This window comes from Spinacia oleracea, chromosome 3, assembly GCF_020520425.1.
Source record: "Spinacia oleracea cultivar Varoflay chromosome 3, BTI_SOV_V1, whole genome shotgun sequence".
Lineage (NCBI taxonomy): Eukaryota > Viridiplantae > Streptophyta > Magnoliopsida > Caryophyllales > Amaranthaceae > Spinacia > Spinacia oleracea.
This window is the reverse complement of record NC_079489.1, coordinates 33,060,386-33,132,474: the sequence shown is the minus strand read 5'-3', so window position 1 is coordinate 33,132,474 and position 72,089 is coordinate 33,060,386. Positions and strand designations below refer to the sequence as shown.

Sequence of the window (72,089 nt, the reverse complement as noted above, 5' to 3'; positions counted from 1 at the left end):
ACTTCATGTGATGACCCTTAAGTCAAATGTTATCACTCGAGGGCTCGTGAGACCCTCGCAAAACAGGTCACCATGGCTTGTGTGACGCACTCCGTCTAATACTTTGACCATCGTCTTACTCCAAGACTCAGTCAAAGTGGGGGCTAACTGTAGACACCTACTTTTGTCCCCATTCCCGAAAGGGAAGGTTCGATGATGAGAACATAAATCTCCACTTGGCAACGCATCTCCTATAAAATAACGAATCTCAATCACCCTTTTTATTTCACCCGAAACCTTCTATTTATGTAAACCTGCTAAAAATAGTAACTGTCGTAATGGGTAGTTGTTAAAAGTGGTAAGTCATAAAAGATAGAAATCTGTCAGAATTAGGTGTTGCATTCCAACATAAATCCTAAATGAGATAGAAATTACAAGAGGAATCCTATTCCTAATATGATTCGAAAATAAGAGTTACGTATTAATTAAAATCCTAACGAGCCTAGAGTTCGTAACGGGCCCAGACACATTCCGTCATAAAGTTAATACGCGCTAAAAGACTCGAATAAGTCTTAAACACTCCGGATTCTAAGAGTCCAAATCTGACAAAGAAAACGGCCCAGACCCTATTTCAATGCCTGGCTCTGGGCGTCGAATTCTTCGGCGCCCAGCCCTCGGCGCTGAAATTACCTAGGACGTGTTCTTTCCTAATTCTTCGTGGATTAGAGCTCTAAAATTCTATCTTTCCACGAACTCTTTTCTATAAATATAGCCCCAAATTCGACGTGAAACAACACACAATTCATATTCTGAGTATTGACTCCAACCCCTAAGCCTAAGCCTCACGCTGCGAAATTGATCACGCGTTCTGTCGCAATCGATCCAAAAATCGAACAGAACGTATCCTGTCCCGTAACTTGAGATTCGTTAATTAAAAGGAGAAATAGCAAAGTCAAAGTGGTTAGTTTTCTAAGAACCGTGACGCACCTCTCAAGGGTGCGTCGTAATGTGTCCCTTCGCATGATTTAATTGCTTTCCTCGCCCTTTTATAAACTGTTAAACTAATTAAATCTGATTGTTCTATCACGCCTAATAAATATAATATTTTGGGAAATTGGATTATCATGCTAGGTCCCTTAAAACAATCTAAATCAGATAATCGCGATCGATCTAGTATTATGTGTTGCATATTGTTAAAATCAACTCAGATTAGTTTAATAGTTAACGCATGTCCCTTCAATTATTTATGTTGAGCTAGTAAGGATATCCTGCCTCTGGAGTTATCGACGAGCGAGTACTCCTCTCGGTAGTTACAGTCCCCCGAACCTCAATCTCTACCTTGCGGGTGTATGTTGAGAGATCCCCACACCAGGGATCACAAGGGAACCTATGGCCGTCGTGGTCAAACATAATTGCACTCCCTTTATGTCACAATAATCGGGTTTTGTCAGTTTTTTTCATTGTCATTAAAAACTGAATGGCGACTCCTATATTACTAGTCAATTAGGTGTAAACTCACAGGAAATCCAATTACACTTGATTTGACAAAAAGAAACGTCACACCCACGAGGGACGAGGTCACGCATTAGCCTCGTGCTTTTTCGACCCCTTCACAAGGACGTAATTACGATAATAATCATAATTACAGAATAATAAATGAGGTTTAAAAATACGGCGTGTTACATGTTTATTGCTCTGTGGATAGCTAGAATTTCCGCATGATTGATCTCCATGAGAGGAATTGGGCTTAAGAAGAAACACAAGAATTTTTCGGTATGGTCCCTCAAGACACCTCCAATTGATGATTATGAAAGGGAAGGATTAACTGATGCATCTACATTCCATTTTAGAATATCTTGAGGTGGAGGCAACCAGATTACTGGTATTATTGGTTTCTTAACACACGAGCCAGTTGCTTGTAGGGGAGAGTACCTGAGGCATAGAGGGTTTCTGAGAACTTCGTCAGAGTTGTATGGGAAGGGGGTCCTCCACCCCTTGATCCACCAACAAATTTGAAGCAGATCAGGAGTTGCTCAATTGAGCATGATTTATTTTCAAATCACCTTGAACTACGTTGTTTCCATAGCGTCCACAATATCACGAAGAAGCTTGCTGCCCATATTTTTCTCTCCTCTTATTTCCACTTCTATATTCGTTTTTTTTTATATTTTCTTGTGAGGAAAAACATAATAAAAGTATTTTCTGTTAGGTTATGATACATATGATATTACATAAATCATGCGGAAACAACCATTAACCCAGGAATACATATTATTTACACATAATCATATAGCATAATTTAGATGCATACTCTTTGTTGCGTGCCCTCCCTAGCTGCGCCCGAACCGAACAAGAACAAGTCTTTAGGACTCCAAGTGTCGTCCCTCCGTAGATAGTCCACAGCACGTCCGGATCCGCCTTAAGATTGACCAACTAGAATCGCCCTTAAGGTACTAGAATTTTCGGCACTTTTGAGCAAGATGTGTGACTGAATTTTTCTCTCAAAAACTCACTTTGAATACTTTAAAACTCGTCATAAATTGTGAACCCAGGCCACATATTTATAGGGGTATGGAAAGAGAATTGGAATCCTATTAGGATACGAATTAATTAAACTTAGAATCCTACAAGAACTCTAATTAATTAATTTATCAAATAGAATTAGGAATTTAATCATTAACCGAACTCTGCACGTTTTAGGAATCGTGTATGAACACAACCTCACACACACAAACACGGCAGCCACGATGGGCCGCCCATGCGCGTGCGTGCGAGCAGCAGCCCACGCAGCGAGGCCCACGCAGCCGCGGCCTTGGCGCGCGCTGGCCTGCCTTGCGGTAGGCCTGGGCGCTGCCTTGGCTGGGCTTGTGGCGCGCGTTTGGCTTGCTGGGCGATGGCCTGGCTTCGAGCTGGGCCCTCGTCCGGCAGGCCTCGTCCGATGCTTATTCGTACGATACGCTTCCGATTAAATTTCCGATTCCGGAATTCATTTCCGATACGAACAATATTTAACATTTCCGATTCCGGAATTAATTTCCGTTTCGAACAAATATTTAATATTTCCGTTTCCGGAATTATTTTCCGATTCCGATAATATTTCCGATTCTGACAATATTTCCGTTTCCGGCAATATTTCCGATTCTGGCAATATTTCCATTTCCGATAATATTTTCCGATACGTACCATGTTTCCGTTTCCGGCAACATCTACGACTTGGATAATATTTATATTTCCGATACGATCCATATTTCCGTTTCCGGCAATATCATCGTTTCCGGAGTATTCATTTCTTGCCTGTGACGATCTCAGCTCCCACTGAAACCAAGATCCGTCGATTCCGAATATCCATAGATGGAGTATCTAATGCCATTAAATACTTGATCCGTTTACGTACTATTTGTGTGACCCTACGGGTTCAGTCAAGAGTAAGCTGTGGATTAATATCATTAATTCCACTTGAACTGAAGCGGCCTCTAGCTAGGCATTCAGCTCACTTGATCTCACTGAATTATTAACTTGTTAATTAATACTGAACCGCATTTATTAGACTTAACATAGAATGCATACTTGGACCAAGGGCATTATTTCCTTCAGTCTCCCACTTGTCCTTAGGGACAAGTGTGCATTTCCTAATTCCTTTGCCGCTCGATGCTTGCTCTTGAACATAAGGTAAGAGTTGTCATCCTTATTATGTCCAGAGGTGTTCCTCGGTTTCAGAGTTCAACTGATCAAATAAACAGATAATCATAGCCTATGATTCATCCGAGCACGGCCATGCATTTCACAGTTTCTAGCTCTCCGAGTGGCCTTGTACAACTTTTAAGCATCTCATCCCGATTTATGGGAGGACAATCCCAATCTTGTGATCTTGAGATTAGACTTCGTTTGATAGGTGATTACCTGAGCGTTGCCTTTATAGCCTCCTTTTACGGTGCGACGGTTGGTCAACGTCAAAGCAACCAGTTCTCAAACAAGTAATCTCAAATCACTCAGGTATTGAGGATTTAGTGTCTAATAATTTAATGAAATTTACTTATGACAGACTTTCATCTCTTACAGTAAAGTTTCATAGGTCTTGTCCGATACTAGTCTTCCCAAAGTAAGTATCTATGCAAATGATTATGACATTGCCATGTCCACATAGTTCAAGAAACAGAACTACTAGTCATCTTGCATTCTAATCGTCTAACGTTTTCTATGCGTCCAATTTTATAGAAAACTCCGACTAGGGATCATTTTCAACCTTTGACATTCAAGTTCACTTGATAGACATTTCTTAGTCACAGGACTGGTCCTGACAGTCTATCTTGAATAAATCGTCAAATTTGAAGGGACTCATCATTTAATACTAAACCAAGATTAAATGGAATATGAAAATACATTTCATATATGATAAATGTTCAACCCCAATGTTTTATAACCATGGGCCTCAAACCCATCTTCTAAAACAATTCATGGAATTCAAAGCTATGCTTGATTTCCAGTGCTACAACGTGAGTGTTGCTTCTCACTTGTTGCATAGGTTTAGTTATCATGCTTTGCCAATCTTAATATCCTTTTCATCGAATGTTCTTCGAGATATGATGATAAGATCTTTTCGAGTTTGTTTATTATGTGATCTAGTCTTTCTTACTTATGGTGGTTTTACTCATTTTGCAATGAAGAACCATCAAGTTAGCAGACGTTTTTCTTGCTTCAAGAGTGGTTCTACGCATTTTTCAATGAAGAACCATCAAGCCAGCAGATAGGTGATCTACCTAAGTTCAGTGAAGAACTTTAAACAACCCTGTTTTATTGCTTCTTAGGCAATAATTACTTTTACTTCAAATGTATAGGTTGCTAGTGATGCTTTGTTTGGATTTACCTATCCAGACAGTTCATAGATATGTGGAAGATTCTCCAACTATATCTTAGAACATAGAAATTATTATTTTAATTTCCCACGCAACAACTCATGGTCTCCAACCCATGTTGCCATTTTCAAAACACGATGCTCTATAGCTCGTCCTTATCAATGGTTAACTCCAAAGGGTCTTGCTTGATCCTTTTCCAGTGTTTATGCATGTAGCATCAATATTTAGCATATCTTTATTTCCTTGAATCAAGAACTATTCCTATGTACCTTTTCAAGTACCATAAGTATTCTTGATCTCAATCTAGTTGATCATATGTTCGTCATGCCTAAAGTCATACGATACGTTTTTGGCGATCCTCATATTATATCATACATGATAAATTCTTTTGCAGAATAATTCCCAATTGAATTCTATTCATGTAACTTTAGCTCATTCAATTTCAGTAGATACTGAATCCAGCTAAATTCTTTGACATAAAATATAGGTGAAGAATCTCACTTAGATCCTTTGATGTTTTAACTTAGTAAATGCTTATACATAGTTCAAACATCCTTTACTTGGATTTATTCACATGGGTCGAATATCTCCAATGGAGACTTTCGTGTTTGATTTAGTAAATGCCATTACTTAATCCAAAACAATATCATAAGATCTTTGTAAATAGATCTTAATACCCAGTATGTACTAAGTTTCGCCTTGGTCCATCATTGATGAATAATTTCAAACCTAAGTCATTAGCATTTGAATGTTATTTCACAATAGAGAGATATGTCTGATACACATAGGACCAAATAAGTTTTACGTACTCCCACTAAACTTCTTATATATCTATAAGAATCATGTATATTTTATGAAACTAAAATGCTTATTAGCTTCACTAAAATACAGTTCCAATTCCCAATTGCTTGCTTAAATCTGTACTTAGATTTTATAAGCTAGCTTTCTCTTTCAAGCATTTATTTGGATCCACAAATCCTATGACATACCATGTACATAGTTTATTCCAACATTTGATTGAGGAATACGTTTTGTCATCCAATTGCTATATGTACCAATATGCAATCATTGCTTGAATTATAGACTTGAGCATTACGATTATGCATGAGGTTTCAACACAATTCACACCATGAATTTGCTTGTAACCTTTAGCAACTAATCTAGCTTTGTGTGTGAACACAATTCCATGTTTGATGGTTTTTATCCTTGCAACCAATAGGTGTGAAACTATTCTTGCAAATCAACAAAATTTCAATTTTGTCATCAAAACATTGAGTATGTTTTATGGCCTTTAACCAATTAAACACATAGTCTATATATGGCCTCTAACCATTTTAGGGAATCTATATTTCGTCATAGCTTTCTTACAAGTCACAAACTCATTAATCTATATGATAATAGTTTGACTGCAAGTTGTAGGTTTCTTCACTATTTAATAGAAGAATCTCATAGTTGCATTGACCTGATCTCTATGTTTCTTCACTATCTAATAGAAGAATCTCATAGTTTCAGTGACTTGAATTCTATGCCTACTTGGGTATAGAACATCAAACAATAGAATATCAATAGCCACTTGAAAGTCCTTTAAATATTCTGTTCTCCTTGTAGCACTTGTAAAGTCTTCTAAGAGATGTCTATTCTTTAAAGCCACTTGTAAAGTCCTTACAGAATAAGTTCGGATTTTCTGAAGCACTTCGAAAAGCCTCCGGAATGTCCGTTTATGTTTGTTGTTCGCCTCGAAGACTTTCGAGGTCTATTTTCTCCCACTTGTCATTTTGGAAACGAATCTCCAAAAGGACATTATTTCGAGCAAACAAACATTATGTTCTCAAAAATTCGTGGTAGAAACAATACCCTTGTGTCTCATTTGAATAAATCACAATGAAACATATATCTATACTTGGGCCTTAGTTTGTCGAATGACAAACACTAAGCTCCCACTGAGTTTTGCAACTCTCTAGATATATTTTATGAAAAGTTATTCTGAAATTACTTTTCAATAGCTTTGACGAATTTGGTTTAGTTTGGTGGTAGTTGAGCATTTTGTTTTAGAAATTATAGGAAAAGTCTTTATGATTCATCATTAATCGAATCAAGTACTAATTGACTTCGATTATTCCAACTAAGATATGCCATATCTTATGGACCTAGATTGTGAAATTACACCACACAATCATTGATGATCATATTTGGTCTCAAGTAATCATCAACATGATCTAACCTAGATCTTTATGATTTCTTGCCAAGTGGATTTATACTTCTGAATCTTTGAACTAGCCAAACAGATTCAAACTTATATCACATTGAGTAAATAAACCTATATTCACTCAAATCTGTGTGAAATAATAAAGTCATAAAATCTCTCTTTAGCTTTGAACTCTATCGTCTAGGCGTTCTAACAATAGTTCATATCTTTTGTTACTTTCAACAAGTAAGACTAGCTTGTCTTAAGTTGATCTAGAAATCAACCAACTTTCAAAAGTCCATTAAAATAGAGCTTTTGAATGTTAACTTGTTGATATGGTCTAAGCAACAATGCCAAAGATTAGTGGAACTCAAATCAAGGGGTTGATTTGAACCTAGTAAAGTTCTTTAAAGAGTTGTTTGTTTTAATCAAGCATATTGACTCATTCCGTAAATGACCATTTCATTCAAATAAACAAACAAACAAGCATTGTTTTTGTTCTTCTGAATGTGAGTCTTTCTGTGTTTGAAGCAGAAATTTAGGTATGCTGATTATGGAACAAAATAGCCATTTAGTTCCAGCCTTTAAAAGGACTTAAAACAAACTAGATGACCCTACAACTAATGTAGCATTTCCATGCTTCATTTCCCACTTGTAGGTCATTAGTGTATCCTAGCTTCCATTGTTTGAGTTATTACCGAAGTAAGAACCTCAAGCGGTATATGATACCAAGGAAGTTTGATTGCTAGGTCACTTCTCTTTAAACATAAACTTATAGGTAGAAACGGAATCGTAAATTCCTTTCATTTGTTCCTCGTTTTCCTATTTCTTGTACCCTTTCTTATAGTCTTAAGAATTGAATTCTTTAGCGTTGACTTTTATACTTTGTTAGACATGTCCAATGTCACCAACAAGGTTCTTTACCATTTTAATTTATGTTGAATGTTTTTGTTTCAACTAGATGATCTTACCAAAAGCTTCTAAAGTTCTCTAAGCATCGATCTATTCGAATGTCTAGGGACTAGACTCATTCGAGAATTAAATGGACAAAGATATTAGGTTGTTAACCATTGGTAAAGCTGAGCGTATTAAACTCAATGCTTTATGATCTCAAAACTACATTGTATTTTGAATTCACAAGCACCAATTGGTTTGCCATTCGATTTTGATATTCGAAAACAACCATAAAAGTCGCTAAAAGAAACGTACATTTTAAATTGCTCACTTTCTCTCGTTTCCGTGAATCGTTCTTGGATTCACTACCAATCGAGGAAATTTACTGTTACCTTTCTAAAAGGATTTATTGCAGTGCAAGATATTTAATTATAAACAATAATTAAAACATACATTGAAGCATGCAAAGTCTAAACATTTATCATGAATAATAACTTGAAAATGAAAGCAATCATGCAATTTAAACAAGTCATTAGCATTTTATTCCAATTATGTGTTCCGGCAGGTGTGAATAAAATGATTCCAAGATCCTAAAATCATTGAAGAACTAAGCACAGTTTGTCGACTTAATCCTAAAACATCTTAGGTAAGCAAAAGCCTTTTGCTAATAGTCTAGAAACTATTCTTGGTTGATAGGTACGTCTAAGAACTTATTAGGTAAACCTATCGATTTTGCCACGACATAAAAGGACTCCTTACTTATATCGTTGAGTTTCACCAAAACTAACATGTACTCACAATTATTTGTGTACCTTGCCCCTTTAGGACCAATAATTAACACCTCGCTGAGCGAAAACTATTACTAGATTGATGTAAAGGATATCCAAGCAAGTGTATATTTTGGCATGGCACCTTTTAACTCAATTTTTAAGTTTGGAACTTAAGGCTCTTACTATGTTGGTTAGATTTTAAGTGAACTAAAATCCTTAATCATGCAACATAATCAAGCCACAATCTTATGCATAATTAAGACATATTTAAAGCAATAAATAACTTAAAACATGCATAAGATAAATGTGATCTAGTATGGCCCGACTTCATCTTGAAGCTTTAACTTCAAAGTCCGTCTTGAAAATCTCCGTGGGAGGCACCATTTTCTTCAAATAGGATAAGCTATAATTAAAACTAATTACAACTATTTGATGGTACGCAGACCATATTTGAATTGAAAAACAACTTTGGTACTTTAGACCAATTACATTCAAATTAATGGTACGCAGACCATATTTTCTATCCTATTTGGGCCATACTAGTCACTTCATAACCTGCAAAACAGTACATATACAATATATACCATTCACCCATTCATTATCATGAATGGCCCACATAGCTGGTTAGTAAAACACATTATGCATCACGTAAACATTTGCAGCAATTAATCAAGGGCACCAATAATCTACCAATTATTCAGTCCTTATTAATTCTAATCAAGTTGTTTTAACCTTAAGGATTTGTAGACCTAATCAAGAGTTTTATGACTAAAAGGGCTCCCACTTAAACCAATAAATTCATATGCTTTACTAATTTTAAACATAAAAATGTATTTCAAGTCTAACCGGAAACATACAAATTTAATTAAAATTTAAAGCTCATATAAATTTATAATTGAATCCAAAAAGTTTAATTTAATTTCAGTCGTATTTAAATTAATTCATGATTTTAATTTTAGTAAAATAATTAGAATAAATAAAATTTATTATAATTACAATATTCAAAATTAAAATCCAAGAAAATAATTTAAATTATTAATTTTAAAATTAATTAAAATTACGTGAACTGAAATTTTCAAATTAAACATTCAAAACGATCTAATCGTAACGCAAACACCCTACGCATTGCACGCCCATGGGCCGCACGCACACAGACTTTGCTGGCCATGTGCGCGCAGCCCATGCGCTCGTCGCATAGCTGCTGCATCTCCCATCGCAAGCCATCGCACGTTGTAGCGCTCGTCGCACGCGAGCCATCGCTCGCAGTGCGCGCTCGCCAGTGCGCGCTCCATCGCTCGCTGTGCGCGCGAGCCATCGCTCGTTGTGCGCGCGACATCTCTCGCTGGGCGCGCAACATCGCTCGCTGTGCGCGCGAGCAACGCTGGGCGCAGCGCTCGTGGCACGCGAGCTTGCGCTCGCTGCGCGCAAGGCTGCGCGCTCTTGCGCGAGGCAGTGCGCGTTGTGGCGCAGCTCGCTTGCTGCCCACACGCGGCTGCCTTGGCTTGCCTTTCGCCCATGCCCATTTGTTCATAGCTCGTGGCCCACGACACAAGGCAGGGCTGCTGCCTTGTGCTCGTGCACCATGCCTTGCTCATTGCATTGGTGCCGCACGGGCGACGAGCTCCCTTGCTCGTCGTCGCATGCCCGCACTATACAACACCCCTTTAGGGTAACACGAAGCGTCCATTGCTTTGTGCGTGCAAGTTATATGAACGAATCGCATAAAAATTTAAAATTTATATTTAAAATTAATGACAAATTAATAAATAATATTAATTTCATAATTTTAGGGCGAAAAATCGAAAATTTATTATTCAATTGATTTCCGATTGTTATGGATTCAAGTCTAGGTCATAAAAATTTAAAATTTATCATAAATTTACAATTTTTATGGTGGTTTTTAATCATAGGTTTCTAATTAAATTATAATTAATTATGAAAATCAAATTAATTCTAAATTATTCTAATTTTCAACAAATTAATCATAATTACAAATTAGATTGCATACTTAACAAGGCTAGGCATTAAAACTTGTTAAACATATACAGTAGGTCAATCAAAAATTCAAGATTTATCAACAAGAATCGCAAATATTTAATTTAACATCTTAAATTTACGAAATTTTGCATCCGAAAAACTAAAACCTTCGAAAAGTCATAGTTAGGCTTCGAATTTGAGAATTCTGGGTTCGGCAGAAAAATACTGTTTTTGTCAAAATTTTAGAATGCCTTTTACATGCGGAATTGACACAAAAATCACTCGATTTGGATGAGTAACGAAGAAACTGCCGAAAAACTGCGTACGTATAATTAAATAAACGCAATTTGCAATTAATTAACAATTACGAAAATTAATCACCCCTTTTAATTCTTGCAAATTTGTAATATTTAATCATGTTCATGCAAATTAGATTATGAAAATAATAAGGGGCTCGTGATACCACTGTTAGGTTATGATACATATGATATTACATAAATCATGCGGAAACAACCATTAACCCAGGAATACATATTATTTACACATAATCATATAGCATAATTTAGATGCATACTCTTTGTTGCGTGCCCTCCCTAGCTGCGCCCGAACCGAACAAGAACAAGTCTTTAGGACTCCAAGTGTCGTCCCTCCGTAGATAGTCCACAGCACGTCCGGATCCGCCTTAAGATTGACCAACTAGAATCGCCCTTAAGGTACTAGAATTTTCGGCACTTTTGAGCAAGATGTGTGACTGAATTTTTCTCTCAAAAACTCACTTTGAATACTTTAAAACTCGTCATAAATTGTGAACCCAGGCCACATATTTATAGGGGTATGGAAAGAGAATTGGAATCCTATTAGGATACGAATTAATTAAACTTAGAATCCTACAAGAACTCTAATTAATTAATTTATCAAATAGAATTAGGAATTTAATCATTAACCGAACTCTGCACGTTTTAGGAATCGTGTATGAACACAAACTCACACACACACACACGGCAGCCACGATGGGCCGCCCATGCGCGTGCGTGCGAGCAGCAGCCCACGCAGCGAGGCCCACGCAGCCGCGGCCTTGGCGCGCGCTGGGCCTGCCTTGCGGTAGGCCTGGGCGCTGCCTTGGCTGGGCTTGTGGCGCGCGTTTGGCTTGCTGGGCGATGGCCTGGCTTCGAGCTGGGCCCTCGTCCGGCAGGCCTCGTCCGATGCTTATTCGTACGATACGCTTCCGATTAAATTTCCGATTCCGGAATTCATTTCCGATACGAACAATATTTAACATTTCCGATTCCGGAATTAATTTCCGTTTCGAACAAATATTTAATATTTCCGTTTCCGGAATTATTTTCCGATTCCGATAATATTTCCGATTCTGACAATATTTTCGTTTCCGGCAATATTTCCGATTCTGGCAATATTTCCATTTCCGATAATATTTTCCGATACGTACCATGTTTCCGTTTCCGGCAACATCTACGACTTGGATAATATTTATATTTCCGATACGATCCATATTTCCGTTTCCGGCAATATCATCGTTTCCGGAGTATTCATTTCTTGCCTGTGACGATCTCAGCTCCCACTGAAACCAAGATCCGTCGATTCCGAATATCCATAGATGGAGTATCTAATGCCATTAAATACTTGATCCGTTTACGTACTATTTGTGTGACCCTACGGGTTCAGTCAAGAGTAAGCTGTGGATTAATATCATTAATTCCACTTGAACTGAAGCGGCCTCTAGCTAGGCATTCAGCTCACTTGATCTCACTGAATTATTAACTTGTTAATTAATACTGAACCGCATTTATTAGACTTAACATAGAATGCATACTTGGACCAAGGGCATTATTTCCTTCATTTTCACATGATGTTTTCCTTGAAATTTGTTTTTCATCAAAAATCATTTTCCTTTGAAAATGGTTTCCGTTGAAACAAATGCAACATTAATCTAAGTTAGCCTATTTAAATGCGTAACAAATCAACAATTGTTACAAGAAATAACAGGCATAATACGACCTGCAACATTAAAGTCATAAAGACACACATGCATCATGCATGAAGAGTTTCCTCACATGGAACACGATACACGTACACAACATCAGGACAAATGCCAACATGTGACTTTTAGATTTGTTTGAGCTAGTGTTTGGTTTAATTTATTTTGTCTATAGTTTGTGTTTTTTATTTAAGCTTAACTTAACTTATATTGCCTGAAATTTATTTTATCCGAGAAAACTTATAGGCCAGCAATGTCTCATATGAGAATAAAAAACCATTACTATTAGACCAAGACCTCATTAGTATAATAGTACGTAGAATTTTATTGATTGTTGTCCCAACTCGTTTATCGAAAGTATGATTCATGTTCGTCGAATTTCTTTTTAATAAAAAGAATTATATGTTACAACTTTAGTAGGCCAAAGCAAACCCATCATAACAAAGAGCCATATACAGGTTGTTTATATACGTACTCCTACAGTCTTATAACGTTACAAAAGAACATACCATATATATCTCATTCCTATCAATTTACTGGCCAAATCTGAGCAAAAAATATCCATCAAACTTGTTTCAGAAAGCTTTAATTGAAGCTGCTAAACAACCTTACCACTTAGGTCCTATGGATCTAGTTATGTTAACTATCGATCCTATACAAAAAGGTCTTCTCTTTACAATAAAGCATTCTCCCCTTTTTTCATCATCCGAATCACATGATAATAATATTGAAATTATTCGAACCAAAGTCGTGTCACATTTATTAGAGAAGCTTAAACACTCACTTTCTACCTCTAGTCTATTTCTATCCATTAGCAGGTCGTTTCACTACACAAAACAACCCGATCATTATACAAGCTCGGTCTTTATTGATTGCAACAAAGGTCCAGGAGCACGGTTCATCCACGCAACTTCCGTTAACATCACTATCTCCGATGTACTTTCACCGGTTGATGTTTACATCGTTCATTCTTTCTTTGATCTTGGTGAAAACTATGTAAACTACGACTGTTGGTCATAATAAGGCGTTACTATCGATCCAGGTAACAAAACTTTTAGATGGGGTGTTTATTGGGTTTAGCATGAGTCATAGTGTGGTTGATGGTACATCTTTATTCATTTTGTCAATATGTTGTCTGAAATTTTTAAATCTGATGATTTTACCATTATTTCACGTGCCCCAATACTTAATCATATGCCTTGGTATATTCCGGAACTTAAATTTCTGTTTCTTGACGTGGAAGGGTTTATTTGTCATGCGTATAAACCCGACCCATTAAAGGAAAAAATCTTTCACTTTTCACCAAATTCAATGGAGAGACTCAATGACGTGGCTAACCAAGAATGTGGTAACCAAAATGTTTTATCATCTCCCCAAGATTTAACCGCGCTTGTATGGAGGTCCATCACCAGAGTTCGGAACTTACCAAGTATGAGCAAACCACTTGTTTTATGGCTATGGGTTCTAGAACTCTGGTCAACCCACCTCTATTGGATGACTATTTTGGGAATTTTATGATTAGTAACAAATGGGCTTGCAAGGAAGAGGAATTATTAGGCAATGGTTTAGGTTGGGTAGAAATGAATTTACGTAAAATCATTATGTCCACTGATGGGAAATCGATACTTGGTACGTACAGAACATTGGCTAATTCCCCAATAGTGATTCCGCGTGAAACGAACCCCGGGCCTCATGTGATGACCTGGTGATAATAGGAGGATCTTCGAGGTTCGATATGTATGGGCTTGTATTCGGGATGGGTCGGGCCTTGACTGCTCGTATGGGTTACGAGAATAAGGATGATTGGAAAATAACTGCAAATCTTGGGTGTGAAGGGGGTGGAAGTGTTAATTTGGAAAATTTCCTTAGGACTCATATTATGGCCTTACTTGAAGTTGATCAAGAGTTTATGGGTTTTGCGTCATAGATAGTGTAGATCGATATGAATATGTAACTATTTAGGCGGTGGATTTGTATGTAACAAAAGTTACGCAAAAACTCATACAAGATTGTCGTATGTGTAGGATTAAGTTTTTACCATACAATTTTACTTTTTAATCAAATAGCTAGATACTTAATGTGATTTAATAGTTACATTCTATTATTAGTTACACTCTCCAATAAAGCATTTAAAATTATAGTTAAATACTAGTAATCTTTTTAAATGTTGACAACTTGATGCCAACCGTCTTACGCATATAAAAGTTTCATATGAGATACACTCTAAAATCTATCATCACATATAATAAATGATTGCAGGATAAAACATGGGAAATATAACTAACAATGCATTAGATGCATCCTGGCGTATCTATTATGAAATGATAATTAATCCAAAAATAAGAAACATACCACCTCACAAATATGCGTAAATAAGAAATTCGTTCCATAAATCGTGGTTTTTTTACAACTACTTTTACAAAAGTTTGATGTTTTATATATTTATTTATTAATTTATTTAATTATTCTAGATGATTGGAAACGATTAATCACTTAATTTCTCAATCGTTGTAGATCTAGAATAACAAACTTAAGCGTCATTACAAAGCACATTACACCAATAAGATCAAATTATCATCTTAATTAAGTTAAGCTTTAAACAAAATGACACCCATCAAACTCGTTTCAGAATCCTTTGTTAAACCAAAACACGAAATCGAAGCCGCTAAACAACCTTATCATTTGGGACCCATTGATCTTGTCTTTTTATCAATGGATCCTATTCAAAAAGGCCTTCTTTTTTTATTATCATCTTCCCAAACCAGCCATAATCATAATATCAATGACATTACTCGTACCCTAATCGTGTCTAATCTATTAGAAAAGCTCAAACATTCACTCTCAATCGCCCTCTTACACTTTTATCCATTAGCTGGTCGTTTTACCACACAAAAACAACCTGAACAAAACACGAGCTTTGTCTTCATAGATTGCAACAAAGGTCCTGGAGCGAGATTCATTCATGCTACTGCCCTTGACCTCACTGTATCCGATGTTCTTTCTCAGGTTGATGTTTCCGTCACTCATTCTTTCTTTGATCTTGGTGAGAAAAACCCAAATTATGATGGTCATACTAAGGCTTTACTATCGATCCAGGTAACGGAACTTTTAGATGGGGTGTTCATTGGGTTTAGCATGAATCATAGTGTGGCAGATGGTACCTCTTTTATTCATTTTGTCAATATGTTGTCTGAAATATATAAATCGAATGATTATGAGATCACGAAGATTTCACGTGTGCCGATATTTAATTATAGACCTTGGAATGTCCAAGTCATTAAATTTCCGTTTGTTGATCCGGAAGAGTTTTTATGTCGTGGGTATGAACCCGGCCCGTTGAGGGAAAGAATCTTCCACTTTTCATCGAGCTCGATAGCGATACTTAAGGCTAAGGCTAACCAAGAACGTGGAACCAGTAATGTTGTTATATCATCCTTTCAAGCTTTAACCGCGTTTGTATGGAAGTCAATCACTCGGGTTCGAGACTTACCACTAGATCAAAAAACTACTTACTTATTGGCTATTGGTGCCAGGGGTCGACTCGATCCACCCGTTTCAGATGACTATTTTGGCAATATTCTTAGTTATGACAAATGGTCTTGTAATGTGGGTGACTTATTTGGTAATGGACTGGGTTGGGCGGCAATGAAAGTACAAGAACTTATTGTGGCCCACACTGGGAAAGAAATACTTGACGGATTTAATGTGTTTGCGAATACCCCAATGGTGATCCCACCAAGTGCTTCAGACCCGAATTCTGTTGGAGTACACGGTGTGATAATTGGAGGCTCAGCAAGGTTCAATATGTATGGGGCTGAGTTCGGGTTGGGTCGAGCATTGGCAGCTCGTATGGGTTATGCGAATAAGGAGGATGGAAAGATAACTGCAAATTATGGGTGTGAAGGGGGAGGAAGTGTGGAATTGGAAATATGTTTAAGACCTCATATCATGGCTGCCCTTGAATCCGATGAAGAATTTATGAGTTTTGTGTCAATCAATCCCTCTGTTCCCTTATGTTCTTCCTAGTTGGAGTCGGAGAGGAGATTAAGAAAAATAGAATCTTGATATAATTGGGTGTAAGAGTAATTATTAAATTTAGAAGATTCTACTTTTAAAATAAATAAAAGAGAGAGAAATGAAGAAAGAAAGAAAGAAATGAGAGATATTTGTTAATAAAATAAGGTGGGTGTACTGAATGAATTAGGGGGTGTGAATAAACTAAAAAAGATGGGTGGGGAAATCAATGAGAATAATATGGCAGGTGAATGGAATAAAGATAAATATTGTAGAATGAAGGCATTTGGAGAAAAAAAAAATCTAAAAAAAGAAAAGATTCACATTGAAAAAATAAAAAGAAATATAAATTCAGGAAAAGGGAAGAACTTTTAGAAACGGAAGGAGTAATTGATTATCTTGTCCTCGGGGATATGTGTTAATTATTTCTCATATTACTTTGTATTTTGTGGGAGTAACATATATCTTTTCATGTCGTGTTTTATTATGAGTATATTTTCGTTTTCAGAAACTTTTATGTTAAAATATTATTCCCAAAGTTTCCACTTCGCCATTATTGTTAATTATTTATCTATCTCCTATCGTCTCTACACATATCTACATCATTTTTTCTCACATTAAATTATTCACTCACTTTTAAATATTAACAAAACAATTTTATACATCGCAACTCACATCTTTATTGTAAAAAATCGACTCAAACTAAAATAAAAATGTGTACATATTCCTACATTTACTAATGTATAGCTTAAACCATTAATATCCTTTATTATAAATGAGTAAAATACATTGATACCAATTAACAAGAATTTACGTGACTGTTTAATTCGGGCTTTATTTCACAAAAAGTTAAGTAATTAAAAGTTGTAGGAGTATATTTTTGTACAAACATTTTTTGTAAATGGTAATGTGGACAACTATGAGTAATTTCTAAAATAGAGCCATCATTATAAAAAAAATGAGTCACATCAATTTTTGCAGTATAATTTCACCATTTCATTTAGCTAGGTTCGCTCATTTGACATGATCCACATTCTTACACATTAGTGTAGCAGGAGTACAACTTATATGAATTATAATGGCAGAACTGTCCATCAATAATGTGATGAAAAATTACATTTTCTTACTCTAAATGTTTACTTGTATTTCAGAACTTTTGAAAATTTAGAATAAAGAAAAAAAAAGTAAAAAAATCATAACCATTCATTTTAAGGAAAAGGTAAAAAGATCATAACCATACATTTGTCTCGGTACTTTTGTGTAGAATGAGAGTGATAAAGAATGCCTCATTATTGAGGAAATTAAATAATCATGGTATATTGGGTTCTACCATTATAAAACCAAATCATATAACTTTACATGTAATTATTTGGTTAGTGAATCATATGTAAGTAGTCTATCCATTGTTTCTTCCTTCAATAATATCAAGAAGTAGGACCCGTGCAACACATGGATGTTAGTAAATTTGTTTATGGAACATTATCATTACTCGTAAACAATAATTTATAATTGAGAAATACTTTTATTGACATAAAATTTATTTGTATTTTGTTATGTGTGGTTGAAAAAATATGAGATACAACTTAAACACAATAACACAGTAAAATTTTAAGTTTGTGTAAAACATAATTAGTTTAAATTGATCAATATTAATTAAACATGATGTACATTGTACTATGTACATAAAAAATATATATATAACTTGTTATTTTCAACTTTTTCGGGAAAAAATTAAAGAAAAATTATGTTTAAGAAACATAAGAGCTACGGAGTACAATTTTAAAAAAAAAACTTTGATTCATTTTTTAAGACACTTAAAATTTGACCCCCAATTAGATACGTGTTAATACTCGAATTGTAGATTAAAATCTATATAGTTTCTTAATTATTATGTTTAGCATATATTTTTAAGTTTAGGTTAGAATTCATATAAAATAGATGTGCTAGATTATATGATCTAAATTACCACAAGATTATAGAATTTATAGTCTTAATTTTTTTTGTTATAAATGTCTTGTGTCATTTCTAATGATTACTCACTCGTTCCATAATGATGTTCCAATTTAGAATTTCGAGACTATTTAAATTAAAGAGAATCTTATAAATTATTTTCAATACAAAAGAAAAATAATAATTCATGTGGGTCTTATTTGATCCGTTTCAATGAGTACTTTAATAATATCAAAATTTATAGTTTTTGTTAATGTATAATTAGAGATATAAATGATACAAAACGTGCATTGAAAAACTGAAAAGTAAAAATTAGAACATCATTATGGAACAGGGGGAATATACGATGCATATACGATTAACTAAAAGAGAGGAAATAACTTTGGTAATGACAAATGTCACTCATTGATTCACCTCTCTTTTAAAATAATTCAAATATTTTTTTCTCTAACTATCTCTAAATAAAAATCTATTATGGAATACATAATACGAAGTATTAGATTTTCTAAATGTAAGGAATGTATGCGTATACGATTAACTAAATATACTATTGATTTTATTTATCACATGGATATCTTTATATTTACAAAGTATATGACTATTTTTTCATTGTATATTATTTAATATATATATATATATATATATATATATATATATATATATATATATATATATATATATATATATATATATATATATATATATATATATATATATATATATATATATATTATTGGATCTAGCTTCAATAAATATCTTATATCTATAAACTATAATAAAAGAGAGGAAATCAATGTGGTGATCACAAATGTCACTCTATGATTCGCCTCTCTTGTAATATAAACAACTAAAATATTATATTTTGATATACTATGCCTGTTAAATACATTATTTGTTCACCATATAAATAAAATCGCTGTAATCTCAAAAATAATCGTAATCATATTAACTATAATCTAACACCTAATTGAAATTTATGGAATTGATAAGATCTTATTTCAAGAGAATAAACTTGAGATGGGGCGGATAACAAAATGGGTACGGGTAACACAATAAAAAATGATATAGTATTTGTAGACACCTACTTTTGTCCCAATTCCCGAAAGGGAAGGTTCGATGATGAGAACGTAAATCTCCACTTGACAACGCATCTCCTATAAAATAACGAATCTCAATTCCCCTTTTCATTTCACCCGAAACCTGCTATTTATAGAAACCTGCTATTTATGGAAACCTGCTAAAAATAGTAACTGTCGTAATGGGTAGTTGTTAAAAGTGGCAAGTCATAAAAGATAGAAACCTGTCAGAAGTAGGTGTTGCACTCCAACATAAATCCTAAATGAGATAAAATTGCGAGAGAATCCTATTCCTAATACGATTCGAAAATAAGAGTTACGTATTAATTAAGATCCTAACGAGCCTAGAGTTCGTAACGGGCCCAGATGCATTCCATCATAAAATTAATACGCATTAAAAGACTCGATTAAAGTCTCATACACTCCGGATTCTAAGAATCCTAATCTGACAAAGAAACGGCCAAGACCCTATTTTCAACGCCTGGCTCTGGGCGCCGAAATCTTGCTGGGCGCTGAAATTACCTGGGACGTGTTCTTTCCTAATTCCTCGTGCATTAGAGTTCTACAATTCTATCTTTCCACGAACTATTTTCTATAAATAGGGCCCTAAGTTCGACGTGAAAAGAACACACAACACACAATTATTATTATGAGTATTGACTCTAAACCCCTAAGCCTAAGCCTCACGCTGCAAAACTGATCACGCGTTCTGTCGCAATCGATCCATAAATCGAACAGAACGTATCCTGTCCCATAATTTGAGATTCGTTAAATAAAAGGAGAAATAGCAAAGTCAAAGTGGTTAGTTTTCCGAGAACCGTGACGCACCTCTCAAGGGTGCGTCGTAATGTGTCCCTTTTCCATGGTTTAATTGCTTTCCTTGCCCTTTTACGAACTGTTAAACTAATTAAATCTGATTGTTCTATCACGCCTAATAAAGATAATATGTTGGGAAATTGGATTATCATGCTAGGTCCCTTAAAACAATCTAAATCAGATAATCGCGTTCGATCTAGTATTATATGTTGCATATTGTTAAAATCAACTCAGATTAGTTTAATAGTTAACGCATGTCCCTTCAATTATTTATGCTGAGCTAGTAAGGATATCCTGCCTCTGGAGTTATCGAAGAGCGAGTACTCCTCTCGGTAGTTATAGTCCCCCGAACCCTCAATCTCTACCTTGCGGGTGTATGTTGAGAGATCCCCACACCAGGGATCACAAGGGAACCTACGGCCGTCGTGGTCAAACATAATTGCACTTCCTTTATGTCACGATAACCGGGTTTTGTCAGTTTTTCTCATTGTCTTTAAAAACTGAATGGCGACTCCTATATTACTAGTCAATTGGGTGTAAACTCACAGGAAATCCAATTACACTTGATTTGACAAAAAGAAACGTCACACCCACGAGGGACAAGGTCACGCATTAGCCTCGTGCTTTTTCGACCCCCTCACAGTGGCGACTCCACTGGGGATAGTGAAGGAAATACTCGTGCTCGTAGGTAATCAAAATAGCCGAAGGGTGAAACGATCCTACCCCGCGTTTATTTCCCCATCAAGTTGGGACGACCTGAAAATCAGCATATTAATGTGATCGGACAGAACCGCATAACGAATCTTGGCTCCCTTGATGTTTCATCTCGGGAGTTGGGACTAAGGATACCCATCGCCAACCGGGGGGTGCATACGCTTCGAATGTTGTCCACTCGGCACTTTCGCTAGTAGTACACCCGTCCCAAACCCAATCGCTCGCCCATTAGGTCCCTCTCCTTGGTGCATGCCCCCTTGGCTTACATCGTGATTGGCCTCTTGGGCGAAATTCGTCTGTTGAAGGCACTACCTCGACCGGGGAATGTGTTGGATCTGCGATAGAAGCGGTACCAAGCCAGGCGCAAATACTACCCATAGAAGCCTATCATAAACTACATGACATATTACTATTGCTTCTTGATGTAATGTTAGTTATGTGTAGCGAAATATGTGATTGTGTGTGACAAACAATATTAGAAAACCAACGACCTTAAAAAATTGCCCAAACATTCATAAACCAATTGGCCAAAGAGTTATACTAAGATACGTGTTCCGCAAACCCGAACGATCGCCACAAGAATAAGCGACGCTCGGGATGGCCTGTAACGAATCCCGCAAACGCTGCACAACGCGTAAGGACGTTATTAGGCAAGCACGCTAAATCAAAGTCGCATAAAAAAAAATTGACGTGAACAGAAAACGAGAACCAACCAGGGATGCATTTTCAACGCCCCTGGCTGGGTGCCAAAATTTCTCACGCCCTACGTTGGGCGCTGAAGTTGCTGCCTGGACTTTTGGTCAGGCGCAGTAGCCTCGGTGCCCGCGCAAAAAAATATGTAGCAAAAAAATAAACCGTTCGTAAAAATTGCTGCAAGGGCGTATGAAAAGCACTCGATTCTTAAAGCGACTAAAAATATATAAATAACTCTTCGAGTCGTTGTTAGGCCTCCTACGACGACAATGCTCGGCACCTAAACCAAACATGCCAATAACTATGAATGTCACAATGGGCAAGTGTTTCGAAAATCCAAAGAATGACCAAAAGAAAGAACCAAAAGTGTACCAACAAAAGAAAGAGCGAAGAAACCAATAGAGAGAGTCAAAGTCTAGACTAAGTAATGCTTGAAACTTTGGGGCCTAAACTTTAGCTTATCTTATGCATAGGACTGGTCCTGCCACTTGGTGCCGATCGGGAAATCAAAGGTTAGTGCGTCTCGAAGATACATCGCCAACACCAGGTTTAGTAACTCCAGGTTCCGTCCGTCATCCCTCATTTCAAGGATCTCCGCTTCCCTAACCTCGATTCGCACCCTCAAACATGTCTATAGAAGAGCTACAGAACCAAATGGCCCAAATGACCCTACTCATGAACCAACTGAAAATGGAAAACGAATCCTTAGCGGCTGCGCAAGCCAAATATTTTGCATTACTGGTCATTTGGCCTCCTGAAACCGAATTAGTCCAAAAATTCATTGACAACCTGGACCCAATTTACAAACCACATCTTAGATACTTGGGCCTTGATACCTTCAAGAGGGTTTATGATGTAGGGATAAATATCGAGGATGACCCCACACAAACAATACAAAGTAAACCCGCATACAAAAGCAACGCCTACAACAGGGGCAACACATCCCAAGCCCAAGAGGTCCATGCTGTGGAAGAAACCCCAACCCGAAGGAGCCCGGGAATGTGGACCCGAGGTCGAAAGTTTGCCCCACTCGGGTCGACTCTAGTACAAGCTTTCCAAAGACTGACCAATCAGGGAAAACTAAGGCCCATAGGCCCCACACCCGACCCTCCAGTCAAAAATAAGTGCTGGGTCGAGGGCGCTCGCTGCGAGTTCCATCAAGGGAATGGGCACGATACTGAAAACTGCTGGAATCTAAAAAACACAATCCAGGATATGATAGAGGATGAAATAACACCTCTCCCCAACGTTGGCAAACCCAACAAAAACAAGAGCCCACTCGGTTCTTGTCACATCTCTCTTGACCAACCAGAAAATATGAACTTTGACCCTACGGCGTATATTACGCCCCAAGGTGCACCACTCGCCATGGTCCCTATGGATCAAATCGAGAGAGAAGTGTGCAGTGTGTGGGATGATGATGCTGAAGATGTTTACCTATCTCAAGTATCGGGCCAGGACCTCTTTACTGAAACTTGGCCCAGATCTGGAATTTTCCATGACTGTCATACTTTGGATGAGGCACCCCACCTCACCAAGACCAAAACAGCAGAAATATTGGGCAACCAGGCTCTATGGACATTGTTTAACGAATCAAGGCCTATGGAGGACGAGACTGTAATGACTACCCTAGCTTACAAGATGAAGGTTTCGATCCAACCCGGTTAATCTCTCCTGCATCAACACTAGAAGAGATCGAGAACGGATGGGTGAAGACATATCAGTGGGTCAACGCAAAAGGAATAGAATTCAAGATGAGTACCGGTGAAGAACCAAGGTTTTACGAGACTAAACCCAAGGCTTGAGCCATATAGAGCACCATAGTAAAAAGCGCCTAGTAGTTCTTTAGATTGGTAGAAAAAAATAAAGACTTTAGAAGGTCCTAAGACCCCTTAGAATATGGGTTAATTTTATTTCAGTGTGTTTTCCTTACTTTCCGAATTAATAAAGGCGTAATATTCCTCCTAAAAACTTTATTTGTAACACTAAACGAGCACCAAACGTACTTGCAAAGAGGCGGCCCACTCTAGGCCCAATAAACAAGGCCCACTCGGTCTTGAATCGTGACATCGAAATTCATCAAACCCCAAAAGAGAACCACATTATCATATTACCAAAAAATGAGGGTCTAACCCATGCAACCCAAAGAAATCAAAAGGAAATCAAATTCAAACCATGCAAATGTTGCTCAAGAAAAAACTCATAAAAATAAACACCGCCCCCGGCATCAACACGCACCTCAGCCCACTCAAAAGCCTACACAAAGATCTTCATATCTTCCACACACTAACCCGATTCTCAAAACCGTTTTGAGTCACGAATAGGAAAAATTAATCCGGACAAAAATGCGTCTCACGCTAACAGTCAAAAAAGCCTCCGAAATATCCTCAAAATTGATTTTAATACGAGTAAAAAGCAAAGCACAAAACAAAGAGAAAAGAAATAAATGCAAGAACATGTGAAGCAAAGCGTCAAAAACGACCGCCCAGAAATCAATTTCAGCGCCCAGCGCTGGGCGCCGAAATCTCTGACGCCCCAGCCTGGGCGTTGAAACTCTCTGCCTGCCTAAATTGTTTTTCCAGAAGTGCTCGTCATTTTATCCGCACATAACGGAAAAATAACGAACACTTGGGGGGTACAGCACGTATCCAGATATGCGTACCACTCCAAAAAAAATAGCCGTACAAAAAACACATGGAATTTCATTTTTATACGCGGCTTACGGCGAAAACAGCAGACGAAAATAATGATGATACTTCACTCATTTGACCGATTAAATAATATGTTTCCACCTCAGGGCATATCTATTAAGATCCGGCATCCTAGAATTTATTCTAGCTAGAACTACGCGTGACCTGATTCTAACAAAGACACGTAGGCAATCCTATTTATGGATTCGGTCCAATTAAAACAGCAAAATATATATACATTGTGCAAAAGTGTTAAGACATACATAAAATGAAAAAAGAGGAGAAGCAAAAAATGAAAGTAGAACTAAAATACGCCTTTATTAAAAAAAATGATAAGAAGGAAAACAAAAGTGCTAGGAATGAAAAACAAACACAACTGAAATAAATAAAGGGCACCTACACCCTAGCAAGAACTACACTACTCTAGTTCTTCCGGATCATCAAATAAAGTCTTGTAGAGGGCAATGTTCGCAGGGTCCACCCCCACTGTCTTCTGCACTGCCCCTATATCAATCTCCATAAGAACCGGCTTCTGGACACTAACTTCCAAAGATGCCAATACTTCAGAAACATTCTCAGTTACAGCCTGCTCAGCCTCAAGGGCATAGACAATGGTGGGAGAAGGATTATCAACATCAACTGAATTAGTCACTGGTTCTACTAGCGGCTGAGCCTTCCTAACCCATACATTGTTCCGGCGACGATCTCCGCGAGAGCTTGCATTTCTTTTAGCAACGGCAGACCCTTTCATGTTAGGCATCTTCTTAGGCCTAGAACTGGAACGGGGAGAAACTTCCTTTCGCTTTCGATCAGGACGAGCTTTCACAGTCTTAATACCATGGGTGCGAGGATTGGCAGAATCACGGCCCTCATATCTAACCCGAATACGAGGTATTAAAAGCTCAGCCGGCTCCCCATTTCGAGCCTCGGTCCTCACGGCTTTATCATCGGAACTCATCCACAACTTGTAGTTTTCAGAAAGACCCACAAAGCCATTTGTAGTTACGGCCCAACGCAGGAGACCATCATAATACTTAGCCCATGCTTGAACCCGTGCTTGTGAAAAGGCCGCTACTTTAGGTGGTACTGTATCAGAAAAAGGGATAGTCTGCCTTAAACCGTATTGACGCATGACTCGGTAAGGGAAGATATAAATGGGCCGGGATAGCCCCAACAAAGAAACATAAACCGATACATCAGAACCCCCCGTCATAGTAGTCAAACCCCACCACGGTACCACCCACTTAATAGAACAGATACCATGAGTAAAAAAAGGAGGCCCACTCGGCCTCGTCCTGGCCTCGGTGCAAACACTTCCGGTTACCCAAGGCTATAGGGCGATAGTGTTTAGGATCGGCGGGAATTTCTAAGAGCCTAAGTCGTTCCATGAGCAAAATCTGCAAAAAAAACGGGTACGATCAGATCAAAAAATAATAAATAAATAAACGAAGCCTGGGGTGCAGTTTCAACGCCCAGGACCAGGCGCCGATAATTCTAACGCCCAGCCCTGGGCGCTGAAACTCAGCTTCAGGCAGGACGAGTAAAAAAGGAATGCAAAAAAAAAGATGCGCAAGGAAAAGATCGATTACCTGCAGTAATAGGGGGCTCCCCTTAAAACATTCAGATTTGGCATCCTTCTTCAGTTCATCCGCACTCAGCAAAGTCTCGGCAACAACCAATGGTATGATAGAATAGCAACTTTCCATCTGGCTAATCAAGGGGATCAACCTTATGTCACCGAACTCACCATTGTTATTCGACAGCAAATAATGATTCAACAAGCAAAATACAAGGGCTCGAATGTTCAATTTTTGTTCAGTCATATTTTTACTAGGTCTAAAGTGGTGTTTTACAAGCTTTGCCAAGTTAACCTCATCACCTACAACAATCTCAGCAAGCATGTTAGCATCTAGTCCTAGGAAAGCCCCTATGGTTGTTTTACCCTCTTCAATGGTGCCAGGGGTGGCAGGAGTAGCATTAGTAGGATAACCAAGGATCGCGGCAAATTCATCTGGCAAAGGACATATTTCGTTGCCCCGAAAGACAAAAACATGATGATCGGAATCCCAAAAGCCTAGGGATGCATGCAGGAAGTTATAATCAATATTAATTTGTTGTAAGCCTAAAAGTGCCTCTAAGTGGTATTCTTTCAACAAAGCCTTTTCTGTAGGAGTAAGGGCTCGTAGCCAACGCCTAACAACCCGTTGGAGTGAGAAAGGAGGAATCGACATAACGAAAGCAAGGAGTGATTAAAAACGCAGCAATTACAAGAGAGAAGGAAATTGAGAGTGATAGAAAATAGGGAAGTATCTAGCCCCTATATATAGCTGAAGACATCAAGTGACATCCTGATCCCATTCAGAACCAAAAATCGCCAGGAGAGGACTTTCAGCGCCCACGGCTGGGCGCCGAAATAATTAACGCCCTTCTTTGGGCGCTGAAAATGCAGCCCAAGGCTCAGATTTCACAAAACGCGGAACAGGAAAGGACTTAAAACCGTGTCGCTAGACACGAGGCCCTATTGCAATTAAGATCAAGCCCAAAAGCACCTTTAGCACCCAAATATAAAAAATGAATGTTAAAACTTGGTCAAAACTTAGACTCGTCTCAAGGAATATATGTGTACACTTTTCAAAACAAATATGAGGAAAATAAATATCAAGGTCATTCTTCGAAACACCAAAAAAAATATTGTTAAAGTCGTTGGTTTCTCAAAAATGAAAAATGTTTGTCAAAAGATTAATCCGGGCCAAGCTAAACCAAATATTATTGGAAAATAAACTTTGTCGCCCGGAAACTGAAGTCGCACTCCACGACTTCGTCAAAATAGCATACCACTATAAAGGTCACTCGCACATACGAGCATGACCCCAGACATGATTAAAAGACGTTATAAGCTACGTACCTCTCTTGGCAAAAATGACCGACGAGCCCAATTTCTTGGGAGCTCTCGAAAAAATATATACTCCAACAAAGGGTGTGCAAGGTTAAAATCATGTTCCCGGACTACGCTATACACAGTCCCGTGTTTGGATAATCTAAAAAAAAAACGGTATTTTAAACAAAAAATAATATCGTTAACAGAAATATACATAGTGTGGGCCCACTTATAGGACACACTTAATCAGGAAATATTGCGACCCACCAACAGGTTGCAAACACAAAAGCCCTTCTACATAGGCAAAATGAAAAGAAAGTAAGAAATTCAAAATGGGCTCGCCCACCTTCAACAGGCGGGGTCTGCGTCACTAGCCGCGCAGGTCCTCAGTTTTCGAAAAATAAATTCTTCAAATTTAAAATAGGCTCGCCATCTTCAGCCGGCGGGGTCTACGTCACAAACCACGTAGGTCCTTATTTTCAAAAAAGCACAAACAAATTTCAAAATAGATTCGTCCACTTCAATCGGACGGGGCGTCCACCCTCAACGGACAGGTTCGCCATCTTTAGCCGGCGGGGTCTACGTCACAAACCGCGTAGGTCCTTATTTTCAAAACATCAAAACAAATTCGTCCACTTCTATCGGACGGGGCGTCTACCCTCAACGGACAGGCTCGCCCACTTTCAGCGGGCGGGGTCTGCGTCACTAACCGCGCAGGTCCTTAGTCGCTGCAACGATAAATTTTTCTGGTTTTCCCTTTTCCACAAATCAAAGGATTGGTTTTTTCGTTTTTTAATAAAAAACGATGTGCTGGATTTTCCTTCGTTTTACATCCCATAAAAACAAGGGGGTTTTCTCGTTTAGCTAGCCCTGAAAATGAGAATCTTTAAAAACATTTTTACCTCGTGATTGGGCTTGGCCAGGCCCAATTACACTTTATAGCTTTGATTTCGAAAACTTCTGTAGCTACTCCCAATGACAAAGTGAGGGAGTTTCTACGCTTCTTTAGATACTTCCAATGACAAAGTGAGGGAGTTTCTATACTATCCGTTGACAAATCCCAATGACACGTGAGGGATATGTCGACACTTCAAGTGATGACCCTTAAGTCAAATGTTATCACTCAGAGGCTCGTGAGACCCTCGCAAAAGCAGGTCACCATGGCTTGTGTGACGCACTCCGTCTAATACTTTGACCATCGTCTTACTCCAAGACTCAGTCAAAGTGGGGGCTAACTGTAGACACCTACTTTTGTCCCCATTCCCGAAAGGGAAGGTTCGATGATGAGAACGTAAATCTCCACTTGACAACGCATCTCCTATAAAATAACGAATCTCAATTCCCCTTTTCATTTCACCCGAAACCTGCTATTTATAGAAACCTGCTTTTTATGGAAACCTGCTAAAAATAGTAACTGCCGTAATGGGTAGTTGTTAAAAGTGGCAAGTCATAAAAGATAGAAACCTGTCAGAATTAGGTGTTGCACTCCAACATAAATCCTAAATGAGATAGAAATTGCGAGAGAATTATATTCCTAATACGATTCGAAAATAAGAGTTACGTATTAATTAAGATCCTAACGAGCCTAGAGTTCGTAACGGGCCCAGATGCATTCCATCATAAAATTAATACGTATTAAAAGACTCGATAAAAGTCTCATACACTCCGGATTCTAAGAATCCTAATCTGACAAAGAAACGGCCAAGACCCTATTTTCAACGCCTGGCTCTAGGCGCTGAAATTACCTGGGAAGTGTTCTTTCCTAATTCCTCGTGGATTAGAGTTCTACAATTCTATCTTTCCACGAACTCTTTTCTATAAATAGGGCCCTAAGTTCGACGTGAAAAGAACACACAACACACAATTATTATTCTGAGTATTGACTCTAAACCCCTAAGCCTAAGCCTCACGCTGCAAAACTGATCACGCGTTCTGTCGCAATCGATCCATAAATCGAACAGAACGTATCCTGTCCCATAATTTGAGATTCGTTAAATAAAAGGAGAAATAGCAAAGTCAAAGTGGTTAGTTTTCTGAGAACCGTGACGCACCTCTCAAGTGTGCGTCGTAGTGTGTCCTTTTCCATGGTTTAATTGCTTTCCTCGCCCTTTTATGAACTGTTAAACTAATTAAATCTGATTGTTCTATCACGCCTAATAAAGATAATATGTTGGGAAATTGGATTATCATGCTAGGTCCCTTAAAACAATCTAAATCAGATAATCGCGTTCGATCTAGTATTATATGTTGCATATTGTTAAAATCAACTCAGATTAGTTTAATAGTTAACGCATGTCCCTTCAATTATTTATGCTGAGCTAGTAAGGATATCCTGCCTCTGGAGTTATCGAAGATCGAGTACTCCTCTCGGTAGTTACAGTCCCCCGAACCCTCAATCTCTACCTTGCGGGTGTATGTTGAGAGATCCCCACACCAGGGATCACAAGGGAACCTACGGCCGTCGTGGTCAAACATAATTGCACTCCCTTTAAGTCACGATAACCGGGTTTTGTCAGTTTTTCTCATTGTCTTTAAAAACTGAATGGCGACTCCTATATTACTAGTCAATTGGGTGTAAACTCACAGGAAATCCAATTACACATGATTTGACAAAAAGAAACGTCACACCCACGAGGGACAAGGTCACGCATTAGCCTCGTGCTTTTTCGACCCCCTCACAGTATTTGAAATTGTACATTTGGGTTACATCGGGTTCAAGTTTATATTGGTTTAGGTTCATAGAATGTGGATAAACTAGTAGCGGGATGAAATGTGTAGAGGGTTGTACTTCGGGTCAGGTGAATTCGGTTCCAAATTATAGAATCACAAAGTTTTAATACGTTTGTAAATTCAAATATTGAGGTTTTAATTAGGGACATAGGCTATAACTAACTTTTAAAAGTGTTAAGAATTTAAGATTAGTAGTTGGATTATACGGGTTATAATTTGTAAACCATTATTAAACGGGTTACATGTTGTAAACGATCTAGATTAAGTGGGTTACTGGTTAAAAAAGTTCGGGTTGTAAATGGGTTTCCCTCGAATTCAAACGGTTCTTATTGAAACGGATTGAGTCGTTAACGGTTTCAGATCTATACGATTTCGGTTGAAACGGATCGGGTCGTTGCGGTCCGGTATGTTATCGGGTTTCGAATCTTAATCGGGTTAATATTTTCAGTTGGTCCGGGTTGAATATAATCGAATAGGGTTTCGGGTTCCATCTCGCGGGTTATTAACGGTTTGAGTTGTATACAATCACGACCAACCCAATGGGTTCAATGGTTCAGGTTAAGAATCGACATCTCTCATAGTGTAGGATGATAATTGATTTTTATACCTAACATGAAATTATGGGTGATGCGTGGAAAGAAATAAAAAAATCTACATATTTTATTATGTTTTTTTTCTAAATTATGACGAATTACTATAAATATGTTTACAAAATATTATTGTCAATAATTAATATAAAGGATTGTAACATCACTTTTATATAAAGTTTGATCCAAAATTAACATTTTGATACCTAAACCGTAGATCACACCTTGGTGATGGGGTTGGTTTGGATTTTAGGTTCGGTCGAAAATGAAAATAAAACATAGACTAATATAGAATAATAAATACAGAATTGATGTTGGTGGACGGGTATAAAGTAATCAAGGATAACATTTACCTAACTTGGTGATGGGGCGTGTTTGGATTTATTACTTTGAAACACTCTCCCCGTCCTATATGTATAGTCACTTTTAAATATATTTTTCAATGTTATAGTTAATAATAAAATCAATTCTAATAATAAATTTATATCAATATATACTAAAATTAACTAGAAAGATAAGGTGGATTATTAACGAAATATAGGGAAGGTAGATTGTCAGTGGTGAGGATTTGTGAGAGACCCGCTACATCCACCCCAAGTAGGAGGGGATGTAGAAAAGTTTGGTGGGGCGGTGATGAAGATAAAGAACGCATTTACAGCGGGTGACAAGGGTGATGATTGGATTTTAAATTGGATTCGTTTGCGTCGCGGATCTTTCATCTAAGGATTATGTATATAACTCATATAGATGCATACAAATAGATGTTTCACATACAATTATGGAAAGTATTTTGTTACTCCCACTAGTAACTCAAATTAAGGATACTATGATATAGCTTAATTTCTATAGAGTAGATTGAGGTTATAAAGACTGATAAGAAATTTCCCGCATTCAAAGATCTGACATCAAAGGATTGCAGAAAAGCAATGATGACAAGAGTCGAGATTGAGAGCGTGGTTTGGATGCCAACAGCTACAGAGATACTCCCTCTATCCCAAAAAACGGTTTAAGTAACCAAATTTGACATTTCCGAAATGCGCTCAATATTATCCATTAACATAAGTTCACAAGGATTATGCAAAAGGATGTATCACTTGTATGTGATTAGTAAATGACTAAATGTAAGCGTCCTTACTTTTCATCATTTTTCAACTATAAACATTGTGTAAGATTGAGGGAATGTGAAAACTGTGTTAAACAATTACAGAGTAGCAACTCACTAAGATTTTCCTGAATGGATTTTTCCAGAGAGCTACTCACTAACCAACATGAGTCATTCATGAGTTTCCAAAGAGCTATTCTTTAAGATCCTGTTGTGTTGTTCTTTAAGGTGGTATTAGCGCGTTTCCTGTGAGACCAGTCACATCATCAACTTGATGGTGTGACGAGCGCGAAACCAATAGCGTACCTCCCCTAAAACTATATATAAAAAAGTAACAGATCTAAACTATAGAAGTAACGTACCTAAACTAAAAAAGTACATCCTCTAAATTAAAATTATAAAAAAAAAGTAACATTTCTAAACTATAGAAGTAACATACCTAAACTAAAAATGTACCTCCCCTAAAACTATTCCGTATAAAAAAAAGTAACATGTCTAAACTATAGAAGTAACATACCTAAATTAAAAAAAGTACCTCATCTAAAATTATAAAAAAAAGTAACATGTCTAAACTATAGAAGTAACATGCGTAAACTAAAAAAAATACCTCCTCTAAAATTATATAAAAAAAAAGTAACATGTCTAAACTATAGAAGTAACATACCTAAACTAAGAAGGTATCTCCCCTAAAACTACTCCGTATAAAAAAAGTAACATGTATAAACTATAGAAGTAACATACCTAAACTAAAAAAAGTACTTCCTCTAAAATTATAAAAACAAAAGTAACATGTCTAAACTATAGAAGTAACATACCTAAACTAAGAAAGTATCTACCTAAAACTACTCCGTATAAAAAATAGTAACATGTATAAACTATAGAAGTAAGTAGTAACATAACTAAACTAAAAAAAGTATCTCCTCTAAAATTATAAAAAAAGTAACATGTGTAAACTATAGAAGTAACATACCTAAATTCGCAAGTGTGAACTGGTCTCACCATCAACTGATGGTGAGAACAGTCTCATATAAGAATCTGGGAAGGTGGTATAGCGAATATCTTTCTTTTCTTTTTTTCCCAGAATTGGTGTCAATAAGTTATTAAAAAAAATATAAATGACACGTGCAAGATATCTGAGGTACCCCCAAGAGAGATATTGAAGAAACTTAGGAGTTAGGACCTTCTAAGCCAAAAAAACAGAGCATATAAATACTCTAGCTGAAGTGCATTGTGTATCGAATTAACAAGATTATGCGAAAGGCCCTCGTATTTTCATCCAACGCTTACCCAGTTTTCTCGCTAAATTTTCTTCAAGTTGGATCCAACACCCGAATCAATCCTGTTAAAATAATAGCTCTCCAGCTCTCTGGAAAACTAGGTTGGGAAATAACCACTTGTTTCTCTCTGGAATTTCCCTTAAGTTGGGACCAACCCAACCCACCCACTTTTTTCCTCTATATTTCTTGCACCCAACTCAACATTACCCTGAGATGTGAAAGGGGGAGTAAAATGGAAGCAATTGAAATTCTTACAGGACAAAAAGTTATTTACATCCATTGTCTCAACTATTCTGCATGGTAACTAGACATAAATTAAGTAGCCATATTTTTGGACAAACATATTGATAGCATCAACAACATAGCAACTGTATACATGCTCTGTCACATTAAATCAGCACAGAGAAGCCCCATTTTGTACACAAAAATGCATGAAAGAAGCCATAAGAAGCCATGTAACACATTTAAAATTTATATAAAAAAATTTGATAAACAAGCGGGGTTTAATATTAGGGTTTTAACATAGAAAAAAACACATGCACATATACAAACACACACACGTGTTGGGGTTTAAGATTGGGGGTTTAAGATGTGTGTGTGTGTGTGTGTGTGTGTGTGAGAGAGAGAGAGAGAGAGAGAGTGTGTGTGAGAGAGTGAGAGAGAGAGAGCTCATAGATAAACCTTTAAACATAGTTTTCTTAGAAAAAGTCACATTAGTATATACTTACAATACACAACCTTCCGACTCATTACTGTCTTTCTGCACATCCCAAAGTCCCTGGAATTGCAGCTGAAGAGAGAATTGCAGCAAAAATTAAACAGGAAGTCAGGAACCGCACAAGATGCTGGCAGAACTATCTTAAAAGGCACTATATAGATCATGCAACCAATTTCACGACTAAGACCGCCCCCTAGAAGCTCCAACCATGAGGGGACTACATAAGTATGTAAGAGAAAATAAATTAGAAAATTTTGTTCTAGACTATGCCATAATATCCTTCTAGGACTGCTTCTCTAATAAAACACATCTAATGTGACATTTATTTTGATGTATATTAGAGGTTTAAGGAAGAACGAAGGTCAAGACTCTATAACACATAAGACAGAAATAAAAACCAAATATTTCTACAGAACATTTATTTTTAATTTAGGGGTCCACAAAACTTCAGGATACATAATTCAAAAAATATATATATAGAAAAAAATGCCAAAATAAATTATGTAACTTTGTGATTGATGGTCTTAAGTGAACAAATAACTAAATCAGTATTTGACACTATAGCCATTAGCAGGAATCGACAATGAGGTTTACCAGCAGTGAAGTAAAAAATGATGGACTAGCAATAATTGGGAGTACATTATGAACCATTTATTGTGAAAAACCTAATCATTGACAAAGCTTAAGTAATCCAACGAGAAAATAAGCGTAGATATGGTAGCCTAACCTACCAGTAATAGGCAGTATGTTGTATATAATTTATGTGGAATAAAACTAAACGTCAACAATAATGAAGCAATTCCAATGATTCCATACCAAAACTTGGTTGGGAACAAATCAACAAAGTAAAATAATCATTTTATCTTTTGCTTTTTCTCATAGAAAAAGCATTGCTATGCCAGGGAAATAAAACATTAGACTAGTAGAAATGATGAAATCCAGTAAACAACCCAAAAATTATTCTGGAATATCAAGCCACGAGATATTATAGCCTTATACAAGGGGCCCGGCCAATTAGTGTTTTATGATTCAGACACAAACAATTCCAAGAAACATGCAATTTACCTGTCCTTGTAAACCTGGAATTTCTGGGTCTCATTGCAGCCAACGCACTTTCCCCTAAAGAAACAGAAGAAAGTCAGCATCTTAGGCCATACCCAATTTATCTGCTAAATAATGTTTCTAGTTCAATAGAGATGCAAAATACCAAAATATATTTTCACAGGATGCATAAACTTTTTCTTACGAGTATATCCAAACTTGTCATGAGGCAACCATCAAGTGCACATAAAATATGTATATATGGAAGCAATAAGCAACATGCTTCAGACAGATAAAAGAATGTCTATAATCCTGGATTCATTTTCTTTTATATCTAATTCTAGAATATAGATAATCAAGCTCTTGAGAATCACTATCTCCCTTGTCCCTTCCATATTGAATAATGTTACGATAGTATATAAAGAATAAATTATGTTAATATTGTAATATCCTAAAGATACAGAATTACCTAGAATATCCTTCCTATGTAATATATGTACGAAATTCATTAATGAGAATATTATACTTTGAGCGTTATTTATCATGGTATCATGAGCCTAGGTTAAACCCTAGTTATTCTGCACAATTTTTCTTTTGCAGTCAACGAGTTCTTGAGGTTGCTGCAAATTGGTGAGACTTACGTGGTTCCCATATTCATTTTTAACATCAATCTTTGTTTTTTTTAATGTCTAAAGACGATGAAGTATCCACGCCTGAGACAACGCTGGATCTTGACTACTATATAGGATCGAGTGATGGTCCGGGAGTGGTGATTACGCCGGGGAAATAAAGGGGAGCTTTGAACTATGCTGTTGGGTATATTTTAAAATTATGGTAAAATTTTCGGCCATAAATGTTAAGTTAAACCCTAATTTCGCTTTCCCCAAATTCGTAAATTTTAGATTGCTAATTGATTTTTAAAATAATTAAGATCTATTTACACTATACCAAACCGGGTCCATGCTATGGACCAGGGTATTATTGTCTTTGTGGTTTCGTGTGTGAGAAGTTGCGTGTTGCTGAAATGTAACTGCCACGTGATTTCGTAATTATATATATGTTTTTTTTTTAATTTCCTTTTTCCCGGCTTTTGAACTTCTCACTCAACTTCTCTCTCTAAACTGCTTTCGAACTTCTCTCTGAATTTTTCTCTCCATTTCAAATTTAATTTCAGTGATTATTTTCATCTATCCATTTGCATCAAATTACTCTTCCGGTCTTCTTTTTTCTAAGAAATGGTGAAGAAAGCGGCACCGAAGAAACCGGCAGCGAAGAAACCTGAAATCGACAATTCCGTCGCTGAAATGGCAGTTGAAGCTCCTCGAAGGCGAGGAAGAAGGCCAAATCCTGTTTGTGAAGAAATTCCTGGTAATTTGAACTTATTTTTTGTTTGATTTTGAATTATTGAAATGTTTGTGGTTTTTGTTGAAATTAGTGTTAGTGTTTCATGAAGTTACTGTTTCAAAGATATAGTTACCTTTTATTTTATGTTACGAAGTTTTTAAGTGTTTTTATTAGTGACTGGTATGTTCGTAGTGCTAGTAGTTTTTCAGAGTAATTATATTTTTAAAAGGTTACTATATTTCTAAAACAGTAACTATGTTTTTAAAATAGTTCATGTCTTTTTAGAAAGTAAATTAACTTTAAAATAGTAACTATGTGTTATAAATAGTTACTATCTTTTTTAGAAAGTAAATATAACTTTAAAACAGTAACTATGTGTTATAAATAGTTACTGTCTTTTTAGAAAGTAAATAAACTTTAAAATAGGAACTATGTGTTATAAATAGTTACTATCGTTTTTAGAAAGTAAATATAACTTTAAAACAGTAACTATGTGTTATAAATAGTTACTATCTTTCTTAAATGTTATTATAAATTTAAACAGTTACTATGTCTAATAAATAGTTACTATCTAATTTAAATGGATACTCTATGTTTATGTATTTATTATATTATTTGAAAGGTTACTATTATGTTGTACAATAGGTACTATAGTATTTTAGAACTTATTATTTGTACATTAGTTACTATATGATTTCCAAGGTTACTATATGTTTGTAATAGTTACTATATTATTCTAATGGTTTCTATATTCTATTATGGTTGCTATATGATTTTATTGATTACTATGTGATTGTAATGGTTACTATATAGTAATATTTTGTTTTATAATTGTTTTGTTTCAGTTGCTAAGGAATCTGTGTCTATAAAAAAGATCAAAAAGGCTGGCAATCCGAAAACAAAAGCAATTGAGCTTGTACCTGAAAAAGAACCAATTGAAGAAGAAGAACCTAATCAACTAGTTTTACAAAATTCTTCTCTGGTTGACGTTCCACAGCCTGAATCTCATCAACTTCAGTCACAAGTTTTGAAAGAAGTTGGCGCTGATGGCCTGCCTATCGTGTAAGTGTTAGTTTAATTTAGTCAATTGTTCTAAATAGTTACTATATGTTCAAAAGAGTTACTATGTTCTAAATAGTTACTATATTTTTTTAAATAGTTACTATATGTTGTAAACAGTTACTATATGATTCCAAAGGTTACTATATGTTTTAAATAGTTACTTTTGATTTTAAATAGTTACTATATGATTCCAAAGGTTACTATATGTTTTAAATAGTTACTATATGTTTTTAACAGTTACTATATGTTCTAAATAGGTTCTATGTGTACTATGTTTACAATAGTTACTATATGATTCCAAAGGTTACTATATGTTCTAAATAGTGTCTTTATGTTTTAAATAGTTACTATATGTTTTAAACAGTTACTATATGTTTAAATAGTTTCTATGTGTACTATAGTTACTATATTATTTGAAAGGTTACTATATGTTGGTAACAGTTACTATATCTTCTACATAGTTACTATATATTTTTAATAGTTACTGTATGTTTTAAACAGTTACTATGTGTTCTAAATAGTTAGTATATGTTTGAAATACCTGACTTACTTTCATTATTCATTATTTTCAGGTTTAATTTTGATACACAATGTTCAGGAGGATCATTGTGTAAATTAATTAAAGACTTCTCTCCTGAACAAAAGGCAGCTGTTCAAGAGATAGGCTTTGGAGGATTGTTATGCCTTCAATTAAGTCGAAAGAACACTCAAATGATGAACTAGTGCATCAAATGCTTTGATGGAGTGAGTTCTTTGTTCACTATCAGTGATTCCAAGCAGTTTAAAATCACTGATTATGATGTGTACGATTTGTTTATGCTCCCCCTTTCTGAGCTGGAGGTTGAAGGGGATAAACGCGGGCGCAATTTTACTAATCCTGATTTGGATTTGAAGATCAAGTGGAGAAAAGAGTGTGGATTTGAAGAAGTCAATGCTCAAATTCCTCTAAGGTTGCTTGAGGAAAGGATCAAATTGTTGACAGACGGTGGTGATCTGTTTAAACAATTGTTTGTTTTTGTTGCTTTTTCTACATTTTCGACTCCTACAGCCAATAGGACTGTAGATTTACGATTGGTTAAGGCTTTGGAAGATCCTAAAATGATTCCCAAATACAATTGGTGTAAATACGTTCTTGACGTATTATGTGAGAAAACTGTGAAATTTAAAAATTGTTTATTGAAAGGCAAAGATCAAAAGACATTTGGAGGCTGTGTTGTGTTTTTGCAACTTGTGTATTTTCAGAGGATTAAGTTTAGGAATTCCAGTAGTATTCCTGATCAATTACCTCTTATTCAGCATTGGACATCGAAGATGGTAACTGATCGGATTCATGCTGAAAATGCAAATATGAGTGCATTAGATGGTTCTAGAATTTTGGAGCAGGAGAAGTATCCAATTTTCAAAAATTTTGTTTTTGTTGATGGTCAAATAGATTTGAGACAAATAAAATCTATTTCCAAAGAAGGTGAACCTGACAGCAGTGGGAGAAGTGCTGAACAGCCCTCTGTTGGTCGTCGACGTCCAAGTCGGCGTCCTAGGATTCTTCAGTTTGAGCTCCCTGATTCTCATCCTAGTGATGAAGAAATTCTCTCCAAAGCCACTGATGTAATTTTACTTTATGGTTGATATATTTGTCATTATAAACTATAGTTATTTTTTATATCCTATACTTATCTTTTATACAGTATAGTTATCATTATCTTTGTTTTAGTAATTGTAGATATATTATAGTTATCTTTTATATACTATAGTTATCATTTATGTTCTATAGTTATCTTTGATACACTAAGTTATCATTACTTTGTTTTAGTAATTGTATTATATACAATAAATACTATAGTTATCTTTTATATACTATAGTTACTTATTATTTACTATAGTCACCTTTTATATACTATAGTTACCTTTTATTTACTATAGTTATCTTTTATTCACTGTAGTTATCTTTTATATACTATAGTTACCTTTCATATACTATAGTAACCTTTTATATAGTTATATTTATATACTATAAATACCTTTTCTTATAATATTTATTGTACTTTTAATTAAATTTTCCTAATATGTTCCATATTTAAATTTATGTATTTTGTTTTACAGAAGTTTCATGGTCAGTGGTTGTTGATGAAGAGAGATTTGGATGTCGTTTCAGCCATCCATGCTGACGAGCTGTTCAAAATACAGGCTTCGATGGCAACGCAGAGCCATGATGATGATATTTTGGAGAATTCCACTTATCAAAAGATGGTTGATGAGTTAGTGGATTTTCATCAAATGGTGAAGAATCTACCAAATGGTTGGGATGCTCTTTTTGATGATAGTAACAATCCTGTTGTTACCGTTGCCCCTCAACCTTCTGCTGTTGTTCCAACTGAGCCTGCAGTTTTGTCTACTGCTGCTGTTGTTGATCCAACAACATCTACCGAAGCAGTTGGTAATCCAGCTCAAGCTACCTCTCAAATATATGAAGTTCTTGATTCTTTGAATGCCAAAATTAAAAGAACTACGGAGGATGATGATGATGAAATGGATGAATGTGAGTGCGTGTGGGCTGCATTCCAAAAATGCATCATTAACAACAATGCTGTATCCAATGTGGATGTGAGTGTCTATGGCATAGAGGAAAACGTCTGTTCATGTCTTCGTTTATGATTGCATTTGAAGATTTAATGAGACATCTTCCAGCATTTGTTCAAGAAGTTGTGGATTTTGCTGCTTTATCTGATGGAGAGGGTATTTTGACTGAGTAAGTTGAAGTTTTTTCATTTCATAATTTATTGTTTTTCTGTATATGTGTCATAGTAACTTTATATTTGATATAGTATCTTTATATTTGTTATAGTAACTTTATATTTTGATATAGTATCTTTATATCTGATATAGTTACCTATTATATACTATAGTTTCTTTCTATACTTTATAGTTTCCTTTTTATATTTTGTAGTTACCTTTTATACTTTATAGTTATCTTTTATATATAGTAGTTACCTTTTATACTGTATAGTTACCATTTGAATACTATAGTTACCTCTGTATTTTATAGTAACTTCATATACTATAGTTATGTTTTGTATACTATAGTTTCTCTATACTTTATAGTTACCTTCTATATACTGTAGTACCCTTTTATTTACTATAGTTCCCTTTTATATTTTATTGTTAATTTTTATTTATTATAGTAATCTTTATAATATTTCTGACCTAGTTATTGTTTCTTTTTTATGTTTTTCAGTGATAAAGTTGTTGAATACAATCCGTTTATTGCGGTAGCAAGAGATGACATGTGGACACTTCCTTCTACCTTTGATATTCTTTTGATTCATATTGAAGCATGGGCTTTCTTATTGAATGAAAATGAAAGGAATTCTGCTGGTTGTCCTCAGAAGCTGTTTTTAGGTGGCACATACTGTGTAAGTTATATTTTTAATAATATAGAATGTTAATAATTTTAATTTTTTGGCCTTTGTTTAATTTTTCTTCTAATATTCATTTGCAGAAATATGTTGCTGCATTGATTGAGAAACCAGACGATGCAAAAGTCCTGTCTGATTTGTCTGTTTGTCTTTCTTATGGTGTGAAAGATGTTAATGCAGTTCAATCTTTGAAAGATTGTAATATGGTATGATTTATATTTTCTTTATATAACTATATTATTTTCTTTTTTTTGTCTACTTTTTGTAGTTGTAATCTGTTGTTTTTCTTTTTTATATAGATTTTTGCTCCTGTTCTGATTGAAGATCCGAAGCATTACTATCTGTTTGTGGTTAGTATGAAAGACAAAAGTGTCTATTTCGTTGATAATATGCTTCTTGAACCCAAAGAGATTGAAGGAAGGAAGAAATCTTTTTCTGTCTTGGTAAGTTTTTTTTATAGCTACCTTATATTTATTGTAGTTACTTTATAAATGTTATAGTTACCCTTATACTAGTCTGAGTTTTTTAGAGGAACTATATTTTTAAAAAGGCTACTATTTTTTTAAAACAGTAACTATGTTTTTAAAATAGTTACTATCTTTTTTAGAAAGTAATTTTAACTTTAAAACAGTATAAATAGTTAGTGTCTGATTTAATAGGATACTCTATGTGTTCTATAGTTACTATATTATTTGAAAGGTTACTATATGGTGCGCAATAGTTACTATACTCTTTTAGAAATAATTATGTGTACAATATTTACTCTATGATTACAAAGGTTACTATATGTTGTTAATAGTTACTATATGATTTTAATGGTTAATATATGATTTTAATAATTAATCCAGTCCTTATTGAATACAAATACTTTGTTTTGTACAGTGTTCTCCATTGGAAAAACTATTGAAAGATATGGATAACATTCATCATGAAGATATTAGAAGCTTCACATTTATCCAGTTGGTGGTAATTGGAAGCGAGGTGCTTTTGACAAAGACTGTTGTGTCTATTTGATGATGTTTATGATGGTCTTTCATGGTGTTGAAACTATACAAGATGGTGTTGGGATTTTTGACTTTGATCCCTTGGCAGATGTAAGTTTCTATTTTTAAATTAATTAATGTTATTTTTATTTTCTCATCATAGTTATTGTTTTTTTTATTATAGTTACTGTTTTTATTCTAATAGTTTCTGTTCAAATATTTGCAGGAAGATTTCAGGAAGTTTCTCAGAGCTTGTTTGTGTAGCACCATTGTGTTGTCAAATTTGAATGTTTACAGGGATGAATTTCTAAAACAAATGGTTGCATTTAGGGGAAACAGGAAACAAGATGTTTTTGATGCCTTAATTAAACAAAGGGAAGAGTTGACGCAGAAATACATGAATGACCCTTCAAAAATTGAAATTGTTGCAAAAAATAGTTCAGCAAGGAAATCCAAATATGTTGAAACAGAAGATGAAGTTGAGACAGATGTCATTGTTGAAGAGAAAGGACGTGGCAAAGGCGGGAGACGCGCTAGAGGAGGCAAACGCGGTAAGGGACGTGGACGAGGTGCTTTACGTGGTTAATAATGATTATTGGTGAAAAAACAATTTAATTTTTTGTGTTAGTGTATAGTCAAATTACTGTTTAGAAAATATAATTAATTCTATTTTTGATATAGTTACTCTCAGTGATTTTTAATTGTTTGATATATGAGAGTAATTATAACTTTTACAGTATTTGTGTCATATTGTTCAATTACTAAGTACAAATATAGTTTCTATTTGAATGAAATAGTTACCTTTCTAAAAATATAGTTACTCTTATATATATATTTGTAAGTCATATGATTGCATAACGAAAGTTACTATATTGTCAAAATAGTAACTATATTTTATGGAAAATTTGTAATTATTAATCCAACCTTTGCCAGATTTTCTTTAATTAAGCCTACCTATGCGATATTCCTAAATAATCCAACCTTTATGGCCCAACTACTATTATTAAGCCTAACAAGTTACTAACCTGCTATAGGCGGTATTCATCCTTACGTGGCATATAACAATTATAATTTATTTATTTTCCTTTATTTTCTTTAATTGCTATTTTAATTTTCGTTCCTCTCTCCTCTGCGATTTTCTGCTTCATCTCTGAACTCCTCTCCATTATTTCTCTTCTACCTCTTCTCCACCATTGTGGATCCCTCATACCTCTCCATTCGAAGTTCATTAAAAATAATCAGCAATTGCTATGGCTGGGGTAAAGCAATTGCCTGTTGGATCTGGATCTTCTTCAAATTCAAGGTTTTTTTTTCTTTCTAAATTTTCAACAAGACCACAATAACCAACATCCTACAACATAAAAAAAAAATATATTATTGCAACAGCTCGGGTTCTTACGAACTGACCATCAAGGAAGCCCAAAATTTTAAATTTACCAAAAAAGGAACAAAAACGTTAAGGTTCCTAAGTTCACCTTCAATTGTACGATTTTGGAGACGAAATTTGAATGCGCGTGGATGAAGTCACCTATTTCCACAAGAAAATCGCTGATGATATCATGAACCAGTACAATTGTGGTTGAAGCAGCAGTAATGGAGGAGAGAGGAATTGAAACACGGTACAGAGAAAAGAAGGGTTTTTTGGAAAAAAAAAATGAAATCCTTGTTTAGGTGGCAATTGATGATGACGTGTCCAATATTTTAGCAGGGAAACCAACTTTAGGTTGTCAACGTTTTTAACGTTGACTTTGTAGCAAATAACCGGTTATCTAGGCTTAATAATAGTAGTTGGGTCATAAAGGTTGGATTATTTAGAAATATCGCATAGATAGGCTTAATTAAAGAAAATCGGGCAAAGGTTGAATTAATAATTACAAAATTTCCTTGACTTTGTAGCAGGTAACCGGTCATCCAGGCTTAATAATAGTAGTTGGGTCATAAAGGTTGGATTATTTAGAAATATCACATAGGTAGGCTTAATTAAAGAAAACCGGGCAAAGGTTGGATTAATAATTACAAATTTTCCTATTTTATAAAAAGTTACTATATATAAAGAAGGGTGACCACTAAATGTGAAGAGTTAGTATATATAAATAGTGAATAATTTGGTGTATAAATCTAAATAGTTGCTATCTTACAGATATAGTTATCTTTAATAAGATATAGTTACTCTCTTTTTATGGTATTTTATTATTTGATAAACATATAGTTACTATAAGTCATTTTATGGTAACTATATTGTATTAAGAGTTACTATATTGTCAAAATAGTAACTACATTTTATAAAGAGATAATTTTCAGAATAGTAACTATATTGTATTAAGAGTTACTATATTGTCAAAATAGTAACTATATTTTATAAAGAGAAAATTTTCAGAATAGTAACTATTGTATTAAGAGTTACTATATTGTCAAAATAGTAACTATATTTTATAAAGAGTTACTATATTGTATTAAGAGTTACTATATTGTCAAAATAGTAACTATTTTATAAAGAGTTACTATATTGTCAAAAAAGTAACTATATTGTATTAAGAGTTACTATATTGTCAAAATAGTAACTATGTTTTATAAAGAAATACTATATTGTCAAAACTATAATATAAACATTCAAGATATAGTTATTTTGTAAAAATTGTGTGTTTTATAAAGAGTTACTATACGTTCAGTATAGTAACTATGTATTGTAAAGGAGAACTATAGTATAAACACTCAATAAATTTGTTTAAAAATGTTGAAGTAACTGTATATGATAATAAAACAAGAACATCACTAAAATAGTTGTTCTTTAGGTGTAAATAATTGAATATTTGGTGTCTTGGATCCAAATTCTTTGTGTTTCTTTTTTCCTTTCTTTGATGGCTGCTTGTAATTGTCATATTGACCCTTTATTCTCTTCTTACTCTTTCCTTTAGTATTAGCACGATCAGGATCAAGCACCATTGTTATTTCAGAATTAGTTGATTCCCCGTCTTGTGTTTCTCGTTGTGCTTCAGCTTTTGCCTTTTCTTGTTCTGCTATCTTTGCAGCTTCTTCTTTTGCCTTCCTTTCTTATTCCTTTTTTATGATTTCATCAACTGCTTTATTATCCGTTTTAAACTTCTCCTCGATAAATTTTCTGGCCTTTGCTATCTTATGCCCTTTTAAAATTAAGTTATAGTATCTGTGGTATAAAGTTTAAGTGTTAAGTAAAATATCAACTGTAATTGTAACTATATGAAAATGAACTAATGTATATTGAAAAAATTTACCTTCTGATCATATGTAATCTCCAACCAGTAAAATTGTTGATTTCCCCTTTCTCCCTTTTTATCGTATCAACCCTTTTCCATATCTGTTTCTTTGCATATCTAGTCCATCTTGTTGTTATGTAACGATCTGGAATTGTATTGATTGAATGTAAATGCAATATTCTCAAACAATGGAAGCACAACCATCCAGATTCTTCAAAGTTTTTGCATGTGCAAGTGACGGTTGAATCTTCCATTTTGAATTGAACTTCTTGCCTTGATCCTGCTAGATTATTTACATATAATATAATATTATTCAAAAGAACATCTACTCCAAATATTAAATAAAGATTTATAGTTTTTACCTGTTATTCCTTCTATCCACACCTCAAAAAATACTGTTCTTCCAACATTTCCCTTGAACTTTGCACTACTTGCCACAGAAAGCTTGAACTCTTCTTCAAAATCACGGAAAAGTGTTATCGTGTATATATTTGCTGCCTGTTTTAATATAGCACTCATACTTAGCTCTGAAGTAGGTATTCCCCTTGTACAGTCAAAGTCGTCTTTTTCTTTGATTTTTCTCCATCGATTTATTGTAGCTTGAAAAATACTATAGAACTCTGTTAATGTTGTACTTTTATTTGCTTTAAATCCAACAGCATGGTTTGTACTTTCACTTCTTTGTGAAGAAAGTATACCGGCAGAAAAAAAATCTTTACTTAAAGATGTACACCATTTTTCTTTAAGACCATACAATCTGTTGAACCAGTCATCCTTTTCCAGCTTAAAAGTGTTGATCATAGATTTCTAAGTTTCTTCAAAATCATTTGGTGTTATACACCCACTTAAACACTTGTAGAATGCATTTTTGAAGTTTTTATCAGACTTCAATAAACCAAACCTACTATTTGCATTTTTACTCAAGTGCCACAAGCATAACCCGTGTCTTGAAGAAGGAAAAACCTGAAAAACAATAATGAATATATATAGTTCCACAAAATAGTAACTATATTTTATAAAGAGTTACTATATTGTCAAAATAGTAACTATATTGTATTAAGAGTTACTATATTGTCAAAACAGTTACTATATTTTATAAAGAGTTACTATAATTTCAGAATAGTAACTATATTATATTAAGAGTTACTATATTGTCAAAATAGTAACTAAATTTTATAAAGAGTTACTATATTGTCAAAATAGTAACTATAGTACGTTTATAAAGAGTTATTATAATTCGGAATAGTAACTATATTGAATTAGAGTTACTATATTGTCAAAATAGTAACTATATTTTATAAAGAGTTACTATACTTGATCTCAAATTAAGATATAGTATTTTCTGAAAGAGAAACTATATTACATTAAGAGTTACTATATGTAAAGAAGGTTAACTATAAACAATAAATAGTAATGTTTTTAATTATACTCAGTAACTATATTATATAAAGAGTTACTATTTTCAAAAAAGGGAAACTATAAATTATAAAGAGTAATTATATGTAAAATTTATAGTAATTACAAACAGTTACTATATGTAATAGACAGTAACTATAATATATGAAGAGGTACCTGTTCTATTCCAGCAGCAATAGCTGCATCTTGATCAGTGAAAATTGATATAGGGTGCTTTCCTCCCATAGCCTTCAGAAAAGTTTCAAACACCTAAACAAAAGATTCTGTGGTTTCATCCCCAATGAAAGCACAAGCAAACATTGTGTTTTTCCAATGGTTATTGATACCAACAAATGGAGCACATATGAGATTGTACTTATTTGTTCTGAATGTAGTATCAAAAACTAGAACATCTCCATATATTTTGTAATCTTCTCTCATCATAGAATCCCTCCAAGATAGACACTCAACTTTTCCTTCATCATTGAGTCTTACTCGGAAAAAGAACTCGATCAGGATCTATTGATTGTAAGTCATACAGTTTGTTCACTAGTGTTTGTGAATCCTTTCCATCAATTTGCTTCATTTTTAACTTGTAGCAGTAGTTTAGATGATCAATCATCGTATGACCTACACAGTCGTCTCCACCAGTTTCTGTTGACATATATCTATAAGACTCCATTGGTCTTAGACCACATTCTGACATTGCCTCAATAGCTTCTTTTTTGGGCTCTGTCATTTGTCGTTCCGATCGGTGGAGATAATTACTTATTTCTCTTGCCAAAGGGTGATTATGTACCACTACATGCTTTTCTATTTCAAAATCTCCATTTTGGTTCCTTTGCAAATATTTGAGCTTCACATTTTGTTCTTGTTATCATAACTCTCTTTCTCCTTTCTTTCTTCTTTGCATCTGATTGATCATCTTCATTTTTGAGTTCTTTGTTTTTAGGAGGGTCTCTTATTCCAGCAGGAGAGCAGTAGAAGTATTTTCCATTAACAATTGTGGTTCCTTCTTTATATCTATTCTTCCCTTTTCGTACACTAAAACCAATAATAGCAGCATGTTTGCAATATAGATCATAAATCTCATCGGTTGTTTTCCTTGCTTCTCCAATTAAACTGCCATCTAATTCTTTATCAATGTTTTGTTCCTGCTCATTATTTGGATTTTCAAAGATGCTGTGGTTTGTATCAATTGAATGTATTATTGAATCTGTACATATACCAATATTAGCTTAGTAATTCTTTATAAGTTATAGTTACTGTACAGTTAATATAGTTCTTTCAAAAATAGTTGTTTCCTTTATGTTACTTTTTATATTTTATAGTTACTCTACAGTTAATATAGTTACTCTTTATATGTTACAGTTACTCTACAATTTATAAAGTTCAATTCCTCAGGATCTATTGATTGTAACTAAAGTTACTCTTTATATGTTATAGTTACTCTACCATTAATAAACTTACTCTTTATATGTTATAGTTACTCTACAGTTAATATTGTTACTGAGGATCTTTTTATTTTAAATAAAGTTCTGCTTTATATGTCATAGTTAATATAAGTTACTCTTTATTTAATATAGTTCTGATTGTTATAGTTACTCTACATTTAATATAGTTACTCTACATTTAATATAGTTACTCTTTATATGTTATAGTTACTCTATATTTAATATAGTTACTCAGGATCTATTGATTGTAAATAAAGTTCCTATTTATATGTTATAGTTACTCTACATTTAATATAGTTACACTTTATATGTTATAGTTACTATAGTTTATTTCTTATATGGATTATTTCTTTATGTGAAGTTACTCTATAATTAATATAGTTACCTTTTATAAATTATAGGTACTTTACTATAAATAAGTTATCATTATATGCGATAGTTACTCTTCATTTTATATAGTTACTGTTTATATAGTTACTCACAGTTAATATAACTCTTGTTTATATGTCATAGTTACTCTACAGTATATAGTTCCTCTTTATATGTGATAGTTACTCTTCATTTTATATAATTAGTCTCTATATTTTATAGTTACTCTACAGTTACTATAAGTCCTGTCTATATGAGATAGTTACTCTACAGTAAACATAGTTTCTCTTTATATGGTATAGTTACTCTACGATAAATATAATTCCTCTTTATATGTTAGTTACTCTACTGCAATTATAATATGTTAACTATATCAAAATAACAGTTACTATATATTTATTAAGAGATACTATATCATAACTTCTTCAATACAATGATTTGCAACCATAACTTGCTGAGATGTGCCTTCAACTTCATCTTCAACGTCATATACTTCTCTATGATTCTCTAAATTTTCTAAAATAATAATAATTACTCAATGAGTATGAAAGTTACTATAATTCTTCGTAGTTAGTTATTAGGATTCGAAAATTACCGTCATAATTATACAAATTTTCTTGTATTGCGCGATTTAAATCGATATTCAAACCGATTAAATCGTCCTCCATTGTTGAAGCTCGAAGAGAGAGAAGCTGTTGGAGGAGAGAGAAGCTGCTGGAGGAGAGAGAAGCTGCTGCTGGAGGAGAGAGATTTCAATTTTAGGGTTTCGCGCATTCTGTTATTTTGGATCACGTGATTTCAAACGGTTCAGCGCTGCAAAATTACTTAATCACCCTGGTCCATGGTAACCTTATGGTGGACCGAGTCCATGCAAGCGGAATTGATTAAGATCTGGAAATTTGGTTAATTAGGAAAGGGAATATAATTTCATATAAAGTGGCAGATTTTAAAAATTATTGGATTAAAATTTTGATTAGATTCGTTGATTTTAATCAACACTTAAACCAAATTGGTAAAAATCTAAAATTTAAATGTTTAGAACGAATTAAAGTTTTAGATTTGATATCGAAACGTTCAAATTTTTTGTTGACGTTGTTCGTTCGTTAAAATTTGAATAAAGTTAGCCTAGATTGAATAAATTTTGCAAAATCGGATTGTTTTTAAATTTATTAAATCGTAAATTTTTCGAAAATAAAAATTGTTAATTTTGTGAAAAATAACTAAATGCAAATATGTTCGTGAAATTGATTTTTTTTAATTAGTTGGTTCGTAAGCACAAACCAAAGGCACGAACAAAAGGGGTGTGCGGTGCGTGTGGCTCGTCGTAGCCATGCGGGCTGCCTCCCCGTACGTAGCCAAGGCACAGCAACGCGGGCAGCAGCAAGCGAGCTGCGTGCCGCGCGCGCTGGGCGAGTGAGCGAGCAAGGCAGGCGAGCCTTTGCTTGCGAGCTGCGAGCAAGCAAGGGGCAAGGCAGGCGAGCCTTGGCTTGCGAGCTGCGAGCAAGCAAGGGGCAAGGCTGCCTTGCCTTGCGCGCAACGTCGAGCATCACATCAGCGAGCACTACATGCCACAAGTAGCGCGAGGCTGCGGCAGTGTGCGCGATGGCTTGTGGGGCATGGGCGACGAGCTCATGGCCTCGTAGGCCACACAGCACATGGCAGTGCTGGTTGGGCACAAGCCTAGCCCACATTGCACAATTTTGGCATTTTTCGTTTCGCTGGGCTTTAAATTTGATATTTGCATTAAAAATGGCTAACGGGGTAATTAATTATTTTATTTGACTTGGGCTGGGCCGTGAGTTTAATTTAATATTTAAATATTTAATTATCTGGAATAATTATTGGTTTGAGTGGGAGCCGCTTAATGAAATTAAAATGAAATAATTATTTTAATTATTTTCGTAGGTCGCTTTATTTTATTTTAATTAAATTAAATTTTAATTAGATTTTAATTAGAATAAATTTTAAGAATTAATAATTTGAAGTTTATTAATCTTTTAGGACGCGTTTATGTGAACGTGAATTTTAAATAATTCACGTAAATACTTGCATATTTAATTGGGCCATTCGTTTTAGGATACGAATGTATAGAATGTATATTTTATGTAATGCAGGTACTCCAAGTGACTAGTATGGCCAATCTAGGATAGTTAAATACTGTATGCGAACCGTTTTATCTTTGGATGTAAAGTTTTAAATATGGTCTGCGTACCATTTAAATTTTGATGTAATTTTATTATTTCAAGTATTTCTAAGTTTAGAACTTTAAGTTAGCATTGAATGAAGATTCAAGACGATGCCAAGCTAACAAGATGGTGAAGAAGATTGGATGCTTCAAGACAAGAGTCTTGGGCCATACTTGTTCACCAATTTAATTTATGCACTATATATTATGCTTGTATGAATATATTATGCATGAATGATGTTTGTATGCTCGATTAGATTTAGTTCACCAAATAATCGAACCAACATAGAAACAACTAGGTCCAAAGTAATATTGAGTTTTAAAGTTGCCTTCCAAATCAAGCACTTACAAAAATCTAGGGATCTAAGGTAGTAGGTTTCCACCAAAGCGAGGTGCTATTTTAGTTGACTTAGATGGTAAGGTATCCCAAAGGAACACGTTGATTGTGGTTTTAACTCAAACAACAATGGCATATGTTGTGGCAATGGGATAAATTATGGTATTAATTTATTAACAAAGAGTACTTTGGAGATTACTAGCAATAGGGTTTTCTTACCTAGAATCTTAAAAGACTTAAGACATGCCAAAACTGCTTAAGGATTTAGGACTTTTAGGGTCTTGGAATCGTTTCATTCTTTTTGGACCATGTTTAATGATTTCATGCTAGCATTTATTTTAAAGTTATTAAGTTATGAATGGTTATTTATTGCAAATTCTTTTCAAATGTAGTAATCAAATGGCCGCAACCAAAACAACAATCAAATCATCAGAAATTCTAGATGTCGAGTTAAACTTGACTAACTTTCTTGAATGGGAAAGGAAACTTATCGAAGTTTTAAAAGTTAATGACATGCTCTATGTCATCGAACAACCTTTTCCTAGCTATTATGCGCGGTTTATGACTCCAGAAAGGTACAGAAATTGGGCACTTCACAAGTACCTTATCTCGGAGTTTATCCTAAAGTCTATTCCCGAAAATTGGAGAGGGAGGTTCATTACTTTTGAGCCTCATGCTCTCCTAAGTCAACTTAGGGATAGATGTCGTGTGAGGTATCAACCTAAAGGCCAAACTGGTGGTAACAGGGTTGATGAATTGACTAGTTCAATGAGAAATCTCAAACTCATTACCCCACACAGGTCGTGTCTACAGAACGAGCTTTTAGAGGCACAAAAGCTCATTTACTCAACTAAGATGGAAAGAAAGACACCAATTCGGTCTCATGTGAATATGATGTTTGGATTATTTTTCACAATTGAGAGACTTGGTGGTTCCATCAAAGAGCCAATAGCTATTGCACTAGTACCGAATTCTCTTCATAGGGATTATGAGGGGTTTAAGATGCACTATCTCTTTAATCAGAAAGAGAGCACATTCTGTGAACTTGTGGAATTGCTCGAGAAATTCGAGAGAATCCTTAAGTTCAAGCAAGACCCTTTGAATGTGAAGTGCACCAAATTCATGAAAGTGTGCAAGGGGAAGAAAAGCAAGGCTTCATCTTCATCCACCCCCGGAGGGCAACTGGTGCCTTCCAAGAGCAAGATGAGGAAGAATGCTTCTCCTTCTACATCGCAATGCTTCAATTGTAATGAAATTGGTCATTACAAACGAAATTTCCCTAAACTAAAGGAAGAGAAGAAGGACGGAAACGTTGCTTCTCCTTCAGGTATGTATGTTATACATTATATTGTAATCTTGCTAATTCTACTTCTTGGGTATTAGATACTGGTTGTGGCTCACACTTATGTTCCAATTCGTAGGGACTAAGGAGAAGTAGAAAGCTTGATAAAGGCGAGACGGATCTACGCGTGGGAAATGGAGCACGGATTGCTGCATTAGCCGTAGGATCTTATTTTATTTCTTTGCTTAGTGGTTTTGTTTTGGAACAAGAAAACTGTTACTATGTTCCTAGTATCACCAGAAATATAATTTCCGTTTCAAGTTTGGATTCTAAAGGTTTTAGTTTTCAATTTAAAGACAATAGTTATTCTTTTGCTTTGAATAGAATGTTTTATGGTTCTACACAACAAGAAAATGGTCTATATGTGCTAGATACGAGCAAACAAATTTATAACATAAATACTAAAAAGGCTAAAACTGGTGATTTCGATCTCACATATCTGTGGCATTGTAGATTAGGCCATATAAACACAAAGCGCATGGAATTACTTCAACGGAAGGGAATTCTAGAATCATTCGGCTTAGAGAAGATTAATCAATGCGAATCTTGTTTACTTGGCAAAATGACAAAGCGACCTTTCTCAAAGGTCGGAGAAAGAGCAAGCGAACTACTAGGGCTAATACATACAGACGTATGTGGGCCTATGAGTACGAAAGCTAGAGGTGATTTCAGCTATTTCATAACATTTACGGACGATTTCAGTAGATATGGCTATATTTACTTAATGAAACACAAGTCTGAATCGTTTGAGAAATTCCGAGAATTTTAAAATGAAGTAGAGAATCAACATGACAAGAAAATCAAAGCTCTAATTAAGATCAGATCGAGGAGGTGAATATCTTAGCCACGAGTTTGATGACCATCTAAAAGAATGCGGTATTCTTTCTGAATTGACTGCTCCGGGGACACCTCAATGGAATGGAGTGTCGGAACGGAGAAACAGGACCTTACCCGATATGGTCAGGTCAATGATGGGTCAAGCCGAACTTCCTTTACAATTTTGGGGACATGCGTTGCAAACAGCAGCACTCACACTGAATTGTACTTCGTCAAAAGCTGTTGAAAAGACTCCATACGAATTATGGACTGGGAAACTTCCAAAATTGTCTTTTCTAAAGATTTGGGGTTGCGAAGCATATGTCAAGCGATTAATTTCGGACAAGCTCCAACCAAAATCTGACAAATGTTTCTTCGTTGGGTATCCAAAAGAAACAAAGGGGTATTACTTCTACAACAAGTCAGAGAACAAAGTATTCGTTGCTCGTGACAGTTTCTTTTTGGAAAGAAATCATATTTCCAAATTGACATGTGGGAGAATAATAGATCGACCTCGAAGAGATTCGAGAAGAACAACGAACCAAGAACTCTTTAGAAGCAGTTCAAGGCAAAGAACATCCAAGGCCCTTAGAAGAGCCAGTGGGAGTAGTTCCTCAAAACGTTGTTGCCCCTCATAAGTCAAATAGAACTAAGGTTCAGCCGGACAGATGGACAGGCGTCCTCTTGACTGAAAACTTAGATGTTCTCATATTAGATAGTGATGAACCTATGACTTACAAGCAAGCTATGACGAGCCCAAGCTCCACTAAATGGTTAGAGGCCATGAAATCCGAGATAGACTCCATGTCTGAAAATCAAGTCTGGAATTTGGTAGATTTGCCGGATGGGTTTACACCTCTCGGATGCAAATGGGTCTTCAAATTGAAGAAAGACAAAGATGGAATTGTATACATATACAAAGCTAGATTGGTAGCAAAAGGTTACATGCAAGTTCACGACGTTGACTACGATGAAACCTTTTCTCCAGGCGCTATGCTTAAGTCTATTCGGATAATCCTTGCGATTGTCGCGTTTCATGATTATGAAATATGGCAAATGGATGTCAGAACTGCCTCCTTGAATGGTGTTCTTTAAGAGACTGTGTTTATTACGCAGCCGGAGGGTTTTGTTGATCAAAAGTTCCAAGGAAAGGTATGCAAGCTTAAGAAATCCATTTATGGATTAAAGCAGGCATCAAGGAGTTGGAATAAACGATTTGATGAAGCAGTCAATAAGTTTGGCTTCATCAAAATCAGGAAAAATCTTGTGTATATAAGAAGGTTAGTGGGAGTAAAATTGCATTCCTAGTCTTGTATGTAGATGACATACTACTTATTGGAAACGACATTCCTATGTTGGAGTCTGTAAAGACTTGGCTTGGAAAGTGTTTCTCAATGAAGGACTTAGGAGAGGCACGGTACATATTGGGCATCAAGATATATAGGGATAGATCTAAGAGGATGATTGGACTAAGCTAGAGCACTTAAATTGACAAAGTGCTAGCTAGGTTCAATATGATGGAAGCCAAGAGAGGCCATCTACCCATGACACACGGCACATGTCTAAGCAAGACTCACTGTCCCAAGACATCTGATGAGCGTAGAAAGATGAGTGGAATTCCATACGCTTCGACTATTGGATCCATCATGTATGCTATTATTTGTACAAGGGCGAATGTTTCGTTCGCACTCGGTGCAACGAGCAGGTACCAGTCAGAACCAGGTGAGGCGCATTGGACTGCTGCCAAGAATATCCTAAAGTACCTGAAAAGGACTAAGGATCAGTTTATGGTCTATGGTGGTACAGATCAGTTGATTGTTAAGGGCTATACGGACGCAAGCTTTCAAACCGACAGAGATGATTTCAGATCACATTCTGGTTTTTTGTTCTGCCTTAGTGGCGGAGCAGTAAGCTGGAAATGTGCTAAGAAAAGCACTATTGCGGATTCTACAACTGAAGCCAAGTACATTGCTGCCTCAGAAGCAGCAAAGGAAGCTGTTTGGATTCGGAAGTTCATCGAAGAACTTGGGGTTGTCCTCTCCATTAAAGGACCAATGGCTTTGTATTGCGACAATAGCAGAGCTATTGCCCAGGCAGAGGAGCCTAAGTGTTAGAATCCAACCTTCCTTGCATTGTACTTTTCTTATTTTCCCTTATATTGATCTTATCTAAACTTTCTAGGACTTTTCTTTGAAGGTTCTAGGCTTTAAATAAGATTATTATGTTACTGTCATTCTAGTGTTCACTAGCAGTTTTTAGCTAATTCAAAATAAACCTCTATGAGGGGTATGACTCAATACCTCTCACCAGAAGTTGCCTTTGCTTAATCACTAGCGTTGTTGTATGCCTTTATAGATATTGTGTTGTCGCTCATTTTTAAGCTTTCTTGCCTCAACAAAGTCCCACAATCAGATACACTGGCGTCGTCGGCCCCACTTGTGACTGTTGCGCGCACACAAGTGCCCGATCGGCGCCCGCGTCTTTTTCTTGTCGCCAAAAGACAAGGGCGCTCATTCTCAGAAACCTTGCTTGCTCGTGCTTCACGAGCCCCTTTGAACTCTTTACGCACAAGGCTTGCGCCCCTACCCCCCACTAGGTAGGAGGGCGCCGCACGATCCGGTGCCCAAAACATCCGGACCGTGACAGTTGGTATCAGAGCCAAGGCTCAAATCTAGACCCAAGAGACTCGAGGGAGCACCTCAAGATGGAAGCAATACTAGAAAGACTAGCCTGGCTCGAGGGAAAGTCTGAATAATGGACCCAGACCGAAGAGATCGTCATCAAGCAAGATAAGCGGATATACGATCTTGAGGCCGACGTCGAAGAACTGAAAACTGAAAGAGACTCATTGCGCGCGCATCTCAACTATCTACAAGGGATGGTTGATGACTCGCAAGACAAGTGCGCTACTCTGATGCGTGCTAACAGAGACACTGATGGTGGCGGTACAAGCCACCCAAGCCTCGTACCTTCTGTGGTGCGAGGGACTCCAAAGATGTAACACCCCGACAATTCTCTCTTTTCTAAAACAACATTTTAATATAAAACGTAGAGAATTATCAAGGCATTATCGCCCGTGTGAAAACATAACGGCTTATTCAGAATTTTGCAGCGGAAAACATAAAACGAACTTTAGGTTTATAAATAATCGATTACAGGTTTAATCCCAAAATCATCCAACGAAAATAAGGAAATATAAATAGTACGACAAGTTTAAAGTCCCAATTAACAAACCCAAGTTAACTTAGCAAATCAAAACTAAATACAAGCTCTCTATTCCCGATCCCAATGATGCAACATCTTCAAACCTGCAGATGGAAAATGCTTATTGATCCTTAGAGACTGCTCACCAAAGATTGGGTCATCACAGGATCAATAAGGCATAGCCATGATCAACATGCACAAGCAAAAGCACGTAATCAGCAAAGCTGAGTACTACATACTAAATCAATAATAATCCTAACACGATTTTATTAAACGAACAATCCTAACATGGTACTAAATAAAACATAAGCAAGGATAATCAAGATATATTGACTTGAAGACTATATTTGACTGAACTAGACCTTTGTATCATTAACATTATTTTAATTGAAATAGTCAATGGACTGAGGTGTCTACTAGAAACTTCTTCTTCTTCACTAAGGAAGACGAGGTACGGGCGCGACTCCGTAAACCCCAATGACCCCAGAGGGACTTTTAAATAAAAATAGAACCGGTGATCAATCCGGCCCCAGAAAAAGCCATAGGCTACCCATGACCCCAACTCCGGATTGTCCGTCACTTTAGACGTGCACAGTCTAAAGCTATTGCTACTCATTTTCACTTTACATGACTTAATTTTTAATACTTGGTTATGACTCATCAAACATAAATATTATATTCAACAAGTAAACACAACTTCTTTTATCTTTGAATTAAACCAGTGATCACAACATTAACCAAGAGCCAATTCCAACTATTTTAATCCTTCCTTTATCCATATTTAAAAACCTTTATTAGGTATAAGGTTCAACTACCAAACAAGGTCCTCGGCCCTTATAAAGTAGTGAAAATCTAAAGAGGAACAACGATAAATAAAGATCTAAACCAATATTAAATAATATAAAGTTCCGCAAAACCAACATGCTTGCATCAATATTCCATGCCAACATGATTCAATTCTTATAAATAAAGTTCTATGCTCAACGCATTAATTCAACGACATTGAACATGAAATTCCAACATAAACAAGTTCATAAATATATTCATCATATTCTCAATACAACACACATCCAAGCACACGGTATGTACGTACCTTGTGTAAACAAACTGATAGGCCACTTTAACGAATTCAAAAGTCACCCACAAAGAATTCTCCGCCTAAAATAATCAAGAAACGTACCCCAAATCAATTCCTAATCATTGGCAACCATAACAAAGCATTCTAAATGCATCCTAAACATATTTAGAACATTCCCCAATATCAAAACGTAAACCTTTGATTTCCTAGCATCATAATTATTGAATTAGTGATTGAAATTCGTTGAAAACTCTTGGCAAACATCGTACTTTAAATTTTCAGCAATATACCTAATTTCAAACTACTCCAAAACATAATTAACATTCTTAGAATCATAAAAATAACAGCTTTAATAATGTATAATCATTCTATTATGATTTTAGAACATTAAAACCTTAAAAATCCATGCTTTACTAATTAAATTCCTTATTTCAATTCAACTATGTAATCTGAAAATTAAATTATCAATTAAGCATAATGCATAATCTGAAAATCTAATTTAATCATAAAAACTTATAATTTATATTCACGAAACATGAATTAAATTAATAAAACTTAATTAAAACCCTAATTTAAACGTAATTAACAAATCTGAAAATAATTAAATTAACATATAATCTGAGAATTAGTAATTAAATATTAAAAATCATAAATTTATTAAATCAAATCATGAATTAAATAAACAAAATAACCAAGAATTGAAGAGGAGAGAGGAGGCTAGCCGGCGAACAGGTGGTGGCTCGCGGCGAGGGCTGAGCACGGCGGTTGCGTGCGGTGGTTGCTGCGCGAATAGGTGGTGGTCAGCCACGAAAATCGAAGAGAACAAGCAATAAAAAGGAACGAAAATAAAAGAAAAAGGGAGGAGGAAGAGGTACCCGACGGAGGACGGCTGGTGGCAGAGCCGCACACGGTGGTGCGTGGCTGGACGTAGTGACGAATGCTGGTGGTCCTCGGTGGTGGTTGTGCGAAAAACGAAAGCCACAATTAAGGGGAGAGGAGGAGTGATAAACGAAAAGGGAGAAGGAGAAGAGGAGGCTTACCGGAATGGCGGAGGAGGAACGACGGTGGTCGGGTGGCGCGACTGTGTCGACGGCGGTGGCTGGTACCACAGCCAACAGGGTTACACGTGAAGGAGGGAATGAGAGATGAGGGTTTTGCTTCTTGATTTTCACGTGAAATTGAAAAGGGAAGGGTTTTGGCTTTTGTTTCTTTTGTTTTACGTGAACTCAACAAGTGTGGGGAGTTTTGGGTTTATTTATTTGGGCTTTGTCAACTTGGGCCAGGAATTAGAATTGAGTTTGTTTGAATCCAAATTCGGGTTAGGATTATTTTCTAAATTCCAATGTATTTCGTAATTCGAATTCTTTTCAACGTAAAATTCTAAAATTATTTTGATTTCATAAATCGTTAAATATTTAGAACGTAAATAAAATAAATATACGTTAATTATATATTTATTACTAAAATTCATAAATTCTATTTAAATATAAATAATATACGTTAAAATATATTAATAAAATTTATAAATTTACGGGGGATTACAAAAGAGGTCGACAACTTCATCTTCGGCATGGAGCAATACTTCAGGATTTGCCAACTGAAGGACAATCTGATGGTGGACACTACAACAATGTATTTGGCGGATGATGCAAAACTCTTGTGGCGTTGTAAGTACGCCGACATCCAAGCCAAGAAGGTGGTGATAGATACATGGGAAGAATTCAAGACAGAGCTCATATCCCAATTTTACCCTGAAAACACATAATTCATTTCTCAGACGAAGCTAACAACCTTGCTACATAAGGGCTCCATCCGGGAGTACGTGAAAGAGTACTCTGCGTGCATGCTCGACATTAAAGACATGACCGAGAAGGATCGGTTGTTCAACTTCGTCAAGGGATTGAAGGAGTGGGCTCAACGTGAAATCTAGCGCTCAAAAGTCGACACATTACCAGGGGCCATTGCGGCAGCAGAAAGGCTGATGGATTACTCGTCCGATACAACACCCGCTCAGAAGAAGGGGAACAACAACTCTACGGAGAGCACTCCTAAGAATTCAGGGAATGGCTCCCAAGCTAGTTCCAACAGTGTGGGGAACAAGTATCGAAGTGGGGGAGAAGACGTGCGGAAGAGTGGTGGACCCTCCTCTTCCAATAAAGGGGGAGCTCAGTCCGGATCTTTCGTAGTGGAACAAAACCCTCACTTGCATATTGTGTCGTGGAACACACAAATGGTTTGAATGCAAGCACAAAGGAGAAATTGATAGTTTGTAGAAGAAGTTGTCCGCCATGACCACTTCGGAGCCGACTCAAGAGGATGATAGAGAAGAGTCGGAGTACGGTGAAGAGGAACCCTCAAAACTAGGCGCTGTCCAAATGATGTATTCCATGGGAAAAGAGCCTCAAGGAGAAAAACCCCACAGTACTGACTTGATGTATGTAGAAGTCCAGGTGAATAGGAAGGGAGCCCGAGCTATGGTAGATACAAGTGCCACTCACAACTTCGTTACTGAAAGCGGAGCAAAAAGGCTCGGGCTAAAGTTGATGCGTGAAGGGGGAAAAATGAAAACTGTCAACTCGGCAGCAAGGCCCATTAACGGCATTGCAAAGAATGTTCCCACCAAGCTGGGAGACTGGAGTGGACATCTCAACTTCACAGTGACGACTATGGACGACTTCAATCTGGTGTTGGCCATGGACTTCCTCCGTGCCAGCAAAGCCGTCCGGATGCCGCACCTGGGTTCCTTAGTAGTGGCAGGTAAACAACCTTACCTTCTCAAGACTTGTACTCCTGGCAAAGAAATGAAGAAACAAAATGGGCCTCTTTTATCAGCTATGCAGTTGAAGAAAGGGCTTAAGAGGAATGAGCCTACATTCCTCGCCACTCTGTCGATGAACGACGATGAAACACAAGGACATACCCCACCGGATCTTATGGACCTACTTAGAGAGTTTGCTGATATCCTCCCAGAGGAACTTCCAAAAGTCCTCCCGCCGAGGAGGGCCATTGATCACGAGATTGAACTAGTGCACGGAGCCAAGCCTCTGGCACGAGGTCCGTATCGAATGGCTCCTCCAGAGCTTGCTGAACTGCGAAGACAGTTAGATGATTTGCTGAGAGGTGGATTTGTCCGCCCTTCTAAGGCTCCCTATGGTGCGTCGATACTGTTCCAAAAGAAACAAGAGGGTAATCTCCGCTTGTGCATCGATTATAGGGCGCTAAACAAGGTGACTGTGAGAAACCACTATCCAATTCCACTAGTGGCAGATTTGTTCGACCAGTTGGGGGATGCAGTTTATTTCACTAAGTTAAACTTGAGGTCGGGGTACCATCAAGTTCGGATCGCTCAAGGCGACGAACCAAAGACAACCTATGTTACAAGGTACAGAGCGTTTGAATGGATCGTCATGCCCTTCGGGCTAACTAATGCTCTAGCCACGTTCTGCACATTCATGAATCAAGTCTTCCATGAATACCTCGACAAGTTTGTAGTGGTGTACTTGGACGACATTGTGATCTAGAATAAGACACTTGAAGAACACATTGAGCATCTGAGAAAGGTGTTCGAGAAACTGAGGGAACATCACTTGTTTGTGAAGCGGGAGAAGTGCGCGTTCGCGCAGGCAGAGATTGGCTTCCTTGGTCACTTTGTAGAAGCTGGCCGTATCAGAATGGATCCGAAGAAAATTCAAGCTATACGTGATTGGCAAGCCCCAAGAGCGCCTCTGAACTACGATCGTTCTTAGGACTAGATAATTTCTATCAAAGATTCATAAAAGGGTACTCAGAGATAGCTAGCTCTCTCACAGACTTGTTGCGAAAAGGTAAGTCCTGGCAGTGGGCGGAGATCCATCAAGTAGCATTTCGCAAGTTGAAAGAAGCAGTGATGAAGGAACCAGTATTGGCTCTTCCCGACATCAACAAACCCTTCTTGGTAGAAATAGATGCATCAGATTTTGCTCTAGGGGGAGTGCTCTTACAAGAAGGGCATCCAGTTCCCTTCGAGAGTCGGCAGTTGAATGAGGCTGAGAGGAAGTATGCTGCACAAGAGAAGGAACTTATTGCCATTATTCATTGTTTGAGAGGATGGAGACATTACTTGTTGGGTTCGAAGTTCATCGTCCGCACGGACAACACAGCAGCCAGCCACTTCCTCACCCAGCCCAAACTGACAGGTCGGCAGGCTCGATGGCAAGAGTTACTTGCAGAGTGTAATACCCCGAATTTTTAAAAAACTTGATTAATTATGCGTAATTATTTTTATAGTTTTAAATCCTAATTTCGAACTTTATTTTGATTAACGAAGTTTTATTTTACTTGAATTTTTAATATTGTTACATGATTTATTATTTTTCAGATTTTATAATTTAATTTCATATTTACGAGTTTAGCAACATTTTAATCCTATTTCGTAATTTATAAAAGATTTTAAAACGTTTATATTAACGATTTTATTTCAAAACTAATTTATTTTATTAGCACTTTGTATTAAGAATTATTTAGGAATTTATCTTACTCAAAGCCATTACTACATTTTCATTTTTTTCAAAAATAGCAATGTAAATTCTGAATATTTTCCTAAGAGTCCACAATTACTAAGATATCCTTATTCTCTTAAGTAAGACAAAGTCAGTTTGTTTTCTTCCTCCCTTCTTCCTCTTCACGCAGCTTTTGCCCATGTAAGTCAAAATTTCTTTACACATGTCTCAAACATTCTTCAATTTAATCCACGTATCTCTCCTTAGATCCTTAGTCATCAGAATTACAGATTTCTCTTCACATTTGTCACCTTAAACAATCTCAATTGAGATCATACCTTACGTCCATGAACATCAATTCATCCTATAAGTAGCTCACCCAACTAGGCAGAAATGGAGTCAATCAAACTCAAAATCGTCAATAACAATCAGCTTCAATTTCAATTCCAATTGCAATTTCAATTTCACCATTAAAAACCATGAATTTTCCCACCTCCCGTGTTCCTGTTTCAGGCCACCATCACCACCATTGACTTATGCCCCTGAAAACCACTGCCACCACCACTGTCTACCGTCAACCACCCAACTCCACCACCTAGCTGCTGCGGTCGATCACCACCCCCACACAACAACCCCTCAACTTCTCCCCTTTCCTCACGCTCTCCCCGACGCCTTCCCCTCTACCCTGGCGCACCACAGCGCTGCGCCACTACTCCATTTGCCACCATCACCATCATTTGAGTCCACCGCCTCCCCTAAACTCGCCGGAAACCGCTGTAGTCTCCTCCCATAACCACCCACTCCAACGCACAACCTCCCCTGCCTTTCTCCTTCACCTCCGCGCAAACCGCAACCCCACAACCACCATCACCGCCGCCACCTGCTGTCCCCTTTCTTTCCGCCTTGCCGTCGTGCCGCCGTGGATGGGCCACCGTCCCTTCTTCCTTTCCTCCTTCCTCTGTCGTGTATGTTGCTCTGCCCTCCCCTGCTTTTTTTTTCTCTGCTTCGATTCTTCTAGAAAGCCAGGAACCACGTTCCAATTTAGGAACGTTGGTTTTAATTCCCACAAATCAAGCCCAATCCCTTCACTTGGGCCCATTAACTCAATGTGAGTATTTTGTCCAATCTACGTACTAATGCTACGTTTTATGAAATAAATTGTCACTTGCTCAAACATTGTGATAATACAGATTTTTAGATGATGTTTTAAATATATATATTTTGGCTGAAAATTGGATTTAAATAATAATTTCGTTAATTTATGAAATTAAATAATATTTCATGTAAATCTATTTATGAAATATATATATATATATATTTTGATTGAAATGCCGTTTAATAATATTTTCAATAGTTTATAAAAATTATATTTTTTATTAAATTCATTATTTTAAAATTCACTATCTATAAATTCATTATTTATAAAATGTCGGTTTTAAAGTATTTATCGTTTTAAGAACTAATTCGATAATTTGATATTTTGAAACAATTCGGACTCGGAGCTCAGGAAGAACGAACCAACGAAAAAGGCTTAGCAAATCGTGGAATTGAGGTAACGGTTATTGCTGGTACCTGCAATCCCTTCGAAATGTATTTATGTACGAATGATGTTATGAACGATTGATGTTTTATAATGATGTTTTATTATTTGCGGGATTACAAGTATGATTTGGTTAAATTGTTTTATGATAATGCAGCTTTATGCAAAGTATTGATTTAATGAATTATTATTCCTGAAAAAACTGATTTTATGAAATAACGAGATTTGATGGTTTTATTGAACCACCCTGAATAAATGAGATTTTCCTGATTAATGTTCAAACTAAAAGAAATGTAAACATGATAAATGAAAGTGTAAGAACTGGTCAAGTTCCCCTGTTATGGAGCCCAGGCTCCCCCTGATAAGAAGCACTGGCTTCCCCTGATATGGAACCAAGGTTCCCCCTAATAAGAAGCACTGGCTTCCCCTGATATGGAACCAAGGTTCCCCCTGATAAGAAGCACTGGCTTCCCCTGTTATGGAGCACTGGCTCCCCCTGTTATGAAGCACTGGCTTCCCATGTTCGTAGGAGACGTCCTACCATGTTTTCCTGTAAAATCCTGACGACCAGAATAATACTGTTAAAAGAAAAAAAGTTAAAGAAATGATGTTCCTGAAATGATGTTCCTGAAAGGATATTAAAGAAATGATGTTCCTGAAATGATATTCTTGGAATTAATGTTCCTGAAAATGATATTTCTAAAATGATGTTTCCGAAATGATGCTTCTGAAATGATGATTTATTAAATTTTTTACTATATTATATTCTCCCTGTTTATTAAATAAAATGAATTGAAACGATGTTACGATGCTAGGGTAACTCGATACTGAGTCTTCGGCTCACCGTTTTGTTTTCTGTTTTAGGTACTGTTGGGGACCACAGAAACGAGTAGTGGCGAGGATTTCACTATTACAATGTTCACCTAAGTTAATGTTAAGTTGTAACAAGTTTAAGTAAAGATTCTTGATTAAGTTACGTACTTTTATTAAGGAATTAAAAGGATTATTATGTTAATTTTGGAATTTAATAGCTTATGATTGATGGTTGCCTTGTAATTCCCAAGAGGGAGTTACGGCAGGTAATGTCCCGACCAAATTAGGTTAATTCTGCTGCTAATTATGCTTTAATAACTGATTTAGAGGTCGGGGCGTTACAGTTTGGTATTCAGAGCAAAGGTTCTGGACCATAAGTGCTAAACCTTACGGGTTTTGCGCGTAATAGAATTCAATAGGCTTTAAGCAAAGAGTTTTAAAGAATAAGTCTAAAAGAATATGTTAAAATCATGTTAATTTAAAATGAAATGAGTGTGAGTGTAGGAACGGGCTGAAAAGGGATTATTTTCCTATTATGTATGTTTTCCTGATTGAGCACGTTATGCAGAATGTCGACTATCGAGGTGACTAACGATATTAACGGTGGAGCGCACAACGAGCACAACGTCCATGTCAACGATGACACTATCTACGAGGATGTTGCCCATGATGATCCCTATGACGATCAACCCATCGAAGATCACAAAGAAAGGATGGAACGATTAGAAACCGTTAGCACGATGTTAGCTGAATTAATCAAAGATTCTCAGAAACAGAAATCGACGAATGCGAACGAAAATGCGTCAATGTTCAAGAAGTTTTCATCCCTGAACCCACCATCTTATGATGGAAAGCCCGACCCTGTTGAATTCGAGGATTGGATTAATCGCATAGATCAGTTGTTTGAAACCTTGCAATGTCCTAAGGAATGGAGAGTCGATTTTGCCGTGTTTTACTTAACGGGTCAAGCAAATTTATGGTGGAAAGTTAGTAAGGAAAGGAAGAATGAGCCTAGATTTGGTTGGACCGAACTGCAAAAGTTACTAAGAGATAAGTTTTATCCACCATCCCTGAGGAAACAAAAGGAAGACGAGTTTTTACACTTGCAACAAGGAACAATGAGTGTTATGGAATATGCAAACAAGTTCATGGAATTGTCAAGATTTGCACCGGAGCTGGTGTCGACAGAACAATCTAGGATGAACCATTTTGAGCGAGGTCTTCATTTGAAGTACCAAGATAGGTTGGAAACTCAAAGGTTTACTTCCTATCAAGATATAGTTGATATTGTAGTTAATGTTGAACAAGTTGTATTACTTCGAGAAGCGCAAAATGTTGGTGATAAAAGGAAGAATGATAATCAAAACCATGGAGGAGCTAAAAGGCCAAACCAAGGAAACCATAATTATAGAAGAGACCAAGGTTATGATGATAGAGCAGCTCGTAGTGTATGGTGTGCTAAGTGTGGAAATAGAAACCATACTGAAAGTGAATGTCGTGCAGGAACGAAGACGTGTTATCGATGTGGAGGAAAATATCATTTTGTCAGGGACTGCCCTAAACCACCTCCCACGGAAACTGGAAGAGCAACCTCGACCAATCATGAACGAAACAACAGCAATGCTAGGGTTAATCATGATCCACCACGACCACCAATATCTGGAAAAGCTTACATGATGAGAGCTGACAAGGAAGAAGATGACGCCAACGCTGATACTATTTCAATTAAGTTCTCATGTACGTTTGAACCTAAGTTTCCCGTTTTAGATTTAAATCATGTCATAGATCTTTTGTCAAGGGCATGTTATGAAATGTTTAAAAATCACTGATGTCCTCAAGGAAGTAAAGTTTATGAAAGAATTAATAAAAGCATGATTTTGTGGATATGAACTGTTTTAAGAAACTTTTATGTTTATGAATTATTTAAGGTTGATTGTTAGAGTACCGAAAGAGCATAAGTTTGTATTTAAGGTTGAATGATAGAGTACAAAAGGGTATGAGTTTATATTTCATAAATGGTGAATCATCACTTAAATCAAGGTTATTTAGGGTTCAAAGCGTTTAAGTTATGATTAAGGTTGATTTATGGGTTATTTTCCCGCACCCTTCATAATGATTGTTTTGTGGTTATAAGCACCTAAGTGTATTTTCAGATATATTAAGGAAGCTAAGTTAGAATCTTAAAAAGTTATGCAAAAATATTATGTGATCGAGACCAAACATGATTTGTGGTGAAAATATGAAATTGAGGTTACACATGGAGTTCTGAGGAATATACCAAAGGAATTTATCAGGAATTAGTCTGTCAGTAAGGTTGATGGTGTTTTTAGTATACCTTTCCGCATCATTTATAGGGATTATTTTTGAAAGAGTGCTTGATATTTTCCATAAAGGAAGCTAAGCGAGGAAATGTAAGGTTTGCAAAAATGTTATGCGGAAAAATATGATTTATAGTGAAAGCATGAGAATGAGTTTGCATATAAGCTTTAAGGATCTTACCAAAATAAGTTATCGAGAATTAGTTTTTCTATCAGGTTGATGATATCAGTGAATGTTATGAAATTCGAAAAAAAATAAATTATGAATGATTGAGGAATACGATGGAGTTGAGAATAGAAGTCGACAAAATAACATGTCTGTAAAACCCGGTAGTCTGAACTAAGTTTCTGGAAGCTAGATTGTTTATGATAAAGGCATGCTTGATGTCTTAGCATTTTCGCCAAATCCGAGGTGTGTAGACTTAAAATACTAAGGATAAGTAGCGAAGTCGTATATTTACAATGTATTTTCTGTCACGTGATTGGACTCGAACCCCTGCCACGAACGTAGCCAGCGAAGTTACTTGGCGTAGAAGAAAAGATCGAAAATGGAAATCGAAACAAATCAAATAACGAAAGTCAATGACAAGATTCCTGTAACAAAGAGGCCAATAGAAAATGAAAGCGAAATATCTCTAATTACTCGCCCATGAACGATATGATGTATGAATAACTGTGCTTTCTATGAATGATTATGTTATGGTCAACCATGATCGTATGTTAAGTTAAATAATTATGCCATGTATGTTTTCAACGAATGACGATTGGTCAAAAGTTCAACTGAGCTCCAGTTTCGAGGACGAAACTTTTTCTAAGGGGGTAAGAGTGTAATACCCCGAATTTTTAAAAAACTTGATTAATTATGCTTAATTATTTTTATAGTTTTAAATCCTAATTTCGAACTTTATTTTGATTAACGAAGTTTTATTTTACTTGAATTTTTAATATTGTTACATGATTTATTATTTTTCAGATTTTATAATTTAATTTCATATTTATGAGTTTAGCAACATTTTAATCCTATTTCGTAATTTATAAAAGATTTTAAAACGTTTATATTAACGATTTTATTTCAAAACTAATTTATTTTATTAGCACTTTGTATTAAGAATTATTTAGGCATTTATCTTACTCAAAGCCATTACTACATTTTCATTTTTTTCAAAAATAGCAATGTAAATTCTGAATATTTTCCTAAGAGTCCACAATTACTAAGATATCCTTATTCTCTTAAGTAAGACAAAGTCAGTTTGTTTTCTTCCTCCCTTCTTCCTATTCACGCAGCTTTTGCCCATGTAAGTCAAAATTTTCTTTACACATGTCTCAAACATTCTTCAATTTAATCCACGTATCTCTCCTTAGATCCCTTAGTCATCAGAATTACAGATTTCTCTTCACATTTGTCACCTTAAACAATCTCAATTGAGATTATACCTTACGTCAATGAACATCAATTCATCCTATAAATAGCTCACCCAACTAGGCAGAAATGGAGTCAATCAAACTCAAAATCGTCAATAACAATCAGCTTCAATTTCAATTCCAATTGCAATTTCAATTTCACCATTAAAAACCATGAATTTTCCCACCTCTCGTGTTCCTGTTTCAGGCCACCATCACCACCATTGACTTATGCCCCTCAAAACCACTGCCACCACCACTGTCTACCGTCAACCACCCAACTCCACCACCTAGCTGCTGCGGTCGATCACCACCCCCACACAACAACCCCTCGCCTTCTCCCCTTTCCTCACGCTCTCCCCGACGCCTTCCCCTCTACCCTGGCGCACCACAGCGCTGCGCCACTACTCCATTTGCCACCATCACCATCATCTGAGTCCACCGCCTCCCCTAAACTCGCCGGAAACCGCTGCAGTCTCCTCCCATAACCACCCACGCCAACGCACAACCCCCCTACCTTTCTCCTTCACCTCCGCGCAAACCGCAACCCCACAACCACCATCACCGCCGCCCCCTGCTGTCCCCTTTCTTTCCGCCTCGCCGTCGCGCCGCCCTGGCTGGGCCACCGTCCCTTCTTCCTTTCCTCCTTCCTCTGCCGTGTATGTTGCTCTGCCCTCCCCTGGTTTTTTTTTCTCTGCTTCGATTCTTCCAGAAAGCCAGGAACCACGTTCCAATTTAGGAACGTTGGTTTTAATTCCCACAAATCAAGCCCAATCCCTTCACTTGGGCCCATTAACTCAATGTGAGTATTTTGTCCAATCTACATACGAATGCTACGTTTTATGAAATAAATTGTCACTTGCTCAAACATTGTGATAATACAGATTTTTAGATGATGTTTTAAATATATATATTCTGGCTGAAAATTGGATTTAAATAATAATTTCGTTAATTTATGAAATTAAATAATATTTCATGTAAATCTATTTATGAAATATATATATATATATATATTGATTGAAATGCCGTTTAATAACATTTTCAATAGTTTATAAAAATTATATTTTTTTATTAAATTCATTATTTTAAAATTCACTATCTATAAATTCATTATTTATAAAATGTCGGTTTTAAAGTATTTATCGTTTTAAGAACTAATTCGATAATTTGATATTTTAAAAGAATTCGGACTCGGAGCTCAGGAAGAACGAACCAACGAAAAAGGCTTAGCAAATCGTGGAATTGAGGTAACGGTTATTGCTGGTACCCGCAATCCCTTCGAAATGTATTTATGTACGAATGATGTTATGAACGATTGATGTTTTATAATGATGTTTTATGATTTGCGGGATTACAAGTATGATTTGATTGAATTGTTTTATGATAATGCAGCTTTATGCAAAGTATTGATTTAATGAATTATTATTCCTGAAAAAACTAATTTTATGAAATAACGAGATTTAATGGTTTTATTGAACCACCCTGAATAAATGAGATTTTCCTGATTAATGTTCAAACTAAAAGAAATGTAAACATGATAAATGAAAGTGTAAGAACTGGTCAAGTTCCCCTGTTATGGAGCCCAGGCTCCCCCTGATAAGAAGCACTGGCTTCCCCTGATATGGAACCAAGGTTCCCCCTCATAAGAAGCACTGGCTTCCCTTGATATGGAACCAAGGTTCCCCCTGATAAGAAGCACTGGCTTCCCCTGTTATGGAGCACTGGCTCCCCCTGTTATGAAGCACTAGCTTCCCCTGTTCGTAGGAGACGTCATACCATGTTTTCCTGTAAAATCCTGACTTCCAGAATAATACTGTTAAAAGAAAAAAGGTTAAAGAAAGGATGTTCCTGAAATGATGTTCCTGAAAGGATATTAAAGAAATGATGTTCCTGAAATGATATTCTTGGAATTAATGTTCCTGAAAATGATATTTCTGAAATGATGTTTCCGAAATGAAGCTTCTGAAATGATAATTTATTAAATTTTTTACTATATTATATTCTCCCTGTTTATTAAATAAAATGAATTGAAACGATGTTACGATGCTAGGATAACTCGTTACTGAGTCTTCGGCTCACCGTTTTGTTTTCTGTTTTAGGTACTGCTGGGGACCACGGAAACGAGTAGTGGCGAGGATTTCACTATTACAATGTTCACCTAAGTTAATGTTAAGTTGTAACAAGTTTAAGTGAAGATTCTTGTTTAAGTTACGTACTTTTATTAAGGAATTAAAAGGATTATTATGTTAATTTTGGAGTTTAATAGCTTATGATTGATGGTTGCCTTGTAATTCCCAAGAGGGAGTTACGGCAGGTAATGTCCCGACCAAATTAGGTTAATTCCGCTGCTAATTATGCTTTAATAAGTGATTTAGAGGTCGGGGCGTTACACAGAGTTCGATGTAGAATTTACATATCGAACTGGAGTGAGAAACAAGGTTGCAGATGCCCTAAGTCGGCGTGCCGACTTAGCTCCTTTGCGCAGACACGCTCCGTTTTCAGCAAGCAACATGGCCACATCTGTCAAAGATCAAGTCAAGCAGCATCTTGCGGGGGATCCTATCATGGACACCATAAAGAAGATGATAGAAGAGGGGAAGACCATACGCTTTTGGATAGAAGATGATCTCATATACACCAAAGGCTATAAACTGTTCATCCCGAAATCTGGAGGCCTTCGCCGAATGCTCTTGAAAGAATGTCATGATACCTTGTGGGCAGGTCACCCCGGTTGGCAGAGAACCCTCAGCTTGCTCTCCTTGGGCTATTACTGGCCTGGAATGAAAGAAGATGTGATGGTCTACACGAAGACTTGTCTTGTGTGCCAACAAGACAAGATTGATAAACAGAAACCTGGAGGCTTACTTGAGCCACTCCCTGTCCCCACTCGGCCATGGAGAGTGTCTAGATGGACTTCATAAGTAGATTACCGAAAGTAGACCAGTTTTGCTATGCAATGGTAGTAGTTGATTGGTTTTCCAAGTATGCCACCTTTGTGCCGATACATAAGACATGTGGTGCTGAAGAAACTGCTTCTCTATTCTTCAAGCACATAGTGAAGTATTGGGGTTTGCCGAAGAACATTGTCAGCGACAGAGATCCTAGATTCACAAGTATCTTTTGGTCAGAGTTGTTCCAAATGATGGGGGTCGGCGCTGAATATGTCATCAAGTCACCATCCCCAGTCGGACGGGAAAACTGAGAGATTCAACGGACTATTGGAGGAATATCTACGTCACTTTGTGAGTGCCAACCAGAAAGATTGGGTCAGACTCCTTGATGTGGCACAACTCTGCTTCAATGCTCAGAAAAGTTATGCGTCAAACATAAGCCCCTTTAAGCTGGTGACAGGTCAAAAAACCCCTTCTACCACACACGGTAGCAGGAACTGAAGATGGAAGAAGCCGTCATGCTCGAGAGTTCACAAAAGAATTGGAACAGAATACTGAGATTTCTCGTGCATATCTAGAACGAGCATCGAAGCGCATGAAGAAATGGGCCGATCAAAACAGAAGGCCAGTCGAGTTTGATGTGGGAGATATGGTAATGGTGAAGGTGTTGCCGAAACAACTAAGGTTCCTTCGAGGCAGAGATCGCAGGCTCATCAGAAAATATGAAGGCCCCACCCGCATCACTAAACGGATTGGGAAGAGTGCTTACAAGGTTGACCCTCCTACATGGATGAAGATACATCCGGTGTTCCATGTTAGCAGGCTCAAACCCTACCATCCAAATGAAGAGGATTCTAACCGCAACATCAGCACCCGCGCCAACATCAGGCTCCGCCAGCGCACAACCACCTCAACTGAAGACTGAAGCATCTTCACTATTTTATTGCTTTCTTTAGTTTCTTTTGTAATTTTGTAAGTCGTCGAGGACGTCGACATCTTTAGTGGGGGAGGATGTTAGAATCCAACCTTCCTTGCATTGTACTTTTCTTATTTTCCCTTGTATTGATCTTATCTAAACTTTCTAGGACTTTTCTTTGAAGTTTCTAGGCTTTAGATAAGATTATTATGTTACTGTCATTCCAGTGTTCACTGGCAGTTTTTAGCTAATTCAAAATAAACCTCTATGAGGGGTATGACTCAATACCTCTCACCAGAAGTTGCCTTTGCTTAATCACTAGCGTTGTTGTATGCCTTTATATATATTGTGTTGTCGCTCATTTTTAAGCTTTCTTGCCTCAACAAAGTCCCATAATCAGATACACTTGCGTCGTCGGCCCCACTTGTGACCGCCGCACGCACACAAGTGCTCGATCGGTGCCCGCGTCCCTTTCTTGTCGCCAAAAGACAAGAGCGCTCATTCTCAGAAAACTTGCTTTCTCGTGCTTCACAAGCCCCTTTGAACTCGTTCCGCACAAGGCTTGCCCCATACCACC

General features: G+C 36.3%; 2 protein-coding genes and 1 pseudogene across 2 annotated transcripts; 2 read left to right on the top strand and 1 right to left on the bottom strand.

The window, feature by feature from the left end:
• The first annotated feature begins 13,013 nt into the window (after nt 1-13,013).
• LOC110804161 (uncharacterized acetyltransferase At3g50280-like) lies at nt 13,014-14,581 on the top strand (annotated as a pseudogene).
• A 565-nt stretch (nt 14,582-15,146) lies between these two features.
• Nucleotides 15,147-17,201, top strand: LOC110804160 (protein ENHANCED PSEUDOMONAS SUSCEPTIBILITY 1-like). Its single transcript, XM_022009728.2, has one exon. It carries the CDS (start codon nt 15,259-15,261, stop codon nt 16,678-16,680), a length of 1,422 nt encoding a protein of 473 aa, XP_021865420.1. The 5' UTR covers nt 15,147-15,258; the 3' UTR covers nt 16,681-17,201.
• Nucleotides 17,202-45,782: 28,581 nt separating this feature from the next.
• LOC130469617 (protein FAR1-RELATED SEQUENCE 5-like) lies at nt 45,783-47,109 on the bottom strand. Its single transcript, XM_056839005.1, has 3 exons — nt 46,879-47,109; nt 46,548-46,640; nt 45,783-45,938 (listed from the first exon to the last, which is right to left on the bottom strand). The coding sequence occupies exons 1-3, from the start codon at nt 47,107-47,109 to the stop codon at nt 45,783-45,785; spliced, it is 480 nt and encodes a 159-aa protein (XP_056694983.1).
• Nucleotides 47,110-72,089: the final 24,980 nt, after the last annotated feature.

Excerpts from the sequence above, each read along its gene's own strand:
- LOC110804160 (XM_022009728.2), top strand. The coding sequence starts at position 15,259 with ATGACACCCATCAAACTCGTTTCAGAATCCTTTGTTAAACCAAAACAC.
- LOC130469617 (XM_056839005.1), bottom strand. The coding sequence starts at position 47,109 with ATGACAGAGCCCAAAAAAGAAGCTATTGAGGCAATGTCAGAATGTGGT. Across the intron at positions 46,641-46,878 it reads AATCAATAGATCCTGATCGA|GTGTTTGAAACTTTTCTGAA; the intron begins GTTCTTTTTCCG and ends TCTTTTGTTTAG. Across the intron at positions 45,939-46,547 it reads TTGCTGCTGGAATAGAACAG|GTTTTTCCTTCTTCAAGACA; the intron begins GTACCTCTTCAT and ends ATTGTTTTTCAG.